Consider the following 70683-nt stretch of genomic DNA (forward strand, 5'->3'; position numbering starts at 1 on the left):
GGCCTGGCTCCAGGGCGGGGCCCCGGTAACCCTATCCTGGGCAGGGTAAACTGTTCCCTCGATGTTCTTTTCATAAGGGTCTTCTGAATCGCTCTTTGTCTGGTCCCTCACCCAGGACCAATTTGCCATGGGAGACCCTACCAGGGGGCAAAAGCCCCCAGACAACATAGCCCCTGGGATCCCTGGGACACACAAACCCCTCCACCATGATAAGGTAGCGATTCATTAATGTTGAATTCTTTCGCAGCTGTTCTATTCCCATGTTGTTGCAGTATATTAATAACTAACCTTGTATTGTGGATGAATAATCTCAGTTGTTCTCCTGACTGAAGTTTGGCCCGTGTATAGCATCCTGCTATGCGATTGCATTTGTCTCTAACCACCAGAATCCCTCACGTTAACTTTTATCGAGTGGAAAAAAAGTTGGCGTTCATCCTCCAGCTTCACTGTGCTAATGTTATGCTAACATAGCTGTGTCGCTAGCAATCACGTAGCACAACATTATATACCAGGTAGTCCAACTTCAGTAACCCTGCAAACGCCACTGCTGTTTAGTTTCCTGTCTTCATTTATGTTGGAAGTGACAGCAGAGCTGTAAGTTTTACTTAGTTTCAAAAATCTCTCAGTCAGAACATGGTATGTCTTGTTTAGGTGGAAACTAGCGAGCTAACTTCCTGTTAACTTCTAACTCCGTTAAATTTAATAACTTCTGTTTTCATGGATGCATGGATGTTAAACTTGATTGTTACACCTGCTAAAGCAGCAACACTGATGATTTTATTAAAGATTAAAGAATTTAGATCGTTTTTAACTCTCAGTGTTCGTTTGACTTTGGGACCTGAAAGGGATGGAGTTTTGGACCCAGATTACTCTGCGAAGCTTCTCACTACGGCAGCCGTAATGCTCTGACAATCAATCAAAACATTTTTAGCAGATTTCTGCTCGCCAAAATCAGTTCGAGGTCAGTAAGCACAACCAGAATTCATACATAAGGCACACTCGATTTTTGAGAAAATTAAAGGATTTTAAGTGTGCCTTATAGTGTGGAAACTACGTTATACAGAAAAAAGAATATATCGCGATATTTATCGTTACGCACATGCTTCAAATTATATCAAGATATGGATTTTAGGCCATATCGCCCAGCCCTAATTGTATTAATAATTAAATTTCATTATCTGTGTCTTTGCCACACAGGTGTAGATACTGTAGGTTCAGTGAATGCTTAAATTGCATTGATTAGAATATACTGGACATTCAAAGCTAAGATTCAGCGCACTGTGTTAGAGGCTGGGATTTGATGAATTCATCATATATACAACCTTTGATCATTGTTTATGTCCAGTTGAGAATGAATCTGTGGACTCAAATATTAAATGAACTGAAATCAGTAGTGTGGTCTCCAGTCTTGATATAAGGAATGAGAGAACTGACAGCTGTTATTTTAATCAGCCTGTCTCAGTTGTTTTAACTCTAAGTACCATAGAGTAATGTGGTAACATCTGGACTGACGAGTTTACTGTCAGCATTTTAATCTCTAGTTTAAAGGCTGTAGGCTGCAGCCATTGCTCTAACACTGTATAAATGTAACAGGGCTCAGTGCTGGTTCTAATAGTCTTAGCTGCTTCCAGCTTTATTTGTGAAGAGCACAGCAGTTCACAAAACACGTAGCTAGCTCGTACAGCTGCGACCTTAAAATAACGGGGCCACAAAAGGTGATGCTAGCGTTAGCCATGTTAGCACGTTACCTTCAACAGGTGGTCAGACTGCGAAAACAGGCACTCAGTCAGAGGTTGGGCTCTCCGTTGCGCTGCAGGGTCCCTTCATTCTTCACATATCCGTGTCGAGCCGAGTGTACATCCTGAGGCTGAACGGCCTTTGTACAAGCACACATGCTTCTTAGCAGGGCGAAGCTATGAGCTAGAAAAATCCAGGCAGGCAGCATGTATCTGTCCAACCAATCAGAGAGCTCCTTACATCCCATGGTGTGGCTAATTTGAATAGCCGCAAGGAAGTTGTCCATTGGACTACTTGCACTAACACTTCCGCGTTCTATGTAGTCCTGAGTGAGGCACCACACAGACTAAGTGTAGGCAGGAAGCTGTGTAAAGTTGTTAATCCCCGTTCAGTGGGGTTCAGTTCATTTAAGCATTAGTTAAGTTCATTCCTAAAGGCCCATCAACTTGAATGTTTTCCTTGTCTCCCTGCTTTATCACTCCTAATTTGACTAGTCAGATAGTTAAATCAACGTGTGTTTGGGTGATCAGAAACATTTGACAACAAGTTAATACTGCAAATATACACAATCTACGTTATTACAGTTATCAAGGATGGTTAAGTTGTTTTAATAGGGAGAGAAGGAAACACTAAGCATTCAGGAGGGTGCGTAACCATAACACTGAACTATGTTCCTGTTCGGCTCTTCCATGAAGATGTTACATTTTTAATTTTCGTTCTTTCTTCTTAGATTAAGCTTCTGGATTCATCGCCGGTGATACTGACACATAGCCAGTGCTCCTGTGTGGCAGGCGCTGTTATGTGCAATCACACAGTGGCATTGCTCTTCCAAACAGCACACTACTCACAACTCAGAGTGCCGGTTGTCCCCCCTGTGCATAGCTGCACGGAATCTGAACAGCAATGGCACAAGCCACGGACAGTGGTAATTTAAATGAGGTTAAAGTTTTTGAATTAGTCCATGTTTACATATGAACAGCAACACCATCCATAGTAAATGTGTCTTCTGTTAGGGTGTGAGGCCAGGACCCATCAACTCCATGATCTTCACTAAGCCGGTACCAAATAGGATGGCCCAGACTGGAGTACGGTAATTACATTTGTAAAATTTGGTTTCACGTGTTACAAATGTATGTTGCTATTTTTTTCATACATACATGTGTCAGAATAGGTATTAATTTACATACAACATTACACTTTCTGAAGACGGCTAACTCAGTCATGTACATATACATCCCAGTCTCTAACTTATGCACCACTGTTTTACACCTTTTAGTTTTTAGTTTAGTTGTTGTTCAGTATAACAACCTTCTTCCTTACATTATTGTCATTGATGTTTTCTTTAGGAGTGGCTTCTACAGAGGCATGGTGGGTCCGTTACCAGATCCCTGCTTGTTCAGAATAACGGAGGCATATGCAAAATTTAATATTGAGGACAGGCCACTTGTGACCACAATGAACATGAGACCTGACAAGCCCCTTGTGGAAAGTGCCTTTGGGCTGGTGCAGGAGGGCAGTGTTCTGTCATATCAGCAGCCGGTTTTGACAACCCGGTACATCACACTACACCGCGATGCACCACCAACACCGCACTTGCCTCTGGAGGGGTATGACATCTTGCCATCAGATTGTGTGTTTGTGTGCTCAGAAGAAGAGCTTCTGCATCTGAAAAGCTTGTCTGTAACTCTGGAAATGGCTCACAAAATAGAGGAAGCTACACGTGAGCAAAGCTCTTCGTCTGAGTGGCATCAGCTCCGCAGGCCCAGAGTGACTGCCTCTAGGTTTCGGGAGGTGTGTCACGTCAGAGGCCAGAGCTCGGCCGAGTCACTAGCAGAGCGTATATTGAAGGGAACAAGGCAGACAGCAGACATGAGGAGAGGAACTGAGATGGAGCCTGCAATAGCAGCAGAGTATAGTAGGCTAATGAATGTTAACTACTCACCCTGTGGTCTGGTCATTCACCCCATTGCCCCCTGGCTTGCTGCATCTCCTGATGGTGTTGTTTTTGACCCCAATGAATACCCCCAGTTTGGCTTCGTCGAATTCAAATGTCCCAATGTACAAAACTTTATTGACTGCAAATATGTGCAGATGGAATGTGGTACCCCTAAACTAAAAAAGAGCCACGCATATTACTGGCAAGTGCAAGGACAACTGCTCATCAGTGGGATGCAGTGGTGTGACTTTGTTGTGTGGGCACAAGAGGACTACCTAGTGCAAAGAATATACATGGATATAGATGTGCACAATGCAATCAGAGAAAAGGCAGACTATTTCTTTTTTTACATATATATGCCAAGATACCTGTGTTTGAAAAAATGAACAGTGAAAACAGCAAAAAGAAAAACAGATCCTTCAGGCTGGCTGGAACAAAATAACTGATGTTTTATTTTCAATATATTTCATGAATTCTTTTGTTGTTACATGTTACTTTTATGTGACATCAATAAACAGTTATTTAAGCAATGGCATCAATTTAATTTTTAAAAACACACATTAAAACGTTGAATTTGTGCAGAACTTATTTACATGGTAAGTATTTAAAACTCCATGCCTAGCATACTGATATACATTTAGACAATAACACAACTGAACTGTAGAAAATGACAAATGGTATTTTTGATGTTCCAAAAGCTCAATGTCACTTATGATTTTAAAACGATTTAGTGATTTACTTTATAATTTTGATAAATAGTTTTGTTGAATCTGAATAGTAATATAGTAATATAATTAAACAGTATTATTAACATTAAACATATGCAATGAATTTGAATTATCAATAACTGAAACTCAACTATCAGCACTCAAGTACCAGTTCTGTAATCAAGTATTGTCAGCTGAGAAGGAAGAAATGCAACTGTAGTGGCCTCAGCTGCAGGTCATTTTCCATAAGTTACTTGTACTGGCACTGGTGTCTTGGGAAAAATCCATCTTGTCTCACTTAACCCATTTTTTAACTAATGCTGTGTTCTGGTAATTTGACAGCATACATGCCACTGCAAACAGTTGGTTGATATTATAAACATGTGACATGGTAATGATGCTATCAAAAAGTTTGTTCTGTTTGATCCTCCTAATGACTCGCTCCACATGTACCCTGAGTCTGGCTATGGCCTGCGTCTCCTTAACCTGGTATGCTGGCATCTGCTTCTGCTTAGATAGAAAAGGTGGGCAGTACACTTTGCATTTACAACAATCAGTGATTAGGAAGCCCTTATCTACCATCACTGCCATGTCTTCAGTCAACTTCTCAGCAATGCCTGATTGTTTGAATAGTTCCTTGTCACTAACCGAACCAGCATACAGATTAGAGATGAATGTCACTGGACCATGTGGAGCTATGCCAACCAGGGCTTTCATCGTACAGTGGGATTTGTACGAAGAGTACATTTCACTTTGGAGAAGTGGTGAGGATGGTGTCTGACACCTCAGCTCTGTACAGTCAAGGATCATCTGGGTGTCTGAGAAATCTTTGAATTCCTCAGGGAGGTAAGCTTGCACTTCTTCACGTGTAAGCCAGATGCACTGAGACCCCAGTGCAGTGGCAAGAAAATTTGTCCATGTTGCAATAATGCGGCTCACTGTGGACTGGTGTATGTTAAATCGGTGTGCCAGGTCCCTCTCCTTCAAACCAACTGACAGGAAAACCAGGAAAAGAAAAAACTCATCAATTGGCTGTAGCAGCTGCCTCTGGAAGGTGAAAACAAAAGGGAAAATGTTACTCCTTAAGCTATGAACTAGTAAAATTATTCTTTTCTTGGCTAAATGTTTTGTAATGGTTAGGCATACCATACTGTACCATGGGGTAAACAATGAGGTGCTGTAGTGCACAGGTGTATGTATGTAAAGGATACTGAGTCTAGCATACATACACCTGTGTATGTATGCTACTGTACATAAAGTAATGTTATTGTACATAAATACAATAACATTACACCTCTAGTTCTAACTACCAACAAACCCATAACCTACTGTTGATGTGCGTGCAGGTGTCAACACTTCTTCGTTCCGATTGGCAGCTGACTTGGCTCTTGAAACCCGGATCATTTTATAGATGCAAGGCTCAATCAAAACCCAGAATGCCATCAAATGATCATAGCTTGGAAATCTATTCACGAGAGAGACATACATCATGTCAATCATTAATTAACATTACACACTGACATAAAAATAATGTGAACTGTGACAAATATGCTAATGGTATGCTGTATAATATAGTCTGATTAAGAGTATTTGGTGTTGTATTTTACCTGTAGCATTAGGATATCGTTTAAATACTAAAGCATCTACATAAAACATACAATCAGCAGAGAAAAAGTAAATATCTATTTTGTTTTCATTAAGACTGGAAAAACTTTCGAAATTTAACTGATGGTGACCTTGGTATATTTTAAACAGTTAGCTTGAATAGAACTTAGGTGTACCTGGTGTAGAATCGGATGTCACTGTCGGAGCCAGCAAAACGCTGTAACCCAAATTCTCGCTGGACACGTAACTCCTGTATTTCCTTCCTCAGAGTCTCCACGTCTTTGGACAGGTCTTCTGCAGCTGATGCAGATATGTCCAATGCAGACGGCTCAGGGACTGAGCAGTAGTCATGATCTCTTGTAAGACTGTGCTCTTCTTGATCGTCAGGAGGAACTAGTTCAGGGCGTCGCTCCGTTCTCTCCCAAACACTACGCCGCGGTGGTTCAACTTTATAGCCATTCCACTCAAAAAGTGTTGGTACAGCACCTTTAATAAGCCTCCTTCGACCATCGAGGGTTGTTGGCTCTATGAGTTGATCACTGGCAAAGTGTCTGCGGCAGACCCTGGTGTGAGAGGTAATCGTGAAATGATCCCGGCGTATGTTTAACAGCCATTGTCTTCTCAAGTCGGAATGGGTCGGAAAGGCATGAAAACTTAGTATGCCGTTAAATTTGGCTGAAGCTGAACAAAGTGGGACACAGCAATGCTCGGAGTATTTCTTCTCCTGTTTTTGAAAATGTTCTGTTTTAAATACTTTCCTTTTTATACTCATTCTGAAGCGACATTAGCATAGCTACCGATAGATAAGCAAACGTACCGGAAACGCACAAGCGGTACTATTTGGAAACGGAAATACGTCACATGCCCTAGTGCAAGTAGTCTATTGAAAAGGTAATCCAGCAGCTAATCCAGCAGCTAATCCCGGAGGGAACAGGAAAGAGAAATGGATTTTGAAATGCAGTTTATTAAAGTGCAAATGGAAAAAGGTTTTTGAAATGCAGTTTATTAAAGTGCAAATGGAAAAAGGATTTTGAAATGCAGTTTATTAAATTGGAAGTCAAAAATGAATTTACAAATGCAGAATTTATTCTACAATTCATTATTTAAGCACAGAATTCTTTATTTCGATGCGTGGCTCTTGTGGTCCTCCATACCATAAGGATTAAGTACAGCGCTATAAAAATACAGGCAATTTAATCGAATCAGTTATTCCCGTTATTCTGGTACATTTAGGTGTTTTTGGTTAATGTCACATCTGTCTGATTTTATGATGCTATACTGGATAAAAGACGCTGTACAGTTGCTTTAATTTGCCCGTTTTATTTGGCTTTCATTTTACTTTACAACGTTTGCTGAGAGAAATTTTCAATAAACGCAGCAGCTTATTTAGTTTAAATACTAACCTTTACAGGTTATTGTAAAATCGTAACCAGTAGCGGTTTTTACACGGTTGCCCAGGGCGGCATCATGGGCATCGCCAAAAAAGGTGCTCATACTTATGCTGCCCCGACATCCTGCCAGCGCAATTTAGGGATGGCAAACCAATAGAAACCAATTGGTTTTCTATCGCCCATTTAGTAAGGGCGCCCTCCGTTTGCGAGGTGTGCCTGCTGCTTGCGGCACAGGGAGGAGAGGGCGGGGCGGCGGGGGATTCACTGGCTGGCTGGAGCAGCATCTAATAACCAGCTCGCAAAATAAAACAAAATAAAAACAAAACAACAAACACGAAAACACCAAACATTATGATACAGACTCATAATTTGCACCGATGTTTTTTCGAAATTCTACGCGAAAAGTGAGCGCGAGAGCCCTCGTTGCGACTGCTTGCTGAAGTCAAAGTAAACTTTATTGTCATCTCCGCTACATACAGTCCAGTATATAGAGAGACGAGACGACGAGGCTCCAGTTACAGCAGTGCAAGAAAACAAACAATAAATATAAGAAGAGTAAGAAAATAAATATAGACTTTAGGACTCGGGGTAAAGGGATCAATAACAATTTAAAATTTATAATTTACAGTTTGATGATTTAAAGTCTCGCACACAACCTGTCGACAGGGCAGGGGGGCCGGCTGCTGCCAAATAGAGCACATTTCATTCATAACGCTGTAAATCCAAGCCCATTATGTATTCATGATTTGAATCCTGGTTTGTTTGAAATCCCAGAAATAAACCCTAGACAAAGCATATCTGTGAACTAAGGTGTAGGTCTATTAGGTTATCTTGTGGTGATCCTTGGGTTGGGGGATGGGTGTTCATACTGGAGTGCAAAATTAAAACCAATGCAAGATGGACAAGAAAAGTTCAAAGCCATCAGGTGCTCAGTTTAGAAAAAGGAGAAAACAAGAGGAGGAGAAACAAGAAAAAGATACAGGTAAGCGGACGTGTCATTGGATAATGGCAGGTCATCCTGAAACAATCAGAATCAGAATACTGTATTAATCCCTAAGGAAATTATGTGAGTTACAGTTGCTCCAAGACGAAATTGTAAAAATAGTAACAGTAACAGACTAAACTCCAAACAATACATTATGTTACAGATTTTACACATTTAAGAAATAGCACTAATACAGATCACTCAGTTATAAATATCAAGGATTAACAGAGGCGATTATAAATAAATATCAAGAAAATTGACAAGAATATTACAGAGTAGAGCGTGCGTAAAACGGGTGTAACTATTGCAATATTTACAGTGCATTAGATGGAGGAGTTGTCCAGGGAGATGGCCACAAGCCACAGATTTCCTGTGTTGTTCAGTGGTGCTTTTTGGTAATCTCAGTCTCTCACTGAACGTGCTCCTGTGGCTAGCCAGTAGGTCATGGAGTGGGTGGGGGGTATTATCCATGATTGTCCTTATCTTGGACAACATCTGCCTCTCAGACACCACCCTAACCACCCTCCAGAGGGAGTGGCACCAAACAGGCTAGGACCGCGAAGTTTGAAATTCGCGTTTGTAAAATAGTTTAAGGTGTGGTCAGAGTCCTCAAAAGTTGCGCATAAATCACTATACACAAGCGTTTGTAACACATGCAGCTAAATTTCACTCTGAACTACAACGGGAAAAGGGCGAAACATCTTTATCAAAGGCGCAGTTAAATGCTGCGACAATATTTTACAGTACGGCAACTTTATTGTATATATTCATTTTTTATTCGTTTTCTGCATGAAGATGATATTTTCTTTAAATATTTTTTAAAAAGTGATCGACTAACGCAATTCGTTTTAACGAAAGAAATAATCAGACTTAATTAACGTGATGAGTTTTCGTTACGATTTTCAGTTATTGATACTTCTTGTTTATAAAGTGATGAATTAATGATTAAAAATACAAATATATATATATATATAAAATATTACAACACTACGTTTTTTTTTAAAAAAAAAAACGTTTGAATCGAAACTGTGAAACTAAATGGGAAATAATTTTTACGGGAAACTTATTCTGAATAAATAAAGCCGACGTGTTTATCACTCCACTTTGCTTGGGTGACACTGGGAGTCAAGGTGATGAGGATGACGTGTTGAGCGGCAGGTATAAAAGCAGAAGCCAACAATCGAATGTGACTTTCACATGTGAGCGCTTCCAGGAGCTTTTTCTACAAGTACTTTGAAAACTCTACACCAACGACTTCCAAAGTTCAGCCGCCTCTTAGCCGCCGCATAACATTTCTTGCGCTTCTACACTAGCCTTTACGGCAGCGCCTTTTCTCCTTCTTTACCGATCGCAGACCCGAGGACACTTACACGCGCGCACACATTGCATTGGGACAGCCTGGTTGCATCATATTCAAAAATTAATTAAAAATCATACTTGATAGTTGACATCAAACTTTCAACACATTCCTCCTCTGGGCCACCTACTGTCCCTCTGAGCCAAGTTTCATCTATATCTGCTGTAGTATTCCACAAAAAATAAAGGAAAAGTCTGTTCACATTTAACAACTTTCAAGGAGTGTAATAGCGTCTTATTAAAAATATAATAAAAAACATCTGTGATAGTTGACATGAATTTCTCAACAGATTCCTCTTCTTTGACACCTACACAATGCTACACATGCTAAAGTGGCAACCGCTAACAGTACTCAAGCAAATTTAAGTAAATGTACGTTTTTGGAAAAATGTACTTCCAACAGTACTTTATTGCACCATGTTCATTCACTCATGAGCTGCTGCAATATGAATCAAATGGCTGAATTGCCACCTCAGCATGCAGTCAAGTTCTATACTCTTGCTAATGACCTACTAATTATATTCAGGTGTGTTGCAACAGGCACACATGGTTTCAGAGACTGGAGTTCGAGACCCCTGTTGTCATGTAATGCTTATGTTTTCATTTAAAAAACAGACACAATGAAAATATTCAAAAAAACGACAATTTATTTACTTTGGAGACACAAAAATTGTCTAGTAGAAAATGTTTGTCAGCTGAATGAATTCATTTTTTATTGTCTTGCCCTTTGATGTATATGCTAGTTTTGTTTTGACAACTACCTATTAAAACTGAGACATTGTGTTCATCTCCTTTAACTCTACAGTTTGCGTTACAGCAGCTTTCTTTATTAAATTTGTCTTCACTAAAGAATTTCTGGTTTGCATTAGCACTGATACTCAGAGACATCTGCTCACACGAGCTCTTTCAGTTTGTGGCGTAAAAGTTGCACATATTACTTATAGAGATTGTTATATGACTCACATCTAATGTTACAATGATAATGATAAGACACAGTTTAATAATATTGTTAGTCTCTAATGAAATGAAGATATATGGTTCTAGGCTCGGCAAGAACCTGGTTTTACACAGAGAAATAACGTGTTGTTAGGAGAGGGATTTGCATTGGTGAAAGTGTTGAAGTCACTGATGATGAGAACTGTGGACTGCAAATGGAATGATTTTATCCTAGCATGCTTCCTTGAGTCCTACAGTTGTAACATCAGTTGCAATTAAAAATAAAGGGTTTTAGACATGTCACTTCTGTCTCCTGTGAACAGTCACAGTGGGTGAGTGTAATCGGTTCTGTCCTCTTCATGGATCTTCAGATGTGTGTTTAATTGGCTCTTCCTTTGAAAGGTTTTCCCACAAAACAAGCACGAATGAGGCCTCTCCCCTGTGTGCGTCACCCTGTGAGTCTCCATGTCACCTTTACGATTGAAGCGCCTGCCGCACTCTGTGCACTGGTACGGTCGCTCTCCTGTGTGGATTCTCATGTGTAACGTCAGGGCTCCGCTCTGCCTGAAGTTCACGCCGCATTCCTTACAGCGGTAAGGCTTCTCTCCTGTGTGGATCCTCACGTGATCTTTCAAATGACTCGACTCTTTAAAACGCTTAGCACAAATGGGGCATGTGTGCCTTCTCTCCCTTATGAAATGATTTCCATCTTCTTCCATACTGTCTCCGTCCTTGGAGTTCAACTCGGAGATTTGTCTTTTCTGTTGTCTTGTTCCCGATGGTTTGAGCAGCTTAATCCCCACACCCTCTATGTTTTTAGTATGCTCACTCTGACCAACAAGCTGCTCTGGCTCTACAGAGTGGACAGACTGAGACTCTCCAGACAGTGTACAGCCTTCAACATCTGTCCTGTTTTCTGTAGTAAATGCATTGTTGCTCAGACTGCATTTGGGGCTCAGGGTTAGAGAAGGAGCCTCATTATAATCATCTAGTGGCTGATGAGGTAGTGTACAGTCACAGTCCGCCTCTTCCTGAGGTTTAGATGATGTAAACGCCTGCACTTTTATGATCTTAGATGTATGACGGTTGTAGCGGTGCTGATACTGGCTCTGGTCTTGTTGAGTCCCATGATTCTTAGAATAAGTGATCTCCAGTGGATCTAAAAAAAATATTATATTATTATTATAAAATATTATATTAAAATATTAATAATAAATTGCCATCATTTTTAATTATTTATATCTAATTAGTACCATGGTTATCAGTATATTTGAACATGAGAGACGGCTGCGTTTGACATTTCCTTTCACCTTTCTGTTTAACATTGAAACACAACATGAATGTAAAGGAAATCTGTCGTTTACTGCAGTGATACACTTGAGATTTGGTCACTCAGACAGGTATTAGCTCATGAATGTAAACAAACCTGCTCATTATGGGAAGCATCTCCAGCTCATGCAATGAAAAACACACTATTTTTCTCATTCCAGCGCTCGGACTGATATAAGAACAAAATAACTGATGCCAGCTTTTGCTGGATGTGCTTTTACTCAGTCCTCTCCTCACCTTCTGGGTTAAGTTGTTGAACTTCTGACTCCGCGTTTATTCCGCAGGTAGATGTTAAACACTCATCTCCGTGTGGCTCAGCTTTGATAGCTGCTGCCTGCTCAACAGTTAATACAGTGTATAGGTGCAAGGGTGGATCCTCGTGATCTCCTCTTGTCACAACCTCAGGTGACACTGTGGCATCACTCTGCTGCCTACAGGAGGCTCCTTGCTGAGCATCCCTTTGATCATGCTCCTCTTTAATGTGCAGGATGCTCTGGGGCTTTGGGCTCACATGTGAGCCCTCAGGAGGAGCCTCTTCATTACTGCGGGCACTCAAAAGATGATCTGCTGAATGGTACGACAAAAGTCTAGAGGTGAAACAGCTGCAGCCTTTAACATAAAGTAATGAGTATTACATTTACACACCTGATCTGTGTAGCCTGACTTCAGGCCAGGAGAGCAGTGATCGCAGCTGATTTATCTCCTGCTTGGATCGGCTGATCTCTCCCTGGTAGTCTATTAAGGTTTTCTCCACAGCCCCGAAAATCTCCACCGCCGCCGCGGTGAGCCGCTCGGTGATGAGCGCGTTTAGGTGGTGCAGTGTGCCCATGTCTGGTCTGATCCGGTGGAGGTTTCACTGATCAGCTCCAGATATTGGCTTCCTCGTCGGTGTCAGCGACAAGCGTTAAGCTGTTGGGATATCTCCCTCTGCTGGTCACACGCGATGTTTTCTGCACCACATGCTCGCAGTGGAAAAGCAAGTCACACCTGACTTGTAGCCATGTTAGCGCAGATAACTGCAAAAGCCCCGTTTTTTTTTTTTACATGTAATTAAAATTACTTATTGGGAAGAAAAAGCAAAGTAAAGTGTGTTTTTAGATGACACAGACTATATTAGACACACAAATAAGAAAACAAACACTGCAAATCTTGAATTAGGAGTATAACTTATGAAGAAAAGCAAGAGTTCAAACAAACTACTGTGGTTTTAATTTTCATTTTAATATATTCCTGGTCTTAGTGGAAACTCCTGCATCATTTGGAGGGGAGTGAGTGACCTTTTAGAGAGAGAGACCTTTAAAAATGCACAGGCTTACATTTCAAAATACTGTTGAGACAATTCATTTTTATTATTGATGCGCAAATTCCTGAGACATAGACTATGATGTTATAATTCTGTATTCATTTGGATTTTAAGATTTGGACTTTAGGCCACTGAGTGCTACAAAGGAAAACACACTAAATCATGAGGACACATTACTGTTATTACTATTACTGTACATAAAACTGTACAGTCCATCTGACAAGGATGCCCCCTGGGCGCCTCCTGGGTGAGGTGTTCCAGGCATGTCCCACCGGGAGGAGGCCCCGGGGCAGACCAAGGACACGCTGGAGAGATTATATCTCTCGGCTGGCCTGGGAACGCCTTGGTATTCCCCCGGATAAGCTGGAGGAGGTAGCTGGGGAGAGGGAGGTCTGGGCCTCTTTGCTTAGGCTGCTGCCCCCGCGACCCGGCCCCGGATAAAGCGGATGAAGATGGATGGATGTACATTAAACTATTTAAATACACATTTTTTTAAGTAAACATTATGAAGACACCAAAAACATTCAGAAATCAATTTCTAGGAATTTCAGAGTGGTATGATGAAATCCATGTATGTGTTTATTGCTCTTTGCTTTATTTTCTATAGTGTAGTTCAGAAAGTGAATAAGGTACGGTAAAAGATGAACTGTTACACTCCAAAACCTACACGCAGAGACACCACATACATTTGTGTCTCAGTTTGCGTTTCTTATATCAAACAGAAAGACAGCCGTGTGTCCTTGCTTTGTTCTTGGGAAATCAAGGAAAAGGGTCAGAGGTTACAGATCAAATCAAGATATCAGAACAGATGAAGAAGTCGTTTATGGACAAATTTATACATTTTTATTAGGATGAATTCCTGAATTCCTGACCTGTACACAGTCATCAAGGATGCCAGATTATTATACAGTGCATGGATGTTCAGTCTACTTTATTACACTGATGCAAGCCACATGCTTAGAAGTTCAAAGAACAGGGTTGCACAAGTCTCATTAATGTAAACAAACAGCAACCACGCATTATCCTTTGATTTTGACTTTACCATACACACAGTCACACCTCTGTGGTGCAGAAAGGAACTGTGATTTTTAAAGTAAACTAAAGCTCAGTAGCCGTTATATACAGATGAATCTAATATTCACTAGTCTTCTGTTGTCACTATAGCTTTTTTGCTGGGCTTTATTAGTGTGTGTGGATGCTCTGGTCATGCTTTAGAGAGGTGGAACTTGGATATGGAATTACTCATCAGTCTGACGATGGCATAGGAAGCAGTCCCAGGCATTTGTAGCAGGAGCAGCCACTTGCAAACAATAAGGGGAGACAAACTCCCTCTTTACAAATAAAATGCCAATGTGATGCTGCCTGTGCAGAAGAAATGAAAATGAAAGGAACAGAAACTACATGCTGCAATGGTTGCATATACAATTTGGTTTTCTTGCACATTCCCTGTATGTTTTGCAGAATGAAGTTATGAAGTTATTGCCTTAGTTTTTGAAGACTTTTTGACATCGTCAGTAGCCAGTGTTAGAATGAAGCTGGAATGCGTTTGTGTCACAGACAAATCACTGAATTTATTCTGAATTGATATGTGAATTCCCATTATCAAAATATATTTCTTATTAGATTAAAAAGAAATTACACTTGTAGTAATACTTAACTGATGAACGTCTAGTAATCAGTCAGGGTGTAAACTTTCAGAGATAAAATGCATGTCTCCCCCACCCCCCTTTGTTTCACAGAAAGCGTATTAGAACACATAAAACATCATGCACTTGGAAACTTTGGAGTATACAAACACGGAGTACTTTTTCCTTCCACGACAGAATGCAAACCACTTTGGAAAAGACATCCAATCAAAACATTGTATGTCAATTACTGAGCACAGAGAGAGAGAGAAACTGTTACTAATGTGTTTCAGACTACAAGAAATACAGCATTCAGCAAACAACACCTCTGAAAGAGAAGGAGTAAAAGACTATATCTAATAACTTTACCCAACAACACTTGTATCTACAATGAGTGTACTTGGACACACCGACATTGGTTTTATGACCACCGTTTTGCATTCTGCACAGACAAACTTCACTTCCGTCTTCTTCTATCACGCCTGATTGCCCTGCTTAAAGACGCTGAGGTGCTACTTGCAAAATGAAAAGAGACAATTACATTTGACTTGGGTAGGAAGTGGGCCCTCCCACCTGGCTATACTCAGATGGCTGACCCATATTGCCCTGGGTGTTGTAGCTCCCTGACTGGTCAAAACTTCCCTGGTTGTATGACTGCTGGCTAAATGTGCCACCCTGCTTCTCAGACGCCCCGGCTGCAAATCTTGAAGCACCCTTGTGCCAGCCGGTCTCCTTGAAGACAAACCAGATGTTTCCAGCCCATAGAACAAAGTTGAGAAACCCAAAAACCTGAAGAGACAGTGAAAGAAACAAATTTACAATAAACATCAAAACATTCAAATAATCTTGGCATAACTGCCCCCACATATTCATTCAGCTTGAACCACAATTTCTGCCTTTTTCACTGGTTACATCTCCCATACACTACCATAACATCAGTCGTTCACACTGTTCAGCTATTTCAGGTTCCACACATCAGTTTAAACATGTTCAGAAAACTGAGCTTTTCTAGTTGATCTTTTCATGCATTTCCACATCTTTTGTACCTACCACTGAGGTGTTGAGTCCAGACCAGCGAGGTCCATGCAAAGATCCACATTTGTTGGTCTGGTCTTTGCAGGCAGAGATGAGGAGCTGCACCTCATCTGGATCGGTGGCCACTTTGACATCGGACAGGGCCTTGGCCCAAGCGGAGGAACTGACCAGCCACAAGAAGGAGAACACTACTGTCACTACAAAATCCTGGAAGAAACGAGAGCGATCATGTCCATGAGAATTCAGCAATAAAACTATAGCATTACTTTAAATGCTTACTTTAAATGAGTGAATAGTTAGTTTGTGAGTCAATGGAAGACGTCAACCTGGAAGAATAGAGGGTCAGACTATGTGCATAACGTACTCTTGATAAACTACCTAATAAGGACTGAGAAAGTGTTTCATCGACTGTACTCACAATGAGTGGTGCTCGGCTGTTTTCGTGGTACTTGTTTAAAAAGAAGATGTAGATAATGGCAGCCGTGAGGGAATAAAGGAAGGCGAAGACTGCAATGGTGACAAAGAACTCAGCAGAGGATGAATAGTCTCCGGTCAGGAAAACACGCTCCCTCCTCATGGCTTCACACATGGGTGCTTCAAAGGACACCTGGTGCAACCTGGTGCACACACGCACGCATGCACGGGTCAAGTACAAAAGCAATGAACAATTAACTTTCACTGTCAGCAGTTCATACATTTCATATAAAGCTCTTAGATCCCAAAATGTCAGCAGGCTGTCAGACACATGAAGGCCAATCACCTGAAAGGATAACCAAAGTCAATGCCAATGCTGAGGTTGCTGCTGGCCTTCTCCATGCAGTCCACGCTAACCTGCAGCTGCCCAGTATAACCGCCACATGTTGCAAATGCGAAGATGGAAAAGAGCTGCAGAAACACAAAGAAAAAAGCATCACATGCTCATCCAAAAAAGATACTACAAGTAATATAAAGTGGACACTCTGAGAAGAGAACAATCAGTTTTCTTCAAACACATTAACAAAGGCCTCAGTACAGGGTTGGGCAGATGAGCAGGCTCACCCGGATGAGCTGGAGGAAGTGGCTGAGGAGAGGGAGTTCTGGGCTCCACTCAGGGTGCTGCCACCACGGCCCAACCCCCCAAGCAGTAGAAAATGGATGGACGGTTGGGTAACGTTTACTTTTTCCTTCTCAGCTCGATAACAATCATTTACCAAAAACTTAAAGTTACAGTTTTACATAGAAGAAAGTTCCAATGTGAAGGAGACTCAGTTTGACTCATCTGCTGCATTCCCTCACTCCACACTACTGTTGTTTTTACTTTGCAGGCTATTGTGTGACTCAAGTCCAGCTAAACTTTACACAGGTTAACACTGATTAGCAGTAATTGAAATCATGGCTGGGGAAAAGCCACATTGCAGATTTGTTAGGATTTTATTTTTAATTTGTTTGCCATTTGGGGGCAGCAGAACACCATTTAAGTACCAGAGACTGTATCATCACTTTATGGTCTGCTGTCTGTTTAGACATATTTTATAATCTCACCACTATCTCATAATGCCTGCAGATACCTATCTGGGGAATCAGGGTTAGAAGAAGCATTATCTAAATTAACTTTAATTCCACTGGGGGGAAAAAAACAACAAAAAAAAAAAAAAAACTACATGCATTCAAACAAGTGGACAAAGGAAAATCCACTCAAAGATGGTTTGGGAAGCATTTGAATATCCTTTATAGTGAAATGCTATTGTGTGTGAAATGTGTCCCTCAAAAACAGAAAAGTAGTTGATCAGTGCAAATGACTTTGTCTTATGGATATGTATATATGAGTCATATATAACATTTTCTTTTGTTCTTCAGGTGTCCTGTCTAGCAAACAGATTAATTGCATAATTGTGCTGGCAGCCCTTTGATCTTTTAGTGGTAGTCAATGGTCAATGGTCAATGGTAACTTTATTGTCCCTGATGGGAAATTGATTCGCAGTATGTCAAAACAAACAACAAACATACAACCAACACATCACATACACTCATTAAAAAAATACTATAATATAATATAAGCCTGATAAAACAACCTAGATATTCCATCGCAAAAAGTGCAATGTGCAATGGCAACAACACTTACAATTTAGTGTTGTTAATTAAGATAATAGCACTAGGTACAAACGACAATTTGTGTCGCTTTGTCTTCACTGCAGTCATTTTATAACGACGACCTGATGGAAGCAGTTGAAAATCGTTAAAGAGAGGATGATCTGAACACAACAGGACAGAAGTTGCCTTCCTCAGCACATGCCTGTGCCATAAGACGCAAGAAAAAATCTGTAGTTGGCTGGACACTTGTGTTAACAGCATGACAGGAACAGGTGTTGAATGGCATTAGGCCCTGAGAAACACAAGAAAATTGTGACAGAGTGATACATATATAGTTATACATATATAGTCACAAAACATGCATAGAGAGGAAAAAAAAATCAGACTTATAACAAGTTTTCTCTTTAAATCTAAACTCAGATGTTTCGCTAAACCTAATCTAAACCTAAAGTTATATTTCTGTGCAGAAAAAGTATTTGTGAGTTATAAGTCATTATAGCAAAAATAAAGTATGTAAGTTTCCTCCACTTTTCTCTAGATGATGGTGGAAAACAATATTCCAAAATGTCGAACTTTTGTACAAGGAAGGGACAATTTTATAAGGAATGGCCCTCTCGAAAGGATACAGAATTAACAAGAAGCAAATGTGGTACTTGACAAAAAAATTTACTATGAAAATGTTAAACCACAAGTCATACTGATATTTTTAGGAAGCCATAGAACTGGCAAACTCTCGCACTATGTCAGCTGGGACCAGCTCAAGTCCCTTGCGTACAATGAGATCAATAAAAGGCTAAAGAAATGAATAAATGGATGGATAATACTACAGTTTATCATCTTGAATATTTGAGGGGCTAGTCTTTCTTACAAGTTTCTTTCACTAAATACTCCTGAAGAGTTTCAGTCAGGTTTCAGAGCTCATCACAGCACAGAAACAGCTTTAGTGAAGGTTACAAATGATCTTTTTATGGCCTCTGACAGTGGACTCTTCTCTGTGCTTGTCCTGCTAGACCTCAGTGCAGCATTCGATACTGTTGACCATAATATCCTATTAGAGCGATTAGAACATGCTGTAGGTATTACAGGTACTGCACTGCAGTGGTTTGCATCATATCTATCTAATAGACTCCAATTTGTTCATGTAAATGGAGAGTCCTCTTCATACACTGAGGTTAATTATGGAGTTGCACAGGGTTCAGTGCTAGGACCAATTCTGTTTACATTATACATGCTTCCCTTAGGCAGAATCATCAGAAGACATTGTACACATTTTCACTGCTATGCAGATGACACCCAGGTCTATCTACAGTGGGGCAAAAAAGTATTTAGTCAGCCACCGATTGTGCAAGTTTCCCCACCTAAAATGATGACAGAGGTCAGTAATTTGCACCAGAGGTACACTTCAACTGTGAGAGACAGAATGTGAAAAAAAAATCCATGAATTCACATGGTAGGATTTGTAAAGAATTTATTCGTAAATCAGGGTGGAAAATAAGTATTTGGTCAATAACAAAAATACAACTCAATACTTTGTAACATAACCTTTGTTGGCAATAACAGAGGTCAAACGTTTACTATAGGTCTTTACCAGGTTTGCACACACAGTAGCTGGTATTTTGGCCCATTCCTCCATGCAGATCTTCTCGAGAGCAGTGATCTTTTGGGGCTGTTGCTGAGCAACACGGACTTTCAACTCCCGCCACAGATTTTCTATGGGGTTGAGGTCTGGAGACTGGCTAGGCCACTCCAGGACTTTCAAATGCTTCTTACGGATCCACTCCTTTGTTGCCCGGGCGGTGTGTTTTGGATCATTGTCATGTTGGAAGACCCAGCCTCGTTTCATCTTCAAAGTTCTCACTGATGGAAGGAGGTTTTGGCTCAAAATCTCACGATACATGGCCCCATTCATTCTGTCCTTAACACGGATCAGTCGTCCTGTCCCCTTGGCAGAAAAACAGCCCCATAGCATGATGTTTCCACCCCCATGCTTCACAGTAGGTATGGTGTTCTTGGGATGCAACTCAGTATTCTTCGTCCTCCAAACACGACGAGTTGAGTTTATACCAAAAAGTTCTACTTTGGTTTCATCTGACCACATGACATTCTCCCAATCCTCTGCTGTATCATCCATGTGCTCTCTGGCAAACTTCAGACGGGCCTGGACATGCACTGGCTTCAGCAGCGAAACACGTCTGGCACTGCGGGATTTGATTCCCTGCCGTTTTAGTGTGTTACTGATGGTGACCTTTGTTACTTTGGTCCCAGCTCTCTGCAGGTCATTCACCAGGTCCCCCCGTGTGGTTCTGGGATCTTTGCTCACCGTTCTCATGATCATTTTGACCCCACGGGATGAGATCTTGCGTGGAGCCCCAGATCGAGGGAGATTATCATTGGTCTTGTATGTCTTCCATTTTCTGATGATTGCTCCCACAGTTGATTTTTTCACACCAAGCTGCTTGCCTATTGTAGATTCACTCTTCCCAGTCTGGTGCGGGTCTACAATACTTTTCCTGGTGTCCTTCGAAAGCTCTTTTGTCTTGGCCATGGCGGAGTTTGGAGTCTGACTGTTTGAGGCTGTGGACAGGTGTCTTTTATACAGATGATGAGTTCAAACAGGGGCACAATCGGTGGCTGACTAAATACTTTTTTGCCCCACTGTATCTATGAAGCCAGATAACACACACCAATTAGTTAAACTGCAGGAATGTCTTAAAGACATTCTAACTTTCTGCTCCTTAGCACAGATCAAACTGAGGTTATTGTACTCGGCCCTGAAAATCTTAGAAATATGGTATCTAACCAGATTCTTACTCTGGATGGCATTACCTTGGCCTCCAGTAACGCTGTGAGGAACCTTGGAGTCATTTTTGACCAGGACATGTCCTTCAACGCACATATTAAACAAATATGTAAGACTGCTTTCTTCCATTTGCGCAACATCTCTAAAATGAGAAATATCCTGTCTCAGAGTGACGCTGAAAAATTAGTTCATGCATTTATTACTTCCAGGCCGGACAACTGCAATTCATTATTATCAGGAAGTCCTAAAAACTCCCTGAAAAGCCTTCAGTTAATCCAAAATGCTGCAGCAAGAGTACTGACAGGGACTAGCAAGAGAGAGCATATTTCTCCTGTATTGGCTTCCCTTCATTGGCTTCCTGTTAAATCCAGAATTGAATTCAAAATCCTGCTCCTTACATACAAGGTCTTGAATAATCAGGCCCCATCTTATCTTAATGACCTTATAGTACCATATAAGGTATCATATCATTAGAGCACTTTGCTCTCACACTGCAGGCTTACTTGTTGTTCCTAGAGTATTTAAAAGTAGAATTGGAGGGAGAACATTCAGTTTTCAGGCCCCTCTTCTATGTCCGGCGTCTCCTTTCCAGTCACCTTTTTCACTCACTATGTGTCAATAGACCTCTCTGCATCGAATCATACTTGTTTATTAATCTCTGTCTCTCTTCCACAGCATGTCCTCTATCCTGTTTTCCTTCTCTCACCCCAACTGGTCGCAGCAGATGGCCCCGCCCCTCCCTGAGCCTGGTTCTGCTGGAAGTTTCTTCCTGTTAAAAGGGAGTTTTTCCTTCCCACTGTCACCAAAGTGCTTGCTCATAGGGGGTCATATGATTGTTGGGTTTTTCTCTTTATGTATTATTGTAGGGTCTACCTTACAATATAAAGCGCCTTGAGGCAACTGTAGTTGTGATTTGGCGCTTTATAAAAAAAATTGAATTGAATTGAATTGTGTCAAATTCCACTTACTACAGTACCTCAGTGGTTCTGCTCTATGTGCCTGGGGCTTTCATGGCTGGGGATTAAAAAAGGTTGCTGACACGACACCGCTTCCATTGTGAATAAGTCCAAATGCATAAAACACACATGAAGTGAAAACAAGCTGCTCATTAAAGTCACCAAACATGAACGTGCAGCGAGCACATAATCATAGTCACACACTTCCCCTGCCCTTAACATCTTTCCTCCCCTAGCCCAGTTGTCCATATAAAGCTCTCATAGCCTCAAGAGTTCTCACAACCATAATCACCATAATCAGACCTGACGCCTGGTTAGCATTAGCCTCCCCTCTCCCATATTACAGGCAGCTGGACATGCAGCTTGCCAGCAGCTGTGGAGGTTTTGCAGCATCTCTGCTTGTCTGAAAGAATGTCAGCCTCTGGAGGGCACTATCAGATCACTGAGCTGGACTATGCCACACTGAATGGATGCTTTCATGTTCGTGAAGGGAACAGGGGCTAAGCACATATATGTCATCTTTTTTTTTTTTTTTTTTTTTATTAATATTTTTGGATGGACAGAAACATTAATAAATAAATATACAACTGCAATAATCATACTGTCAATTCTCTGTCCATTTCTAAACAAACAAACAAACTAAGACAAGCAAACAAACAACACACTAACAAACAAAAAAAAAAAAAAAAAATTACATAAATAAATAAATAAATAAAATAAATAAAACCCAGGAGAAACAAAATGATACACCGCCTCCTGGAAAACATCAGCAAAAACAAAAACGAATAAGGGTAAAACCCCCTGGTGCAAAAAAAAAAAAAAAAAAAAAGACAACAACCAAAATACCAATGACACATGAAATATCCCTCTAAGAGACCATTTATCATAATGTCTAAGAGACATTGTCAATGTACCGCAAAAAGGGACCCCAGACCTGCTCAAAAATATCTTCTCTTCCCTTCATTCTATACATAACCCGTTCATATGATGCCATCCTAGACATTTGTTCGGTCCATTCCTTGAAAGAACCGGGGCTGGATGACTTCCAATGCCTAAGAATTACCCTGCAACCAGTTATAAAAGCCAGACGCATCCACAATCTCTGTTTTTTTGAGAGAATGTTATCGTCAGGTAGTAGGCCCAGGACGCATATAGCTGGAGATTTAGAAAGATTAAGTTTAAAAATATCATTCACCAAGTTGATGATCCCATCCCACAAATAATCATTTTTCCGACATGTATACAACATATGAACTAGAGTCCCGACTTCCTGCTGACATTTCCAACAGATGTCCTTATCTGCGAGCTTCAACCTGACTAATTTACTGGGTGTCCAATAGTTTCTGTGAAGCAACTTGTACTGGATAAGTTGAGACTGTGTTTCAGGTGAGCAAACATACCATGATGAGATCAGCATCTTCCAACTGTCCTCTGAGATCTGGATACCCAGATCTTTCTCCCAACACCGCCTCAGTCCCCCCAAACTGGGAGCGTGTGCCTCTCTGAAGCTCCCATAAAATTTAGATGCCCTGATTCTGTTATTGTCAGGGGTTGCAAACATCTTCTGAACACTAGATGGAGGGTCTAGATTATTTTTCAAAATGGCTTTAATACAATGTCTTATTTGAAAAAACCTCCAAATTTCCCTTGGATCCAAATTGAATTCTCGTCTGATTTCTGCAAACGATTTCATGCCAGTCTGCCCAAATAGGTCCCCCATCTGATTAATACCTGTCCTAGCCCAGGCCTCCCACCAGACCGGTTTCTTACCTATTAATACTTTCTTATTATACCAAATAGAGGCTCTAGCGGTGAGATAAGGGCTGCTGTTGGTATATTGGTGAGCTCTAAGCCAGGTCTCTTGCATGAAAGACAGTACTGGATCTTTAAACGGTACTGGCCTTCCCTTCTGAGTAAGGAAGGCCTCTAAAGACGAAGGGGCCACAAGACTTTCCTCAATCCCAACCCATGATGGCTTATCAGTAGAGGAATTATGTATCTTAACTAACTGAGAGAGGGAGAAAGCATAATGATACCAGACCATCTTAGACAATGCCAACCCACCACTCTCTTTAGCAGCATATAATTTAGACCGATTGAACAATGGCTTTTTACCTGCCCACACAAAACCCTCTACACATGTATTATAAAGCTTTAGCAAATTATGTGGGACTGCTATCGGTAACATGTGAAGAAAGTACTGAAGTTTAGGGGCAATAATCATCTTCACCAAATTAATTCTGCCCAAAAGGGACAGATTTATTTTAACCCAATTCTGCAACAGCGAACGGATGTTTTGAATCACTGGGGAAATATTTACTTTCATTATGTTGTCTAAACCAGGGGTCAATTTAATCCCCATATATGTCATCTTGCAAAGAAAAGATTTATGGGTCATGCAATGAGAAATCAGTGAGTGCGTCCCAGATGAGCCGCTAAAATTCAGCAGATATTTGCAAATGAAACTGTAGACATTAAATGAAGGTGTCAAAATGTTTTAATTGATGTCATTTTTTTAGTATTTCTGGGTCCCCCTAACTTTATAAGTACTAGAAAAGTTGTATGAATTTTATTTTACATTTCATTTACACCCCCACCCTTCATTCACTGCTTCTGCTGTGTTATTGTTCAAATTTATAATGTAGCCATAAGCTTCATTTCTTTCATTTGGTTTGTAGTTTATAAGCAGCTATTTATCATTTTCTACCAGTAGAAACTGAAGTAACAAAACTGAGTAGCACTGAGACCATTTGATAGGCTAAATTTTTGTGTCATAATGCTTTAAAAAAAACAACAAGATTTTTAGTATCATTTTCTTCTTTTTGCATTTTTCAACATTAATTTTCTGTTTATACACCAGAATGCAGTTACAGGTGGAGTTATATTTACTTATAAGTCATGAATAAACACATTTACTGATCATAAACTGATACAGCGAGACTTGACCTTCTTTTTCTTAAGAAGAACTTTTTTCATAGTCCTTGGAGGAAGTCCTTCCTGTGGTTCTGCACAGCAAAACTGGGGACGGCTACAGTTCCTGGAAACCCGTTTTGGGGTCTATTTCAGCATCTACTTAAGTTTAGGTATTCTTCAACACAAGAACCTTTGAGTGACATACAGTGGGGCAAAAAAGTATTTAGTCAGCCACCGATTGTGCAAGTTCCCCCACTTAAAATGATGACAGAGGTCAGTAATTTGCACCAGAGGTACACTTCAACTGTGAGAGACAGAATGTGAAAAAAAAATCCATGAATCCACATGGTAGGATTTGTAAAGAATTTATTCGTAAATTAGGGTGGAAAATAAGTATTTGGTCACCTCAAACAAGGAAAATCTCTGGCTCTCACAGACCTGTAACGTCTTCTGTAAGAAGCTTTTCTGTCCCCCACTCGTTACCTGTATGAATGGCACCTGTTTGAACTCATCATCTGTATAAAAGACACCTGTCCACAGCCTCAAACAGTCAGACTCCAAACTCCACCATGGCCAAGACCAAAGAGCTTTCGAAGGACACCAGGAAAAGTATTGTAGACCTGCACCAGACTGGGAAGAGTGAATCTACAATAGGCAAGCAGCTTGGTGTGAAAAAATCAACTGTGGGAGCAATCATCAGAAAATGGAAGACATACAAGACCACTGATAATCTCCCTCGATCTGGGGCTCCACGCAAGATCTCATCCCGTGGGGTCAAAATGATCATGAGAACGGTGAGCAAAGATCCCAGAACCACACGGGGGGACCTGGTGAATGACCTGCAGAGAGCTGGGACCAAAGTAACAAAGGTCACCATCAGGAACACACTACAACGGCAGGGAATCAATCAATGGTCAATGGTCAATGGTAACTTTATTGTCCCTGATGGGAAATTGATTCGCAGTATGTCAAAACAAACAACAAACATACAACCAACACATCACGTACACTCATTAAAAAAAATACTATAATATAATATAAGCCTGATAAAACAAATCCCGCAGTGCCAGACGTGTTCCGCTGCTGAAGCCAGTGCATGTCCAGGCCCCTCTGAAGTTTGCCAGAGAGCACATGGATGATACAGCAGAGGATTGGGAGAATGTCATGTGGTCAGATGAAACCAAAGTAGAACTTTTTGGTATAAACTCAACTCGTCGTGTTTGGAGGAAGAAGAATACTGAGTTGCATCCCAAGAACACCATACCTACTGTGAAGCATGGGGGTGGAAACATCATGCTATGGGGCTGTTTTTCTGCCAAGGGGACAGGACGACTGATCCGTGTTAAGGACAGAATGAATGGGGCCATGTATCGTGAGATTTTGAGCCAAAACCTCCTTCCATCAGTGAGAACTTTGAAGATGAAACGAGGCTGGGTCTTCCAACATGACAATGATCCAAAACACACCGCCCGGGCAACAAAGGAGTGGCTCCGTAAGAAGCATTTGAAAGTCCTGGAGTGGCCTAGCCAGTCTCCAGACCTCAACCCCATAGAAAATCTGTGGCGGGAGTTGAAAGTCCGTGTTGCTCGGCGACAGCCCCAAAACATCACTGCTCTCGAGAAGATCTGCATGGAGGAATGGGCCAAAATACCAGCTACTGTGTGTGCAAACCTGGTAAAGACCTATAGTAAACGTTTGACCTCTGTTATTGCCAACAAAGGTTATGTTACAAAGTATTGAGTTGTATTTTTGTTATTGACCAAATACTTATTTTCCACCCTGATTTACGAATAAATTCCTTACAAATCCTACCATGTGGATTCATGGATTTTTTTTTCACATTCTGTCTCTCACAGTTGAAGTGTACCTCTGGTGCAAATTACTGACCTCTGTCATCATTTTAGGTGGGGGAACTTGCACAATCGGTGGCTGACTAAATACTTTTTTGCCCCACTGTAAGTGCACTGTGAGTCATTTAGACACAAGCTTATACTGTTGCGGCATCAGTAATCAAAAGGAAAATGAAATATGGATATGGGGAAGTTAAAGATCACACAGTGTGAGAGAAGAGCTACACCGACAATGCTCCGCTGTCCACACGTGGCACATAGCTAGCGTGATATTGGGTGAATAGCCCTACAAACCACTGGTCGCATTGTTGTCTATTTAGCAGTTGTTATATCAAACACTGGGTTACTGTATCATTTTATTATTATATTTTGGTTGTTTGAAAATAAATAGGAATAAGCCCTTTAATGCACGTAGTATAGGAGGGAACTCATTAATGGGCAGTTTCTTACAAAAGGTCCCTAACACACTCCAGTCCAGAAACATTACAGCTGACAGTGGCAGCAACGTAAACTAGAACCAGAACCAGTCGTTATGATACCTTTTGATATCATAACTCTGAAATGCAACAGTTACAGTGTTGGTAGCACCGTATGTACTGTAGGGAGTGTATCTTACCAAGGCTGCAGTTCCTCCACAACTGCTGCCAAGTGGTTTGTCATTTCTGGTGTTTTTCTGTTTCTATTGTTATTCACAACCTGTGTTTTATTCTTTATGTATATGTTGTAATTGAGTTCTCGTTAGTTTTATCGTTTGGTACTTGAATTTAATTCTTGTCCCTTTTCCTTCCCATTACTGTTCATAATTCTAAAAAAGTGTTTCCCTCTGTCGAGCTAGTTCTCATTTTTGTAATCAGGTATCTTTAGCGTCTTGTATTTACCTTTACTTCTGCCCCCGGCTGATTGTCCTTGTTTACATCTGTGTCTGGTTATGCTCCTGTGTCCAACCCTCTGATGTGTATAAAAGTCTTCTCTTCACTGCAGCCTTTGGTGGATTGTCTGTTTTGTTGTTATCCCTGTGTCGGACATGCTTGTTTAAGGCAAAAGAGTCAAGTGATAGCTGACTTGCAGAAGGCAATATGCAAATTGTGCTTTTCAGAGCAAGCGAGGAAATACAAAAGAGCGGCATCCAGGTCTGTTCAATGACTGAGTGACTGACTGACTGAGTTTTCAGTTCAATATCCAAAGTGTTATCCCTGTTATGTTATCCTGAAAAACACATTATCATTTGTTTAAAAAAGCGGCCATTGCCATGGTGGTGTGAATGATATTCCATTTGCAATAGCTAACATTAAATAAACCACTGACTGTAGAAAGCTTTCTACTATCATTTATATAAATGTATTGATATAAATGTACACCAACATAATGTATCTAATGTTATACCTTTATACCTGTCAACAGACGTTAACATGTTTACGAATAACAAGTATACTGGATCATCTTTTTCTGGTAGCAAATTTGATGTCGAGAATTCCGTTATTTTAATGGTATTGGTATTTACTACATTTCTAGTATGCTGACATCCCTGATGAAAACCATCAATAGATTCAATGAAATTGCAGAAAAGTGAAGTTATTCTCCAAGTTTCCCTAGTTGTATAATCTGATCTTTAAGGCTAAGTGGCAACAGTGAGCTCACAGGGGCATAAATGCACAATACTAGATGCTGCTTTGCCAAGCTAATCAGGGTCACAAAGGACCCAGCTTGGTTTGGCAGGTTCAGGTGAACCGAGATTACAGCCAGATGATAAACAGGGGACTCCAATTTCCACTTGCAGCCTCAGGCCTCAGGTGATGGCTGACTGCTGCTTACCTAGCTGTCATGGTGCACAGCTGCAACCTCTCTTGGAAATCCCTCCACTGAAGTGTTTGTTAGTGCATCACTGTCTTTAGCTTTGTTCTGTTCTGAAATTTGCCGGCCTATAAACAAACATGCCCCCCCCCCCCCAAAAAAAAACCAACCAAACAAACAAACACACGTTTAACTAATGTACATGTGCTGCTTAATCATATGCACCTCAAAGTGTTGACAGATATTGTACTTGCTGAGTAGCGTATGTGCATTTCTGGGTAAACAAACAGTAGAAAAAACAAGTGACCAGGGGAGAGACAGAGTAAATGCTCCATCGTAATTATCAAAGACAGCCCCAGATAAACATCACTCTCTGCCTGTCTTTCTGCTTGTGTATATACGTACTCCTACAGCTGCCTCCCCTGCTTGTGATTTTCAGCTCGGGTTTAGCCCCTCTCATTTCTGGCTGGGGCCTTTGAACAGGAGAGCGTGGCATTGTGGAAGTAGGGTGGATGCTAAGCCTCGCGCTCCCATGTGTTTATCTGCCTCTCCCAGCTGGGCTCCTCAGGGAACAAGAGATAGAGAGAAGGGGAATGAGAGAGGAGGGGAGAGAGGGAAAGCAAAAAGGGAGAGACGGATACAAAGAGAAGAAGAGAGAAAAGCCAGGGCGCCGGAATGAAACCCGCCTGCAATGCAAACAAAGCCTTTAAACATCTCCGTGTTTGCCGCCATCTCCTCTACCCAAAAAGGTACTGAAAAGCACTAATGTGAATATTTTAATTTGCATTCAAACCAGTGTTAAGACATATTTGCACTTCAAATAAGAATTAAGAAAAAGCAACTGTGATATTATCTACAGTTTTAAACGAGCGGTAGTGGATAAGAGTGCAATGGTTTTGTCTGAGAGTGTAGCTCGAGCAGTGTTGGGGGCTTAAATGGAGATGTGAGCAAGCACTGTGAAGGAGCGTAGGCTGGCTGAGGATTATGAAACTGATACACTGGCTTCAGGCTTGACCACCAGCAATTCGACCCACTGTCCAGTAGACACACTCTCCGTTGTGAAAAACAGGAAAATAACTAGGGAGCAGCAAAAAGATGAACCAAACATGCAACGAAATCAGGGGTGGATAATATTTTAAAGAATGGTATCTGTGGATGCAAATGAAAAAAATGAGGAGAATCACGTGAGAAAATGGAGGAGCTGCTTCAACACAAGGACCTGATAAGAGCGGCAGAGGAAGTGACACTGAGTGGGGGAGGTGAGGATCGGAAAAATGAGCTGAAACATGAGTTCGCTGATGAGCTGCACTTGACATTTTCACAAACCTCGGCACAGATGCAACACATACAGTCATACACAATCCACCTGCTCCATTCAAGTCAATAGGAGTCGGTGCAGTGTAAAGTGGCTGCCTCAGGAGGAGGAAAAACGAAATGATGAAATAAAATACAGTGGAGTTTGGGTTCAAAGTCGGGACAGTTTGATACGTCCTAAGAGTACAGTAAAAACGTCTTAAGCCACCACTCATTTCTTGAAATTTTGCTTTCAAGCAGCCAGACTTTATTTTTAAAGTAGTCTTGAACAGTAATTCTCTAAGACAGCGGTCCCCAACCTTTCTTGCGACAGGGACCGGTTTATGTCCGACAATATTTTCAGGCCTTTAAGATGTCGCAGATAAATACAACAAAATAAAACCAGTACCAAAAAAAGAAGATTTATTCATAACGGGAAAAGGCCCAGGGAAACTGAGTTAACGATAAAAATGATAAAAACCCTGAAAACCATAAATTTCACACATGAGCCTCAACTCTCGTGGCCCGGTACCAAATGATTTACGGACCAGTGGGTTGGTGGGTTGGGAGGTTGGGGAGCGCTGCTCCTCTAAGATATCATAAGAACTTTCAAAATCTTTCTTTGGGGGCTTTTTCCACTTATTTTTAGTCCAGTGCTGGAAGCCATGTCCTTAAGAAAAAAGAAATAGTCCACCAAAGACCTGACAGAACCTGAAAAATGCATCTGGCCCTCCATTTACAGAAGTAGTCTTAGTTGTAGGGTGGCTGTCGAAAAGAAAAGGAAACGGAATTTTTTTTGGTTCAAATCATTGTAACTATGTGCAGAGAATGCCAGGAGAAAGATACAACAGTGAGTGTCTACAGCCATCTGTGAAACACAGTGGAGGCTGCATTTCAGCCAGTGGTGTTGGAAATCTTATTAAAATTGATGGAATTATGAACACGGAAGTCCAATTTTAATCCAACACGATACACCTTATGGAAAGCATGTGATTTGAAATGAAATGGAACAGTTTCCATCATGGATAAGCGTCCCCAGAGCCCAGACCTCAACATTATTGAAGTGTTAGATCATGTTGACAGAGCACCAAACAAAGGCAGTCAACATCCAAAGAAGAGCTTTGAATGTCCTTCGAGAAGCCTGCAGAACTATCCCTGAAGACTACTTTAAGAAATAAGAAGAAAGTTTGCCTAAGAGATTTCAGTATTATATTTTATATTTCAATCATAGAAATGTATCTGGGACAAATATAACACTTTCAAATGAAAGTTATACTTCTCACTAATAATATCATTTGCTTATCTTTGAGTCAAACCAAAGTTAGCCTCATCCATGTAAACAAAACAGCATGTGCAAATGAATAGCCAATTGCTTATGTGACAAGTTTCCTTGAAAGTTATTCCCAGTGGCGTTAGCTAGTTCAGCTATCGTTCAGCTAGCTAGTACAAAAGCTAGTTCAGCTAATGTAGCTAATGGTTTTTCCTTTAAATATAGTTGGAAAAATGTACTGGATCAAAGACCATTTGAAGAGATGGCAGCAAAAATGTTTTGGATCTGAGAGCTGAAACACCAATTACATCGTGTAACCTGTTCCAGAATGTCCCAGACAATCAGGAAGTCTCCAAATCTATCCACAGGTCTGACTTTCTCATCTGTTTTCTATTTTCTGTGTATTTATACAGTATTTCCAGTTATTTAGAACTCCATGTCTGCATGTGCATGGTTCCACATGTGACTCCAAATTAGCATAATCGCTCCATGCCATGTGTGTCAGAGTGTTTGCCTAGATGGGTCTAGATGTGAGCATGCAATGTGTATCTATGTTAACACAGAGTAAAAATATCTCACTCTCTCCAGTCAGGCAGAAGCATTGGTTAGCATCTACGCACACACCAACACAAACACACATACTTTCACTTGCTCTCAGTACTGCAGTTTGCCAGTGTGCAAACATGAGCAATTTTATGGCAGCTAGTTAAGTACAAAACAAAATTACAAAGATGTAACAAAAATAGAAGCACATTTGAGGAAGCAGACAGACACATATGTGAACTTTTACGCAACACTTGATGATGGCTATCACTCAAAATGACATTTCAGTGCAAAAAGGTAACATAAATCTAATTTTTCTGATTTATTTGTTTTTAATTTGCAACAAAGACTCTCTCTCTCTAATAAGACTTTTCGGTTGATGGCACTGATGTGTGACTTGAGCACTATAAATGCTGCAGAGCAGAGCTGAATGTTTTCTATCACATTACATACATACATGCTTTTTTCTACCAACAGAAACACACGTGATTATACTTCATTTATTGTGATTTTCACAACTGCATTACAAAAAAGACCCACCTTCTTCACTTACTAAGGATCAGGTCACACTAAGAAGCAAAGACTGCAAGCCCTCAGTGAATCACTGTCTGATCTTCAATAGCAGCACCATAGAACAAAATCAGTAGCTCATTTAGCAGTGGCCGATCCCCCTCCTGCACAGGGAGTGCTTTGTGCCAACCACAGATCCACCCAGATTCATCTTTCTTTTTATCTCTCTCCTCTCCGGCTCTGTAAGCTTGACTGACCACAAGAAAATTTCTTTTTTTTTTTTTTAACAATGTCTCTTCGTGGTGTTCTTCGTGTCTCTCCATGGCTACTCAGTCAGGTGATCAACTGGTACCTGGTGCCGTATCCTAGGGCGACACTTACTGTCCCTTTGAAAACGGGGTTGCCCAATGAAAATGTATCATAAACCCACAGTTTGATTCTGTCTTCAAATATTATGGTAGCCCTATATGATTAAAGTGAGTAGGACCAGGGATTACAACCTTATGAAACTGACTTCTTCAAAGTATCCAATTACACTACAAGGCAGAGATGTTTTCAATGGCCATACTTCATGGCACAGAGAAAAGCCTGTTGGGGGAAATAAGGGTCAGACAATCAATCAGTGCAAACCTTGTGACCTATTAGGGCAAGAAGAACATATATTTATATGTGTATGTGGGCGTATAAAAATGTAGTTTAATTAATCAGGATTTGGATTTGAAGTCATATTGTCCAGCCTTAACACATGTAGTTAGCTCCTAACAACTGTAATGGCAGCTTCTTTGTTAACGTTATTCCCCTCTGAGGGGTTAGGACAACACTATACCCAACAACAAACAGAGTAACATGCAGAGTTAGACCCATATAAGATTTTTTTTAAAGATATTGATGATTGGTGATTTTAAAAAATCCAATATTCTCAGATATCAGGCAGTCATCACTTATAACAGGGTGTTTCTCTTGTCCTTTTGGATTTTCAGTTATCAGTTTTTATAAATGCAAATAATAACATATTGGAAAACAGCTAATATAAGCCTGCTGATAAACTTGGTGAGTCTCTAAAAACGCAAGCTCAATTTCAGCCTAGATTTATGAAACAAACAGCACCTCATAAGTGCCTGTGGCAGTGGTCTTCAGGTCGAACATGGTCAAAGGATAGATTATGAAGGTGGCCATAAGATTCAGCTGGACATTATAACAACCTACAAATGTAGGTTACAGGTGAAGATCAGTGCTAAAAACGATGGTGGGTCAGGTATCAGGAGAACAGAGGAAGAATTAGGCATAGTTCAGTAGTTTATGGTTTGGCATACTGCACTGTTTAAAAGAACACTGGTACTCTACGTAAAATGTTAATTAAAGCAGTGGATCGGAAGTCTTAAATTAATATGTCACGTTAAAAATTAGACAACAAATCAAAAACTGCGAAATGTCATACTATCTTTTTTCAATTATATGCTAATTTTGGCTTCTGGCAACAGCATTAAAAAGACAAGCAATGCTGAAAAAAAAACTTGGTTGTACACAACTACTTTGTTTATTGTCATGAGGTCACTAATTACAAGGGAAGGAAAAACAGAGCATCCCAGAGAGGCAGAAGTTAGTCTTTATAATACAAAGTGGCTTTGTGACATTTGTATTCGTATACATACTGTCTCAGTACCTGTGATCTTACATGCACTGTGTGTGTGTGTGTGTGTGTGTGTGTGTGTGTGTGTGTGTGTGTGTGTGTGTGTGTGTGTGTGTGTGTGAAGTCATATTTGAACAGGCATGTCTGGCTACAGGAGACGACAGGTTAACCTTTTCCTGTCTGAGTCACAGATGGCAGACCACCTTCACAGGGTTAAAGAGTACAGCGGTCCAGCTCCGACCTGATGGGTTAGAAAAGGCCACATCATATCTAAAAGCTCCCCAAATCTTACAACCCAATGAGCTTTAATTAAGATCACTTCATAATTACAGTGTCTTTCAGATATAATCATACGTTGTAACGTTTTTTTTCTTATTCTTGTTTTGTTCTATGTGGATGTATCGGCACATGAAATATTCAGGTTAAACCTTTTCCCTATGAAATCTGTTTAATATTGAATTTGACAGAAGATGTTTCAAAACTAAAGATGAGATTTATAGTTTTATTTCCCAAAGTAAAAGCAAAACAAAACATTTTCTATAGATACCCTGATGGGGTCCTGCTTTAATCCCCATCACCACTGGGGGCCTGTACATAACTAAAGCATGTTCAGTTCTTTCAAATGATCTCTCCTAATTGAAATCAGGTGCTCGGGTATAGCTTCACTGACCAACATAAATAAAAGAGAAAAAAAAAACTTAAAAAAAACCCCTAATTTTGCATAACTACTTAATGCTAATGGTGCCAATCTTATGTCAACATATCAACACACATAAAAGTTAAGAAATTTTCACTCATTTCACTTCTCCAGAGAGTACACAGACCCAACAAAAGAGCAGTCCAGCTTGTTATCAGTCACTCTCTACTCCAGTGAAAATGTCAGTCCCGTCTCACCTTTAAGTCCTCAGGCAAAATCTGGCCTACAAACTTTCACATTTAACCGCACTGTGGCTGTTATGGGCTAATGTTGGTCATCAGCTTATACAATTATCTGTGTGGAACCACTGAGTTTTCCATGCATACATTTCTTACTACTATATTATACATCATAATCCAAGTGGACACATTTTTTCTCGTAGCCTTGTGTCCCCTTGTCAAAAGCAACTGAGTTTTTTAGTGCTGAAAAACAGATCTTTGACCTGGCAAATCTCTAGTGATAACTGTCAGCAGCTGTCACCAATCTCACTCCATCTCACATTCATATATTTTCCTTTGAGGTATGTATGTGTGTGTGTGTGTGTGTGTGGGGGGGGGGGGGGGGGGGTGCTTTTACAATGTTACTTTGTGGAGACATACTCTCAAATCCTTACAATGTAAATTATTTGATTGTAATGTGAAAACGTTGAGTCTCCAGGACATTCTTTGAGTTGCTGTAATGCTCTCTGAAATTACAGACACGGTGTGTGAGAGAACTTATGACCCTGCAAAAATGTTTGTCCTAAGGATTGTACAACTGTCTGTCAAGGCCTTCCTTGTGACATATTACTGATGTGACAGGTCAACAAAGAATGAACGATTAGAGAAAAAGAGAGATACTGAAATGTGTGATGCATCTAATTTTGTCCCAACTCTGTTTAGTCACATGCGTTTTACTCATATGGGGATTTGCATTACAACATAAATCCTAGCTAATCTCAAGTGTTCAGTTGGCATCATCTGAAGATGAGAATTCTTACAATGGCCAGCACACTGTATATACATGACAGCTCAGACTCTGGGAACCAATTATATCGCTGGTAAATTTGGCCTGTAAATTAGCAGATTTCCATTTAAAAAGTAATTATATGTAATAACCTCTATTTCCACCTTGCTGGTTTTGGCTTTTCAGCTGCAGTGCTGAAACAAACCAAGCACTGGCATTAACAATTAAACAAACACCAAAACTTGCTTTTTCTTGGTTTTTGGTATTAAATGTTAATATGAACAATCAAACCCCCAGACTGTGGTATGTTATCCTTTGCTACACTGCACTCAAGTCAGCATTGTCTCTTATAGCCAAATTCAGCTTTTTGACAGTTCAACAATTAAATTTATGTTGGCTGGTTTCAGATAAATATTGTACCGTTTATCTATAATCCATCTGCTGTAGAATACCTCCCTCCTTTTAGTACTACTACTTTATTTACATGTTGTCATGGTTTCTGTTGTACAGGGTGTGTCCAAACAACACAATTTCATTACAAAACATGTAACAAACATGCCGTGCCACCATTTCTGCATGTGTGTCTGTTGGGTCTGTGTTTCCACAGGCCCCGCTAGTTTAGAGACTTTTTCGTCATGAAGAACGAAACCAAGACAGAACATCTTCAACCGGTATTTTACTCGCTAACGAGGGAAGCTTTGGTCAGAACCAGGCGGTGGAGAATAATGCTCATGACCTGTCTCTAGCCCAAATCCTTCAACGAGCAGCTCTCCTCGCAGCAATTTATTCCCATGACAGTTACAGTTTACACAATACAACAGAACACTGTAAAAAACCCCAGTGGTTACAAAAGGCAAGGCACTATGTGTGTGTGTGTGTGCGTGCGTGCGTGCGTGCGTGCGCGTGTGTGTGTGTTATGGGGGTGCGTTTGTGTGACCTCCTGCTCAGTACAAGGATCATAAAAGCAGGACGCTTACAACACAAGAAACAGATCTTTCAGATAGAGTGTATCTACAATAAAACCCATGTCAGCCTCCCCCAGCACCAAATTGGCTGGAGAGGTGGTCAGGATCAAAGGAATGGCTTTGATCCTACTGTTTGAACTAAGACTTTACAAATTTAAGAAACACAATGACAACATTCAACAATTTGATTTAACAGTGTCCATTTCACGTTTTAATGAGGCAAAGTGTGAAATGGACATACATGCTGAAGTTGCTTTCCCAGCAGGGGGAGATAATATATTTAAAGGTGAGAACTCGGTAGTGAGCAGAAAGGTAAGTAGTATATTCCAGGGTCCTTAATCTGCAAAAATGATTAAGCTGGGTGGCTAAAATGGAGTGAATGAAGTGTTAAATGGACAAAGTGGACCTGTCTATTACACACTTTACTGTGATACTGAGTTGGTCCAAAGGATAAATTAGGGTGGTACTGTTGACCCCCAAAATATGATTGCACTGCCTGGTGATCCCAACACTAATGCTACAGGGCTACAGTGGACCAGGTGGATGCAACGTGTTGTATTTACCCAAACACTTCAGTGAAGTGCAATGTAATGGATGTATTTCTGTTACTGCTCTAAACTTCTATATACTTGCTGTACAAATATGTACTAATTATCACTTACAGTATGTTTACCTTAAGCAACCTGTTATTTGTCAGTCTTCCTCTATGCTGTATTATTATTATTATTATTTTACATAAAGATACTCGGAAATATGCAAGTAATTAAATTCATCTCCAGCTCTGACAAAGGAATCAACAGTTTTGACCCAATGTGATGTATATGTGCCTTAATTATCAGTGGTTATTACTATTAAATTACATAAGTAAGATAATGACTTTTAGTTAATTAAGCTTGAAAATCATGCCCACTTTTTTCAAGAATTTTATGTGCTGTATTTTATTTTTTAACAAACACTGATTCGACATGCACCTATTTCTTATTTTTCTCTTCTTGTTTCCTTTTTTTAAGTTCCTCTGTCACGGCCAGGCGGATCAGCTGCACGCTGATCAGCCCTCTCTGTTTCTCTTCCTCTTCTCTCTCGCCGGGGCGAAACTCACTGTGGGTTCATGCCCTTGGCCCACGCCCTCGGGAGATGAGCAGTGGCGTGTCTAGAAAATTTTTGTTGGGGGGGCCAGGTAGGGGCACAGATTTGGAGAAGGGTGGCAGATTTAATTGGCAGATAATGTTTTAAAAAAAAATTCTACCAACCCTTAACCATAATTCAATAATCCTATAAACCTAATAACCAAATGCACTTTTAACTCTTATTAGAATGAGATTTTAACCACTACGGTGCAAAGTTTTTAGATACTGCGTTGATAAAGTACAAGAGATACAATCAGTGCTTTGTCAGTGTTTACTCAGCAGTCAAGGTCAGCAATATTTGCATAGCATTTTTACTGACATATAGTGCACATATGTTTTGGGCAAAAACATTTTTGAAAATTAAAATACGAACATTTGTAACAAACAATTGACAAATTAGCCAGTTCCAATGTAAAACTTTATCTGCCTGTTAAAAAAAGAAGATAATCTTCTCACAAACTGGTGTTTGATTTTGAAACAGGAAAAAAGTGGGGAAACAACTGAAAAGACTAACATTTGAATGAAACCTGAAAGCAAGTAAATACTTTCTATGCTGCCTTATTGTAAACTTTGGTAATATTGATAAAGAACAACACTGGCTGATGATAAAATACAGTCAGCTGGCATGGTGACACTGCCAGTATTAACCTGCAGGGCTGGACTGGGACAAAAAAATTGGGCATTTTTACTACAGACCGACCCACCAGGTAGTAAAGCCATAAAGACTTTGACTGAAAACAAACCCTGTTGTGACAGTGATGTACAGTCTTGTTGGTATATGTATGATTTCTATACATTTTACGTCAGATAAAAACTTTGGTTGTAAGATTTAGATAATTATTTAATAAAAACTAGGTATTTTAAATGAGAATAAGAAAGAAAAGTATTTCTTTGTGCCCACCTTTCCCTGTTAATGCCCTACCTGCCCCCTGGCAAAACTTTGCTAGACCCGCCCCTGCACAGTTACCAGCTGTCTGCTACATAAAAAAGGATCCTGGTGTTATTTGTCTCTCAGAAACAGTTCATAACTTCCCTTCAACTCATTCATGTCACCTAAAAGGTAAACCTGTTTCTCCATCACCTGTTCAGCTCTGATGGTTCAGTAAGGACATCTCCTGGTTTCATCTTCATGTTTCCCTCTCACCACATATCTAAACAGACATCATGACCAGCAGCTTTACAGCTGTGGCTCCAGCAAACATCAGCTGATACTAGAAATTAATATTAAATACATTCTAACAACAGCCGATCAAGCTTAAACATGCTGCTGTTGTTTAGCGCAACATCTGCTGGTTTCCTCTTTCTGGCGCAAAGTGGGCGATAAACAAGAGAGAAAAGCCGATCAGCTGATCATTGATCAGTTTCATGATTGAAGTAGCAACAGGAGAGGGAGGGGGAGAGAATGAGAGAAGAGGCAGCTGTGCAGCATAAAGACAGAATAAATCCAGCTTTGTGTCTTTTTTCCATTCTAGCTAAAGTCTGGGACAAACTGCGTCTCTTCTCAGCTCAATACGAAACGTGTAATATTTTCTCTGAATGAGGGACCATTCCATTTTTTTAAGGAGCCGTTGGCAACTCTACTAACCTTATGAATAAAATAAAGTTCACTATCAGTAACATCATAGCACCCACCCAGCTGTATAAAAACTCCGTCAAACTGGCTAGAACGCAGTATGAGTTATTGCAACTGACAGTAAAAAGTCAGCAACATGAAAATAAACTCCACCTAAACTTGGTTTATATCTGACCCAGATAGACTGCAGGTCATAACTTCTTACCTGAAGTTCAGTTCACCTGACACTCGGACTGGTGGCTGCTTCGGGTCTCTCCTCCTGCCTCCCCTTCCCTCATCCACCTGTTGCCTCTGTGGAAGCCCCGTCATAGTCACCACCAAACAACGGAGTTATTTCTACACATCGACCTGCATCTGGCCAATCCACCACCTCTCATTGTTCATGCCATTACAAAAAAAATAAGTCACTGGGGATATGCCCGGTATGCCCGATGGCCAGTCCAGCTATGTTAACCTGCAACCAAATCTGCAGCTCCATACAGCAATGTTACGACTTAGATTATATCTTATAACGCATAACTCTTATGTTAGCTGCCCTCAGTAGCATACTGTCTGAAATATTCCACAGCTGCAATAATTCTTTAAGTGTTATTTTTTTCCTTGGTATTCTAATTTCACCGAAGTTTACTAAACTCAACAAACTTGATATTACTTACCGGGACATTTATTCTGTCCTCATTTTCTTTCACCGAAAAATTGTTTCCTGCAGTGCCATCTTTCACGCTTGGCTCTCCTACCTTTGCTAACGTGATGCGCATAGCGCAGAAGCGATGCTGCATTCACTTACACTCGGATATCTGAGCGTCACCGTGAAAACATAATCGGACATTTGATATTTGATTGAATTTTATTGTTTTGCCTTTGGGGTGGCACCTGGGGTGGCCAGTCTGGTTTGGGGGGTGGCCTGTGCCCCCCCAGGCCACCCCGCTGGACACGCCATTGGAGATGAGACCCAGGTGTCTCATTAAGGGGAGCAGCATTTAAGCCAGGAGGTGACTGCTGTTCGTCGCTGGATCGTTGTCTACCACGCGTTAGTAAAGTCAAAGCTACAGCAAGTTTAGTGAAGAGTGTTTTCCTCTGTGCATCGTCCTTAACCCTGTCTCCCTGTCTACAGAACCTCTTGGATTTTTCCCCGTGTGTTTCCCGTGTGGCAGTGTTGGAGTGTGAACCTGTGATCGTGTGAGTGGATATTCTGAAGAACGTATGCTTTCCCTTGGACTTCCCTGGAGACCCCTTCTTCCCCCACTCAGCTGTATATAACACCCCCCTGCACATTCTTGTATATACACCTGGTGACTTGTAAATAAACTCTTCTTGTAAGCATCAGTACCGGAGTCCTGCGCTTGAGTCCTCCTTCCAACCGTAACATCCTCTTTTTGTGTCATCCAGTTTTTTCAGTGTAGGTTTTAGCTTTTACTGTTTTATTTTGAAGGTACTCTGTTGTATACTTTTCACTTCCTCTCTTTGACATCGTGCTTGTTCTGGTCATGAGAGAAGCTGGAATTCAAAAGCTCAAATTTAGCTGTAAATGAAATTTTCTCGTCAAAAATTGTGTTGTATATTAAAAATGATTTTTTTAAAGAAGAAAATGACCTTATTGTGAATAAAGTACTTGAAAGTGGTGGAGTGTTGAGCCAACTGTAACATAAAAATGAGATCCAAAGTGCCTTGAGGCGACTGTTGTTGTGATTTGGCGCTATATAAATAAAAGTGAATTGAATTGAATTGTTCTCTTCCTGCGTGCGCGCACACACACACACACACACACACACACACACACACATGTGCACTGACCACTCAAGGCAAACTAAACTGCCTACTGTAAGGTACTAATGATGGCATCATAGAACAGTGGGTCAGTCAATGTTTTTGGATGAGAGGACAATCCTTCTTAATAATTTAGAATCATGCTGCAGGCTACTCATCAGCATGAGTTTAGTTTTTTCTACAGTAAAGGAAACCAATGAGTTAACAGAATACTGGTAAAACTGCTCTGTGTTCAGTGGCACAACAACCCATCGACGCTTCAGTGCGTTGCAAAACACACATTTACCATTTACATCATGTGCTCAAGCAACTGTACAATTTTGCTCTCTCTTGGCATCCTCTCGTCTCTCCACCAAATGCATACACATAAGCATGAAGACGCACACAGTGAAGAGTTTGAGCACATCTCAAAGGACAGCTTCTGCATGAGTTGGTCCACGGTGGAGAGGAGGGGACCTTACAGCTGTTTGGAGCAGAATATGCCAGCCCCTGACAGTGTGCCAAACGGGCCAAGAGCCTGCATGCACAGACGCACACAGAGTGGTAAAACCATCCTGAAGCCATGACTGATTATAAATGCTTAATCTTGTGCAGATCCAGCACAGACTAATAATATGGTAAACCTACGAGTATCCTGCAACTAAGGTTAACTTATCCTTTATACAACCCTCTATTTGTCAAAGGTTTATCATTCACTAAGTAAATGTCAATTTCTGCCCAGCAGAATGGCTTCAGTGCCTTGGGGTGTGTAAACAAATCAAAGTGACGCACATGTTTCTGCTGGTATCATAAATAGTGTGGGAAGAAATTTAAAAGAAGCTTTTAGATGATGACGCATGATTATCAAACACAGAAAAGTACTGCGGTTGCCAATATTCTTGTGGTTTTGCAGATGCTTCCATGCTTCAACCTAAGGGCAAAAACAGCTCAGCATCCAGGAATTTCATGCTTACTGGACAATACTGCATCTAACGGGGTGCATTATCATATGTGGAAAACCAGAATTTACTTCCCATCTCAGACCTGCACTTAAAGCGAGCTTCAGTGTTACTACGTCCCTAACCTTAGCAAATGCTTTCAGTCACTCAACCCCAAACACACCCACAGTACTGTGGCCATAGACACTGCCTTTACATGACCTTAACATTGCAGTTGTTGAAAGTAAGACTTTAAGTACTTTGGTTACAGTTGTACACACACAAAAAAATCTTGGTTAACTGCTCAAATTCTATGCCTGGTGAGCATTACAGTGATTTGCAAAGACATGGAAATATTGAACAAACACGTTAAGGATGTGCATTTGTCTGCGCAAACATATAAATGGCTTCATTTCCACTGCACAGCTGCCTTAGCAGTTGCTGTTACAAATGCCAAGCATGACCAAGTAGCAACACCATAACAACAATGTGCTGGTCAGCTAAAATAATATAGTGTGATATCAGCACACTAAGAGGTTGAAAGGCATCCACAATGCACTATTTATTTATTTCCATGTGATAATACTCATCCCATTGTTTATACCTGTATAATCCAGTGATGCTGAGCAGCATCATGTCTCAGCTGGAAGTCACTTGGTGGGCGACAGTGGGAAACAGTCCCTGCAGGCTTCTCACTTCTTACATCCAACTGGGACCTCGGATAAATCGCTACTAGTTGCATATACTAGTTTACATATTTTGCAAATACAGTCACTATTTTCTTTAAAAATATGAGAATAAATACACTTAATTAAACAATACTTATATTTTTTGGTTACCATGATGTGGTGGCTTTTTTTATATTAAGACTTTCTCTGAGTAGTTGGAAAAGGGTGGCAAGATCTTTACACATTTATAAGGACTCCCTGCAGTACGATGAAAAACTTACTATGGGAATAAGACCTGGTGGTGAACTGTAGGTGCTGCAGAATAAATCAGAATACTCAGGTCATAATTTGAATTGTTTGCATGTTTATGAGCCCACTGGCCAACAGAAACACTGGAAAAACTGCCCTCAAAACAGCTCTCACGTGCTCAGCTAAAGAGAAAGAGAAAAAAAAAGGTGCAGGAGAGAAAAGGTCACTTTTATAATGTTGTCATGGGGTGTATGTGTGTGTGTATGTGTGTGAAATGCAAAGATTTAAGATGGTTAATACATCTAAGCAAACATAACCAGGTAGCCAGTGGATCAATATGTCAGCATGTATGGATGCAACAAAAATGTGTGCAGTCATGCTCACAAAACAACACGTGATTCCTTCCACACACAGACACCCACACACGCAAACAGTTACACAAAGACCCACACGGGGAACTATGACAGTGCGCTATCTTCATCATACAGATGGTGCTTTGGCTCTGGCCCCCAAATATCACAGTTAGGTCACTACAAACAGCCGAAAGGGATGCACTTGAAAACTCACCTCACTGACAGACATCTGTGTTATCTCAGCTTAAGTGTCTCTTGAAAGTGAGTTTACTTTATTTGCATGCAAAAGAAAAACAGCTTGTATTTTATTTTTTTCTAGAGTGAAGACTGCTGCTCAAGGACTCTCTGCACTTTTGATGGCATTTGCAAAATTGAGAAAGACAAGCTTCCGCACGCACATATCCTATCTGAGCAAAAGCTGAATACCCTTATGGCTACAGTAATTTCTCCAAACTCACATCAAAGAAATTCACTTAATCCTTTTTTTCTCCTTTCTTTCTTTGTGGCTCTGGGCTTCACTGCACTGTACCACAAATAAAAGAAGCTACAACCGGCGCCTAGACAGAAAAGGGTAAAGCTTTAATTCAGTCAGAGCTAGGACACCCCATTGGTATTGTGGATTTCTGTTATATCATCTCACTTTGGGTAAAATGGGGCATTTTTTGTTTGTTTGGTTTTTTGCAGGGACTAGCGCAAAATGCACAGGGCTGGCACCAAGTAGGCATAATTGAAAAGATAGTGGTTTCCCTTGGCATGTAGTTCTCACGGAGCTATAAATCCTCACATAAACTTAAGCCTTTTAGTCACAGTGGAAAGCATCATAGCAGAGTAGATTGCGAGTAAGGTGTGGGAGACATGAAAAACAGCAGCATTCACACAGGAACACTTAACAAATGCGGTGAAGTTTAAGTTCCGTCCTACAGATGCAGGAATTTCTTCACAACCAGATGTTTACTGAGTGTAGAAAAATGTGGGCTTTAGCGATAAAGCTCACAAACCCTACATTATGTAACTAATCATGTTTTTTTTCTAATTGAAATGGCCAAAAGGGGGTTAATGTAAGTAGTGCAAAAAAAAAAATGGATCCAACTCACCCATTCCAAAACACGGATAAATCCCAGAGGTAATTTAAGTACTTGAAACGTCCCCGCAGAAACGAGCTGGGCGAAGACAAGGCGGGAGAATAAAAAGATTCCAATTTCCATCATCAATTAAACACACACTGATCAGCTGAGCAGCAGTCAAACACATTCCTGTGGCTTTAATTTACTCACCTGGTTGGCGGTGTCCATTTCAAAATCAGGGTACTTTGGGCTCTTTTTGTTTTTGTTTTTCTACTAGCGTGAGTATATGAGCAACCGAGAACCGAGAACCAGGACCCGATTGATGCGTCTGTGGCGATAACAGTGAGGCGCTCTGAGCTCTGATTCCGAGTCCGACCGGAAAAAACCGACCCACAGTCGAGGATTTTTCTTTTCCTTTTGCCATGGAGACAAGCAGGGATTGGCCCCCGGAAAGAAGAGCGTTTCCTTTGTTTTTGTCATTGGCTGGAAGTTTATCGATATTTTTGCAAATTCCTCTCGATGTATGAATTTCCATTAATCGCGCATTAATGGGAATAAATTACAGCAAGGGCAGTGAACAAGCTGAAAGACGATTTTTCCTAAATAAATGAGCTAGTAGCAAAAAAAAAAAAAAAAAAAAAAAAGCTCTCTAGGTAAAGTCATTTTAAACTTTTATGGGACAAATCATCCACAGTTCATGAAATTAATTGACTTAAGAATACAGACAAACAACAAAACGCCAAAAAGTGCATTGTTAATGTATGCAGTAGTATTGTCAACTGACAAACCTGACATAATTAAAAGGTACACATTATTATTATTATTATTATTATTATTATTATTATTATTATTATTATTATTAGTAGTAGTAGTAGTAGTAGTAGTAGTAATAATAATAATAATAATAATAATAATATTAATTTCTACACCAGGTGCCACAGTTCTTAAAGTGATGTGAAGTTTTCAGTTACTCAAGCTACCATCTACCATGAGCATGATTACCGCGCTGCATTTATAAACTGAAGCCCAGCACAGATACAAATATCTGCTAATTAGTGCTAAGTAACAGACAAAATACCAGCCATGCCTTTGATGAGCTAAACAACACAGCAGTGCATTTTTTTGTGCTGCACTTATTTTCCTGTTACTGCTTTTAAAGACACCAATGGCACAAACATTGTTAAAATGTTCCACTTTACTTAGCTGAAATAGTGGCAGTGAGCAGACAGCAATTGTCCATAGCTCCGTGCGTCAGTACATTTGTCAAGCAAAGCACTCACTCCCCTAACTTTAAGTCTCACCCGCATCACTCTGAAATAAAAAATAATAATAAGTTATACAATGTAGCATTGTTATGAAGGGAAATCCATGGAGACCCGGAGAGCTATTTTCTTGAACTAGACTGTAAACATACTTTTTAATACTTTTTTAATGCCAGCGTCAAGTGGCCAGTAGAGGAACTGCGGTTTTTGGCACTTCTGCATTGGCTTTATTTGTCACACATGGAGGTTGCTGCTTGGCTTTGAAATGCTGGTAGTTAACACCTGGATGTCTTATGCAATAGGCTAATTTTTTTCTAGGTCTAGCTTGATTTTAACTCCATGCCATCCATTTTCTTAAGTGCTGATACAGTTCAGGGTCATTGGGGGACTGGAGTCTGTCCCAGCTGTCTATAGGGGGAGACCAATATTAAGTGTGCCGGCACAGTAAAATTTCATGGTCTAACCTTTGAAGAGAAATGAAAAACTATAATGTCCTGAAACAAAACAAAATAAAAGCAAACAAATACAACTGTTTGCAGGTCCACTTGATATCTCCCAGACTTTGGAATAATTGTTCAGAAGCTGTAGTCCCATAAAATAAAGTCACATCACTTATCCACTGGAAACGTGACTCACTGTTTAGAGATTGTGGACATTATGTAATCCGAGATAACCAGGCACAAACCAGGGCATCATTCATGCGAGTTTTCTTTCATACGCGCGCATGCAGGTGACTGCGATTTCCTTCGGCTGTCTGAATGCCATTTTGTTCAACTCCATGAGAAGCTGGAGCAGTTTGTCATTAATGAGTTTGCCACAGCAGAGAGAGGGAAAAGTGAGGGAGAAAGCCAGAGTCCCCCTGCAGGCAAGATGATCGAGAGCAAGGGGGACTTCCCTGAGTCTGCTACACTGATGACATTTCCTTTAAAACCAAGTGCAAACTGCTCTGACAGCGTGGCTAATTTTACAACATCTCTTCTATCGTCCCTTCCCCTTTCATTTTCTCCCTCCACTGTCTCTTTCTCCCTCTTCTTCTCTCGCCAACATCCACATAGCTAAACACACACTCGCGCACACGCACACTCTGCCTCAAGGGTTCTGTCCTTGCGATTGGGGAATCGCTGGATCTGATTGGCTAATATTCTCACCATAGGAAATCAAAAAAATCTGAACAAGAGGAATGAAGTCTCCCATGTGTACTTTATCCTTGTAGTTAAGATCTGTTTGATATAGCAAGCTAATGCTATGGGCTTTCATGAAGGCTTGCTATTTCACTGCAGAGTGTGTGATCACAGAATTATTACTTGGAACCATGGACTCTAGTTAAACAAAGACAGCAAGAGAGTCTCACATCAACAATTTGAGGCAGTTTCGGCAGTGGGATTTAACCCACAATGTACCTAGCTAACTACACTTTTTTACATACATTTTTATTTTGCTACCATGTTTCAACAAAGTATCTGATTACATGAGCAGCTAAATAATCTTTATTGTTCTTAATGTTAGTATTTAATGAAATATAATATAACAGATCTGCAGGAAAAAAGGATGCTATTGCTTTCTATTGTGGTTTAATCTGTCAAGGACAAAAACGTATAGAAAATTCTGCATCAAGCCTTGAAATCGTAGCTTTCCTACTTTGGTTAAGCCTGGATTGGTGGCATGGTGGTTAGCGCTGTTGCCTCACAGCAAGAATGTCTTGGGTTCAAATCCACAATTTGGCTAGTTTGCACTGGTTTCTCTCTGGGTATTCTGATTTCCTCCCACAGTTAAAAGTCCTGCAGTTGTTAGAGTTAGGTTAATTGGTGATTCTAAACTACCCATGAATCTAAGTGCAAGTGGTTTTTGTCTCTATGTGATAGACTGGTGAGCTGTACAGGGTTTACTCTGCCTTGTAACCTATCACTTCTGGGTTATGCCCCAGCCCCCCTGCAAAGATAGGAGGATGGTAGTTGTTCAATAGATCCATTCAATTCTCATGTTAACCGGACTATAAACTTTGTTGAACATTATGTAATATAAAGACAACATGTAGTAATTAAGTGACCAAGAAGTACTGGGCTAAAAGTTATTGAATAGTGTTGAAATAAAATGACAAAATTGCGAAGGATTAAAATATTCCAAGAGCTCACTTTACTTCATCTAAACATGTTTCAATATGAAAAAGTTGTGTTGATTTAACTCAGTTGTTTAAGTTTCTGCCAAAGCAAAACAGTTGTGTGCAACCAATGTCCATTATTGAATTAAGTAAATAAAGTAAATTTTTTCAGTGTAGGATTCCAGTCTGGTACAACATAGGATAATTTGGAAAGATTTAGGAAAAGACCATGGCTAGGGTTAGGGATGGATATTGATAAGATTTACCAATTCCATTTCCATTATTGATATCACTTATCGAATTGATTATTTATCAAGTCTTTTTTAGATTCTCATCGGCTCTTTGAGATTAACCACTAGTGCTAAGCAGAAATAAAAAAAATTACATTCATGCAAATTAATTGTATGCTTTGGGTCAAATGTTTGTGCTTGTTTGCTGAGGTATTTCTCCTCTTTGTTGTGATCATTACTCAAAAAATAGCTGAAACACATTCATAATCATCATTTAACAATATAAATCTGAGAAATTGCCAACACTTTCATCCTGGGTTCTTGACTAGTTTAGCATTAGCATGCTCTCTGTGGATGCTTGCAAAGAACCAAAGTTGTGTTAGCAGCACAATGCGGTTGTCTCTGCCCTGGATGCAGTTTTCCACTTTACTGTTTATCTCGTCCTTTTGTGCAGTAAAAATAAATGTCCATATCCATTAGACTGCGTTGCTATTTTCCTCCTTGGACATGCAACCTGAAATCAGCTGATTGTAGCGCGAGTGCAAGAACCGATAGGTAGGATCGATAGGCAGGCAGACTAACAATTCCAAGGAATTGGACTACTGGGAACCAATTCTTTACAAGAACCGGTTCTTGATTCCCACCCCTAGTTAAGGTTGAAACAGACCTTTGTAAAACCATTACATTACAGCCTTCACATACAGAAAAGGAGTGACACAATAGCAGCAATATCAATAAATATATATTTTAAGTTAGAAGTATTTGGAAATTTCACCATCAAATGTATTATGGGATAACATACATGGCTTGTTTGGAACAACTGCCAAGAGAAAGTCTCTTCTCAAACCAACAAACAAAAAAACATGGCAGCACGTCTTGCAAAGTTGCATGTGCACAAACCACAAGACTTTTGAAAGAATGTCATTTGGACAGAAAAGACCAAAGTGGTGATGTTTGACTGCAAAAAGAAGCATATTTAGGGAAACCCAAGCAGTGGTAGAGGGGCAGGGGAGGAGCTACAGGGGGGCATGGGGCAGCAACTGCAATTGCCCCCCAGCTCTTATGCATATGTTAAATACATAAACAGATACAAAAAATTTTTTTGTGGAGGGTTCTCCCTCCACAGAGTTTTTCCTTCCCACTGTTGCCAAGTGCTTGAACATATGGGGGTCGTTGGTTTGTTGTTGTTTTCTCTGTATAATTGCAGTTACTTTAAAATATTAAGTACCTTAAGGTGTGTGCTGTTGTGATTTGGTGCTATATAAATAGAGTGAATAATGAAACTGTGTAGTACCATGTGACACTGTTGGATTTACTTAATTGGAAGGCCTGGTAAGGACTAGATGATATTTAATTCAGTCCTTATAGTGTATTTTCTTTTTTCACAAAACTGTTTTGCTGTCTTGCTACAGTAATATGAAAGATATTGCCATATTAGGCCACAGCTGCTGAGATTAGCTCCGCAAAGCACAAAGACAAACTGTCTAAGGTAAATAAATTCATAAACTAAACAACATATATCTCAAGTATATGTATTTATTGTAAGTGTTTGTGCTCAGCTTATATCTCAAGCTTTCTCACCCTGATTACTATACAGAATCTTCTGGTAAATGTGTTTGGGGTTTTTTTTTTTAATGTGAAACAACTTCTCTATTCTCATCAACTGGAGCAGACATTTTGACCTGCCTGGAACGGTTCAGTCTTCTTGAAGCTCTAGTTACTGACAGCACACCCATGTTGAAGAACTGCTGCTGTCTTTAAACATGCAGGGACACAACAACCTACAAATAGACACACAGTACCCGAGGGGATCCCAGATGTAGCCAATCATCTCTCAATTTTCTCACAGCATGTCACTGTAATATTTGGAATAGAGTTACAAATTAGAACTGGTAGCATTAGCGTGGACAACCAGCCACATGGTTGGCTATAAAATCAGCTCTTCATTCCTTCCCATCGTGAGCTTTACTGTATGTGTGCTGAAACAACCTCATTTCATTGCCTGAGGGGGGAAAACAAAGAATAACCTGTCACACACACTGACAGGTGTCTAAACGCATCTTAGGAAACTGGAAGTATATTGTGCAGACCCAGAGAGAAAACACACCTGGGTACAGTAGCTAAAGGCCAGCGTGTGTGTATTTAGTGTGTGTGGGTGTGTGTGCCAGAGAAAGCAGGACATGGAGGAAGATAATGATTGTAGAGAAAGAATTGGGGGTATGACAGCATAAATGTGAAATGGCATATCCACAATGTGCATTTAACTACAAACCTCCTTGAACAAGTGAGTGAGTTAAAACCACAGACTGCACATTTCTGTACACATTTGATGGTTACAGCACCACTTAACAGGTGACCCTGACAACTTCACATTAATCTGGTAGCACTGTGTGCATCGGTCTGTGCTATGATAACGCCTGTGTAGTTATGTATTGGCCGGATTGGAGTGAAACGGATGGAGCTAAGCAGGTAGCTGCTGTCTGAGGAGAAGAGAAAAGCAGTGCGAAACAGCAGAGAGAAGCAGCAAAGCAACAGTAGGAACAATCACCATTCTTCTCCTCTGCTTAAGCCTCTTTCATATTGTGACACACAGAGGAATTATAGCGCAGAGACTAGGTCAGCCACTTATCCATCTCATCCAACACAGCAACAAGCCGCAGCTCCACAGCAATTACTACTTGGCTGAAACCGCTGCCAGAACACATTCACATCTCTGGTGCTGATGCAGACATAAGCGCGATAATAAAGCTATGGTGCACAGCAGGTGAAAACATTCATGACTTTTGAAAGGTAATAGAGGAAATTTGTTGATTTTCATCTGAAGAGTATGAAGAGATATATGGGTTTTTTTTTTATTTAGACAAACAAAAATCCAATAAAAATGCTAAAAATTTGGGGATAACAGTCACTACAAATACAGACAAAAAAACAGCAAAATAAAGAAAAGAAAAAAACTGAGTTGTTCGCCTGAGGTTAAAGCTGACTGCTCAGTTTCTGCGGTGAAATGTCCCAGTCAGCCAAATTTGGTTGGATTTATATATTTCACACTCACTTGTTAATTAAACCTATCCTCATATGCCTGTGACAACACAAAGCAGTGAAACGTGATTAGATGCTGGAACAAAAGACAGGCTTTGGAAGCGTTTCTGTGTAAAATGGCATTAGGCTGGGTCTCATTTTGCACCAGTTAGATGGCGTACATAATCAGGATTAACTTTAGCACGAGGGGAGAGGGAAGCAGCGACACAGAGTGAGAAATGGGGGTCATGAGCAGAGAGGATTCACCCTCAAAGTCACTCGTTTAGCTGGCAGAGAGTCAAACTGGTGTAGTTATTGCCATATAATGAATATATGAAAAGCAAGGTTTCTATGGGAACGGTGGTTTAGGTGCACATAAGTGTTTCCCTTGTGTAAACATCCAGGCAAAAAGAAACATCCAAAACGTAATCCGTGTTTTATATTTTTGTGCCATTTTTGTTGAATTTTCTGCTGAAGGCAGAGGACACATGAGCGACAATAAATTGCACTTGTTGGATATGATCATTATATGAGCTCAGTCATCATCATTGTAAAGATTTTCTGATTGTTTACCGTTCTGCTTATAAACATAAAACATTTCTGTATAAATATAATTTCCATTTCCCCGCTAATAACAACTGGGAGGTTTGGGAGACTTTGATAGACTAGGAAAAAGGGTCAGTCTGCTGTTGCCAAGGACAGACGGGATTTCTTCACGCTCTCACACTTTGGTATCTGCTGTAAAGTGAGAATGCACTCAAGCTGACCAGGGTTTAAATAACTTCTCTGTGTAGTGAAATGTAACCGCTTTCAGCAAAGCAAAGTGAGTTATTTAAAAAACACCACTATCCTAAGCTTAATTATTAATATCACAGCTACATGAGAGATACAAGGATACTGTGAGGTGTTAATTTTTGTGGCATGACACCACACTCAGGATGTAAGAGGTGCATCACGGTTAGGCACACCTCTCTACCCAGAGTGCCTGCCCCCTTTCCCATCGTAGTTGGAGTAAAGGCAACAAATGAACAACATGATAACAGATTGATCCTATGTGTTGCTAGGCAACCTATCTAGCAGGCATGGAGTAACGGGGGCTGTATACTGTGGCAATGACAGCCAATTATCAGCTGCCTATCTTGTAAAGAAAGCTCAGTGCACTTTTTACCCGACATGCTGCAGTGCGTTTGCACAATGTTTACTGATGCTTGGTGTTCACTGGGTGTGTGGTGAGTGGAAATATCACTTTTTGAATGCCTCCTCTTCAACATTCACCGACAGGATCCATAACACCAAATCAATCCCTTTAAGCATACCCCATACCTCAGTGCGTGAGAGCAGAGTGGGCCGGTGTTCTGGGAATCCATCCTACCTCAAAAAACATCCTACCCAATGTTTTCAACTGCCCCTCCGACAGCCAAACTCATCTGTTCTCTGATTGGATAATTAAATTTGTGATTGACATGACATTTGCCAATCAGATGGAAGAAAAACGGGGTCAAAATTCGTACTTGTAACTTGAAACTTGAGTGCAGAGTTTCACACGTATATTTTGGCTAAGTCCACACACAAATCTTTTTTACACACACACAAATTACTTTTACACATACAAATCCTGATTTACAAGTACAAAATATTTATGACCACAATTTGAGCCCATAGTTATGGTTATGGTTAGGGGTAGGGTTAGGTTTAGTCACAAGTCACCGTAAAATTATAAAACGGGTAGGACGATTTGTCAGAGTAGGATGGTTTCTCAGAACACCGGTGTTATATATCTTACAGCTCCCTCTGTTGTCCTCTTTAAGCATTGCACCTTGCAACTGCAGGCTTTTGCTTCATAGTAAAGCTGCTGCTGTGGATGAAGCACCTTTATACATTTCTACTTGGGCAGAGCTTAGTTATACACAAATTTTACAGTTGACATTATAATCTAAAAAGAATTATATACACATATATAATGGGTTATTTATAGGGACAGATGACTATGAAACAGACGGATGACCAGGATGACTTTTGTCATTGCCGTTACAAACATTTATCATTTGAAGTCGAAGCTTGACCAGCTGAAGTATTATTCTATCACAGTGAGGATCTGCTAATTGGTGTTTAGTTTACATCATAAAGCAAACATTCATGAGTGAATGATAACTGAATTGTGTGTTCCAGTGGCACACTGAGTAACCTAATGCTGACAGCACTAGAAATTCAGTTTTCCAGTAATATTAGCACAGCTTAAAATTTGCTTATTCATGTGAATGGATCTTATTGTTCTTAGAATCGTGGGATGGAGGCTATTCCATGTGGTGTTTTTGATCAATTTAATATTTCATTTTATACAAACAAGAAGAAAAAACAAAAGAGTATTTGCTTAGCTGACCCTAAACTTTAAATTTAATATATCTTCCCCATATAGCTACTCGCCTGCTACACAGTGAACACTGGAAAAACTAAAATGCTGTGTAAGTTAATGTCTTCCTTTTAAATAACACTGAGACATTACAATACAGAAAGGGTAGGTCTTTAATTCTTACATAAATATATCACAGAGAGATCTTGCACAAATATTTAATCAGTAACAAGCTCATTTCTTTACATCTTAAAGTGCAGCGCAGTACAAACCAAATGAAAGAATGTAGCTGATGCATGATGCATCCTGGGATGTTTAGATTTGGAACAATAAAGTTTCAAACGATAAACCCCACTGAATCACAGAGCCCTGAAAATACCCGCTGCACTGTGACGTCGGTGCCTTGCAGACCTCAGTTTTGCATGATTTAGAGTTCAGGATAATATCTTATACTGGGTCTTGTACAGCCCCTCAGCTTATCATTTGTCTCAAGCAAGCTGCTGTTCTAGCTGCTCTCCGGTCTACTTAGCAGACTAGCGAGAGAGAAGGCCCCGTCCTTTCTGATTTGATGTCCCTCATGATCCAGGTGGTAGAAATATGATTCAGTTGAGTAAAAGTCACTTAAGTTCACTGGGTAGCTGATCCGGCAATGCTGTGTGACATGACATGCTTACTGCTCCATGTCATTATCATTCTGGAGCGTTTTCATTGCTAGGCCCCACAGAGTTACACTAGAGATAAACTGGCCTTCACTGGACCTATAGGGCCTGCTTGTCCCTGTGAGGGAACTGCAGTAATTGTCTGTAGGAGGCAGGTAGGGCCTCCCCGCTGGGCCTCTATCCATTGGCATGTTCCCGTTCTCGACATACGGACCATATGGCGCTTCCTGCAATACGTGGGGTTTGGCCAGCTTCGTACGATCTGTGGCAGATAGGGTTGCAGTTCTTTCCTGGTGGCCGGATGAAAGGAGGTGATGGGGAACCAGGGAGCGCAGCTCTGGAAGCGGGGTAGATCCTGGGCTCAGTTGAATGCTGGGAGGTGAAGTCTCTATATGTGGTGTTGCTTGTGATGGCGAAGGAGCCGGCGCTGAGGATTTCTCTAACTCTGTGTGGGGCATCATAGCAGAGAAATGCTGCTCACTGGCAGCAGCAGGTTTACTGTGGCTGACAGCTTTGGGTAATGACGTGCCACCATCTGCACTATGTGTCTGCTCAGAGTTGACAGTGACCTGACTCTCAACTGGAGGCCCCTTGCAGTGCATGTTGCTATGTCTTCTCAACATGGCAGACCGGGTGAAGCTCTTTCCACAGGTATTGCAGATGTAAGGTTTCTCACCAGTGTGTGACCGTATGTGACGCTGTAGGTCTCCTGAGCCAATGAAACACTTCCCTGTATTAATTCATAAGAAATCTCAAATGAATAACACCGTGTGCACATCATGTTTAAACAATGACAACATGGGGAAAAAAATGCTGTCATAGAAAAACAAGCTTTAAGAGCCTTAAAGAATATGCAGGTAAATGCCATTTACACTTTTGGCTTTCCATTGCATTCCAAGACCAGCTGGACTTGTTAGCTAATGTAATAATATTGCAACAACCTTGGTTGTAGTGTCGATTCCGAGTGTGTCAGTACAAATTGTTGTAAAATGTGGCTCTATAAGACTGAAACAATGTCTGTGAAGGAAACAGACAGCTGCTGTTTTGGTGTTGGGTCTACCTTTGTGGCAAAACTGTACATTGTTAATGGTAATTACATCCATCAAGGAACCTACGTTATGTTATGCATTAAAATTATGCTTACTTCCACAAAGGTCTTTAAGGTCAACTGAATGATTTGTTGGTTGAAAATGTATAAAAAGACTTATAACTAGTTTGGTGGGTATAGTCAGCATATAGATGAACAATAACAGTATTAAAAATATCATATCATAGCTGACCTCTGACCTCTCCTTTAAGGTCAAAAGATTAATCTACGTCAAAGGTCAAAGTGATAATAATAAGGCTACTGTATGTAGAGCTACTTAAAACGATGTTTCTTACAGCCATTGTTTGTATTGATGATATTTAGGAAATCATACGGGTAAATGGGGATTCTAAATATCACATTAAAGTTTGCAACCAAATATGGTGTCAAATTAGACCTCTGATCTCACATTCACATATCACATCTGCATTTCTGTCACGTTGACCCTAAAATGTGTTGATTTAACTGCACTAAAAGTACTTAAAGTGACTTTACAAAGTATTCAAAATACAATACTAGCAGTTGAATATTCTTTTTCTTTTTTGTGCATTTTGCTGTTTTTTGTTTTCAAAAATGGGAACTATTTAACCAACCAGTGTCGAGCTCCACCTAACAGTTTGGCTGCTAGGAAGTTTCTAATCCAGATTTTTTATTATTCCAACCTGAGAATAGATTTGATTTTCTATTACTAAAATACTGCTGAAAGTTATGTTAAATAACTGGGCCTGTTGTAGACTCTTAAAAATATTTTTTTAAATAGATTGTGACATTATAACTTACCACAGGTGGCGCAGCTATGAGGTTTTTCCCCAGCATGCCGGGCCTTGTGCTTCAGAAGCTTTCTGTGCGTGTTGAAGGACTTTCCACACTGGTCACAGGTGAACGTCTTGTCTGTCGCGTGAGTCCTTTTGTGCTCCTTTAGATTGCTCAAGTTGTTAAATCCTGAACAATTAACAAGGAACAAGAAATGCATTTCTCAATAAAAGCAGTTCAAGCTACTATTAAACATCAGCAGGAGCTCACTTTAGCAGCAAGACATTACAAATTCTCAGATTGTTGTATTATCAAATGACTGACTGAGATTATTGCTCGTGCTGAGAGATGCCACAAACCTCGGCCACATATGTCACACAGATGTGGCTTCTCTCCTGTGTGCACCACTTTGTGACGTTGGACATCCCCTGATGCAGTAAAGCTGGAAAACACAGATGAATAATAAAGGACAGTAAAGAAATCATCAGTTTTGATATCTCTATATCTCTATATGGTAAGTGGAAAATATCATATCATATATTTATTGGATATTATAGTATATTATGTGCTAGGCAAGAAAATTATATTTTCTTTCACTTTGTTAATTACTCACAGCAGTTCCTCATTAGTGTGTTATTATGCAACAACAATTATTTATGTGTGAAGTTGAACAAGTGATAGAATAATATTAACAAGCCTGGGAAAACTTTTTGTCTTAGTAAAGGCAAACTCAGTTAAACCAAGAAAATGCTTAAAGTAGAGACAGGGAGATGGCAAAAGAAGACAAATGAAAATCAATCCAAGTCACTTTACCTTTTCCCGCACAGCTCACAGATGTATGGTTTTTCCCCAGAATGACGCCGCAAATGTGTCTGTAAATTTCCAGCCTGTAAGACAGAATCCGTCTGACATCTGAGTTTAATATGAACATCTAAGAATAACTATTACATTAGAAGAGCACAAAAGAAAATACCTGTGAGAAGTTTCTTCCACAAACGTTGCACTGAAAGGGCTTCTCGCCTATAACAGAACAGATCAGTTTATGCCTAAGAGCATTATAATTCATTCCTATAATTCAACCTTAAATGTGTGATTCTAGAGCCGTTAAAATCAGGAAATACCGGTATGCGAGCGCTTGTGCAGCTCCAGGTTGCTCGGGTGTTTGAAGATCTTCCCACACACCTCACAGCAGTACTGCTTGTGTCCCGATTGCTGAGCTGTCTCCGGCACAGGCTTTAGATTTTGCTCCTCTTCATTCACAGGTGGAGGACTGGGAAGCTGTGCATCTGCAGCTGTGTCTGCAACCTCATCTCTGGCTGCAGTGCTATCTTCTACAGGAGCTTCTGGTGCTTGAACCTGGACCACTGTCTCTCCTTGAAGGCTCTCCTTTGAACAGCTAAGGACAGGTTCAATAACTGATTCAGTGCACATCTCCTCCAAAGCCTTCTGAGACCGAAGATAGTTATATTTCTTCAGGTAGACGGCCTTCTTTGGGCGCATTGGCTTGTTCATTGAGGAGTCTGGGTTAGGAGTGTTTAGATTATCTGAGGGTGTGAGAGAAGAGTCAGGGTTCCTGTCCACACTCACTGATATGGAAGACTGATTAGGCTGAACTGTGTTTCCTGAGTTCACGGGGGTGCTGTTGCCTGCCTGGTTTATCACAAGTTGACACTGCTGCTCTTCCACCACTGAAGGGCCCTGGCTTGAATTTGCACTATTGCTCTGTATTGCACTTTGTTTAAAGTACTGCTTACTGTAGAAGTTGCGGAGCTTGTACCCATGAACTAGCTGCTTTTCTACTGGTGCCTGAGAGCTGCTACCCATTTCACAGTGTGAGCTGCTGTTAGGCACAGAAATTGGCATCCTTCTGGTGTGGTCCATGTCACTGCTGAAGCCAGGCCTCTGGGATTCAGAGGGACAGGGCAGGTCAACATCGTTAGGAAGATTGCTTCCAAGCAGGCAGTCATGCTCTGAACCCAACATGCCTGAGAGCGAAAACGAAGGCATTTCCACTGGTGGAGGACAGGGCTTGAGGAAAGCATTGCACATGCTCTGCACATTCGGAACCTGCAAACACTGTGCGATATCTAGGAGTGCTTGCACATTATCTTGGTTAATATCAAGATGGGAGGTATACATGTAGTCCAATATCTGGCCAATGCCACTGACATCCTGGATAACTAGGTTGAACACGTCATTCTTCTGACTGGGGGAATTTTGGAACAAGGACCTGAAAAGATCAGAGTAATACTTAATGCATCTGGAAACCTTGAAGCAACTCGGTATGATTAACGTTTATTACAAACGAGATAATGGCACCTGAAATAGGAGCTGAAGGCGGCCAGGACGTTTTTGTGGGCTTTGAAGCAAACCCCTTTGACCACCAGCATGCAGTCACAGAGCAGACCCTGAATCCTCTGCTCCTGAAGCTGCTGGAGGAGGTAGGAGCTGTGGCTGGACAAACTGTCCATGGTTACTCAGCGGCTCCACCACTCACTCAAGTCTTCATCAAAAAGCGAGCTAAGGTGACACAAGTTTAAAAACAACAACGAGTGATTAACCAGAGATGTCATTTCTCCTGCCAGCGAGCCAGGAAGCGCTAAGAGCAGTTTCGAACATATGGGATTCAACAGCCGCGCAGAATCCAGTGTGTCTCTGCAGCAAGACCACCCATGCAAAAATTGGACACAAACTGCTAAGCTTTACAAAGCTACGCTAGCCACCCATGTTATTAAGCGGCGTAAATCGATTGAGCACAAAATCCCGAATGCATTACATTTGCAACCGAGAACTGCTCCTCGGTACTGTGACTTATATATTATCTTAGCCCATAAAGATGGGGGTCAAACTTACATTAAAGGATCCCAACTTTTATTTGGATGATAGGTCACTTTTCGACAGGCATGATAATACGTCACTTCCTGGTGTAGCTTGCATTTCGAGTTGCTAAACGCTAATAAATACCGCTAACCATTATACAGATATACCGTGTTAAATAATGGAACGGGTAAAGTCACTGTAAGGAGAGGACATGCTAAAAGTAACCACGTGGTTCATACTTGTAAAAAAAGGTTACATGAGGCTCGTTTCCAGCCTGCTCGGAACTTTTCTTTGGTTGCATTTGCACAGGGAAGACTAATAATGTAGCGACCAAACGGTCCTTTTTTTTTTTTTTTATTAGCAAAATCAACATACAAACAAAATGCACCATATATTATACATTCAGAAAATACAATTTTCAACCTTTTTAAGAAGAAAAAGAAGACATAAAGACGGGGTCATAAAAGTTAACAGAATATTAACTCACTAAATCAAAATCTTCCAAAAAGGAAACAAAAAAATGCATCCTTTTTCTTTTTAACGAAAGTCAAAGATTTAGATAACAGGTTCAGGTCGTTTTTCCAGTGAAGTAAGGTTGGTTTGGTCTTAAAAAATGACATTTATGTATATATTGCTTACACAAGATTAATAGAACATTAACACCACAATTGACTTTCTTTTCCTTCAGAAACATTCCAAACAATATCATATTTAAGGTAAATGGGGTAATTTGAATCCCACTCGATTGAAGCCAGGCATGAAAATCCAACCAAAAGATTTGTATAAAATTGAAAAAAAAACAAAAACAAATAGATGGTCCTTTTAGTCAGGGTAAATTCATTCACCTGCACATAAAGATCTGTTACGATCAAAAGACAAGGCAGAGCCTATATTCTCATATAGACAAGGCAAAACGCCTTTGGGATAGCATATATGGCTCTGAACAGAAGTTCAAAAACCTTTATCTTTAACAAAGCGACTCTAAATTCTCAACACAGAAGCACAAATTCAAACATAATGGAAGATTACACAGCCACGAGTAATCCGAAAAATGCCACAGCAAACACTGTGTGGCAACTCCTTGAACAGTACAAAAAAAAACCATTACAAAAGAACAGTGGGAGAAATTTCAGGCAGGTCACCCAGATCGCACCACTATAGAGTCTATATGCAACATGTTGGACCTGTGTTCGGATTTGGCAGGTGTAGCACTGAGGCCTGCCCAGGAAAAAAAAAATCAGTGGCCTTCCCTGCTAAAACTTGCAGCTGCAAGGAACAAATGCCCCAAAAATATAAGGCCATTAGGAAATTGTCCTGCTTTAACAACTGGACCCTGATTTCCATACGAAAACACCAAAAAACAAAACTAGGCAAAAAACAAAACCAAAAAGAGGAGGGGGAGCAATTTCAGGCAGATTGCTCAGACAGCGACGCCCTCCCTGCTAAAACTTGTTGCTGCAAGGAAAAAAAATGCTCCAAAAATATAAGGTGATTAAGAAATTGTCTTGCCTTAACAATTGGAGCCTGATTTCCATAGAAATCCACCAAGAAACCAAAAAAGACAATAACACGAGAAATCCAGATACTGTCAGCAGTGATGACACAGCAACCTTTACAGAAATCACAGCAGAAAACATGAAATATGGGGGATCGATCATTGTGAATAAAGAAATGGTTAATCAATTTAATATTGATCAATTGCACCTTAGAACACACATGCATCAACACTACAATGAGCGGGTGGAGGGAGGTTTGGAGTCTTCTCTCACCCCCGTTCTCTGCGGCCTGCTGGAGCGGGGGGCCAGGAGGAGTTGGCCGTCCGACTGCGGTCTGGAGCGTAGGGCCTCCCTGCTGCTGCGGAGCCGGGGCGGTCTGCCTCTCCCCACCGCAGGGAAAAGGGTAACACCACCTGGGTCTGGGTGCAGTTCCCTCCTCCAGGGGCAAGGGTACCTAGACCCGGTTCGTAGAGTACGCTTGGGGAGTGTGATCGTGTGTACAGCGTCTCTTTATGTCTGTCTCCACGTTGGTTGAGTGTGGAGTGAGTGCATATGAGAGCATGAGGGTGGGAATGGATGTTTGTGTCTGTGTGTGCCTGTATGTCTGTGTCTATATGTCAGGTTGGGTATCAGACGCCACCTCTCTGGGGACATCTCAGGCCCTCCAAGGTTTGGAGGCCTATCTCCACCCACCACCACTTTCCCTGCCAGTGGCGGACTCCCTCAGGTGTCGGTGTGTTGGTGGTTCTTTGTGTCTGGGGGTGGGCATCCAGGTATACACCGGCTCACTCCTTGGCGGCCGCTTATCGGGGCCTGGAGCCTGGGGCTCGCTCGGGCCACTTCGGAGGTGGGGTGTCCCCGGCCTCTCGGCCTGGGGCTCGGTCACTCAGGCACAGCTGGCTGCCGGCGGAGCTCACGGGCACGTCACTGCAACTCCCCCTGGCTTCTGCTCCGCGGCTGCTGAGTGAGCCCTCATCTGGGACTCTCCTCAGCTCTTACTGGGACAGTGGCGCGGCTGCCCCTCTGTTGGTTTTCCTTGGTCTCTTGTGTTCTGGGGGCCTCTGGATGTCTGGAGTTTTGATCTCCTCCATACCTGCTTCATGCCCTGGAGGACGGGGCTGTGGCTCCCCACACTCCCTAGCAGATCGTTACATGGAGAAACCTTTGGAATGCAAGCATGCTGATCCACACAGGTGTACACACGGGTATTCAGAGACGCGGACTACAGCTTTCTTGGCTGCTGCCTCAAAGCACATTGTGCGCTGTCTATCTTGCGTGCTGCACAATATCGTATATTATTTAGTATCTACTGATATCTACTGCTAGCTAGTTTATTGTGATGGTGCCGTTTTTTTTTTAATTATGTTGCTCTTTGTTGTTTGTTTTCTCTTCTGTTTTTTTTCTCCATACAGGTGACCCAGGTGTTTTGTTTTTTTTTGTTGTTTGGTTTTTTTTTTTTCTTTCTTCCCCCCTTCTCACCGTCTCTTCTCCCCTTTGGTTTTCTTTCTCTCCCTCTCTTTCTTTCATTCTTTCTCCCTGTCCTATCCCCCAGTCATGTCTGTCCCGTTTGTAGCAACTGAAAATAAAATAAATTCATAATTATAATAAAGGTCAATCAAATGGACCAATATGGCAAGGCCATGATGATCCACTTAATAAAATAAATCCGCTTGGCATCTTTCTTGGCCTTAAGACAACAATTCTGATGGCTAAAGATCCAAACGGGACACAAAAAAAAAAAAAGATATCGATCAACTAGAATCGCATCAACAGAAAGAAACATACAGATTTTCGGTGGAAATCTGTGTGGAAGCACTTGTTATGTGAGTTGTAAAGGAATCAGGCCAGGTCATCAGTCAGGACAAGGGCGTAGATTTGGTTTTGGCATTGGTGGGGACCGAACCCTGCCCTGTTTTTTTTTTTTTTTCCTTTTTGTCTTTGCTTCTTGATAACAAAAAAGGAGAGATATACTTGCCTACATATGCTATTCTACATGCTTTTAAACCATTTAAAATTACAATTCATAGTTTTATATGTGAATTATATAATGTTAAATTACTATTAAACAAATGACTGACTAAGCTTTAGTTTACTTCAGCCATATTCCATATAAATCAGGTATCATACAAAAATAAAAATAGCTTCAAATACAGTCATGACAATAAAAGAATAAGACTTCAAGGACTTAACAACATTAGTTCAGTTATAGTACACCGACATCTGTTATACTTTGGCACTATGGGAACACTGAATGACCTGGTGGTTTTTGTCCATAAAACTACTCATCTAAGATTACCACAAAGTAAAAGATCTCTCAGCAAAATTATGCAATATTTTAGGCACTATTGCCCCGATCAAATCAGTGAGCTGGGATTTTTTATTCTAAACATGAACTACTGTTACAGCAACAGACATGGACTACTGGTGTCCCACACAATAACTCAATGTCCACTAAAGGAGCCAAACACATGCCTTCTCCTCTCGTTAACTGAGATAAACTGCTGGCATATTGGTTTTGCATCTATACTGTCCAGTCTCTCCTGGTGGACCTTAGCCATCTTTTTAGTCTTCTGGTGCGCGTACTTCAAACGTGCAGACCCTGAATTGGGACACAGCCTAGTGTGGGGTTGCCTTTGCTGGTTGTCGGTCTGTCTCCATTAGTTGGCGTTCTCTGCATCTCCCTGCTTCACATCCCATGCTTCTCCCTGCATGTTATCATTTCAGGTTTGTTTATTAATTGCCCCAGTTTAGGTAATGTCTTAGTTCTGTCCTCGCCATCCTTGCTTTTGTTTGCTTTCACCTTCTGTAAATAAAGCTCACTCGCATCTCAGCCAGTACCTGCATCTTGGGTCCTTTTCTCACAACGCCACATGGCTTGCCCCGCACACCGACAGGACTGTAGCCAGCTCCACATGTCAATCCAGAAGCAGTGCACTGATTCACAGTAGAAAAACAAGTGATCCAGCTTTTCAATGTTATTTCCACAAAATGTACACACATCTAAGTTAAATTTCCGTCTTAAAAATTCATTGGTTGGGTAAATCTCATTTATGATTTTAAAGTTAACCTCTTTTACTTAGGGGAAAGAGGAAGTGAGACATACTTTCTTCTTATCGCCTTAACCTCCATGGTCTCAAATTCTTTAAGAATATAATTTCTTTTAACCAGATTAGGACAAATTTCATTTATCAAAACATTCCTGATCACCTTGTTTGTAAACCTGCTGTCACCAAATTCAACTCAGTCCAGTAAAAATTTTAGAGTGCACAATATTTTCTTTGATCATTGATCTCATAGGGGCTGGGATGGCTTTTATTAGTGATTTATATCTCTTAGCAGTGCATCTTACGTCAAACTTCTCACAGAACGTCTCATGTTTCTCAACCATAAAATGAGCTACAGCCCAAATCCCTTTGGAGCTCCATTCATCCATGTACACAGATTTCCTACACAGACAGACCTGTTGTTCCATATAAGGGTATTGTGAGTAAAGTTATGTTTATAAATTAATTTCCAATAAAGAAGGACCTGCTGAAGGAAAGCTGAGAGTTTAACAGGTAACGAACTGCAAACAAAGTCATAATGTAACAAAAAGTCTGTTCCACCCATTTCGCCAAAAATCATATTGGGTATAATGTTCCAAAAGGAATTTTTGTTCCCAATGAAAGATCTTAACCATTTCAATTTTAGTACACCATTCATAACATCAAAGTCAATGGCATTAGCCCCACCCTTTTCATATGTGGCGAGACGAGGATGGGGTATAAAGTAAATACTCTTTGCAGTTTTAAAAAGACAACGCCACCCTGGGAATTTCACCCAGAGAATACTGAAAGTAACACTAAATCACCAGAAAGGCACTTAGGTTCGCTATACTCAGTCCAGAGACGAGGTTCAATGATCAACAAATTCACAATTTATTAATAATTATTTAAAACACCATATAAAAAGCACAATCATAAATATTCAAGTACAAATATGCTTAAAAAGGTATTCAGAGCTGAGGCTTACCAGTGGAGGGGCAGGGATGCCACACACAAACTAAAGAAAGAAAACACACCCAAAACACAAGTGCAACAAACTATCACACACACACTCACACTAATAAACTAAACAAGGCAGGTGTGTACACTCAAGGGATCCCACCACCAAGGCACCCTAGTCTCCTCCACGTCGGCACTCCGCATCTGAATAAAAAGAAACAAAGAAAATTTTAATATATTACAACAAACTAATGTGTAGCACCGGGGGATAACCCAACTGCAGGACCACACTGGTGATCTACAGCTAGAAAAAGGGCCTCCCACCAGTGGTGTAACAAAAATCCAAACTACAAATCAAAAGCAATAAAACAACATACAATCTGGAAAAAACTCTAAAATCTGGAGCAAACGGAATCGCCGTACTGCTCCAACTTGCCGTCCACACGACGATAAGTTAACAGTCAATCAATATGCACGCCAGCTGACTCCGATAACCGGCATGCATATGGCCGTTGTCCTCGCCGACGTCCACTGTAAAAGCTGACAGCAGCAGGGAAAGAATTCTCACAACGGGAACAGACGGTAAAAGCACAGCAAGGCAAAACAGCAGCACTTCAGTTCGCGTAGCTTGGCGCAAAACTAAGGCCCACACTTCCTGCGAAACATAATAAATAATTACTATAAAAGAACAATAGAAGGCAGAGAGCGTAACAAAAGTTGATTACGTACCAAATAAGCCGGGTCATAGAATGTAAGCAGAATAGCTCAGAGGAGGCTTCTATAGCTACGACCAGCCACGATGGAGACTTTAGAGGAGTAACCCACAAACGATCTCTACCACACCGAGGAAGTCAGGTGACCAAAAAGGAGATCACAGGCAAGCAATGCAGAGACACTCAAATGGCCACTATTTATACCAGCGCCCCCTAATGGGCCAGGCTGAAAGTGGGTTGGACCGAGGGATAACATTCATCCTGCCACACATAGTTTTTAATCATATCATTTTTCTTTATATAATGACATTTGTTCCTCCATATGAACCTAAAATTAAGATTTATAGATTTAATTCTTTTTGGAGATGTGGACAGAGAAAAGGCTGAATAGATTAGGATGGGTAGACTGTCCATTTTGGTTAGCAGAATCCTCCCGAACAAAGTTATGTCCCTCTGCAACCACCTGTTTAAAATTGACTTACGTTTTTCTATATTGGTACAGATATTCTTATTTTCTGTTAATAACGTATCCTTGGAAATTACGATGCCCAGATACTTCACCTCTTTTTTGATCTGTATATTACTTGTTGACTGCAGGGGACACTCATGCAGAGCCAGTATCTCACATTTATAAATATTCATCTGTAGGCCAGAAGCTTTGGAGAAGCTGTAAGGCTAAAGGAATCTAGTCCTCATTTTTTTAAAACAGGGTGGTATCATCTGCCACCTGACTGATTATTATCTGTTCACCCATCACAGTTAACCCGTCAATGTGACTGTTTTAATCAGAATAGACAACAGTTCAGCAACCATGATGAACAGAAGTGGTGAGCTGCTACATCCCTGCCTTATTCCTCTATTGACCTCAAACATTGAACACGTACCATGTTCTAGCAAAACAGAGTTGTTGTTGTCATTATATAACATCTCTATAACATTCATAAATTCCTCTCCAAAACCAAAAAGACTGCTTTTTTAATATGAACATAGGTTCAACTGAGTCAAATACTTTATAAAAATCCAAGAACAGGATGTATCCCCTCTCTTGGATTTTTTCACTTTACTCAAGGAGGTCCAAAACCAGGCTAATATTATTATGAATTAGTCTTCCTTTCAAAAGACCTAATTGTGTTTCACTGATAATGTTTGAGATGCCTTTCTTTAGCCTCTCAGATACAGCTCCAGACAGGATCTTATAGTCAGTGTTTAGTAAGGTGATGGGTCTTAAATTGTCTAAAATTCTTTTGTCCTTACCCGATTTAGGGACCAGGGTAATCAACCCTTGTTTCATGCTTGGCATCAGTTCTTTCTTCTCTATAGATTCTTTTAATGCATCAAATAATAAGGTTCTTAGGTCCTTCCAGAAGAATTGATAAAAATTGGCAGTGAGTCCATCTGTCCCTGGGGACTTTTTTTAATGCTATTTTCATGACCACTAAATCCAGTTCCTCAATTTTAAGCTCTGAATCACACAGATCTTTAAAAGGTTTGTCAATACATGGGATAAGCTTATGAATCTTATTAAAGAAACTATCAGCATCAGCTGCTGAATATTCTGAGGAGTACAGCTCGGAATAGAAAGTGAAGACTTCCCTTTCATTCCCTCTGAAATCTTAACATTCAGTCCAATTTATCAACAAGCTTGTGATTAAATTTCTCTGCTGTCTACATTTTTCCAGCTTACTAAAATATGATGAGTTTTTTTTCACCTGCCTCAAACCATTTTGCTCTCGATCTTATAATGGCACCCTGGGCTTTCTCAAGGTAAAGATCACCTGATTTAGTTTGTAACTCCATCAATTTAAAGGTTTTTCAAAGAACCTTTTTTTAAAAAAACGGTTCTTTTAAAAACATTTTAAGGAACCGTTTTTGAGTAATTCTTTAATGAACCATTTTAAATCTTTCAAAATAGAATGTATGATAAATTAAATTTGAGTAGGGTAAAATAAATATGAGCACATAGACATATATTAGTGGTTTATTGCCATTTCATAGTATACCAAAAAAGGCATTTTAAACCTCAGCACAACATCACTACTAATACATGTCACATATTAGTCATTTAAACAGTAATAATTAAATATATGTTTACTAGACTATAAATAAATACATATAAAAACTATACTAAGATAACACAACAATTAATACATGTAATTTTTAATTAATAAAACATCAGAAAGTGATAAAAACACTTTAGAAATAGCAATAGCTTCATAACAGACCAATAAATCAACACATTTCCATCAGCAGATGTTTGCATGTTCAGTAAAAATATTTCAACAACAAGTTTTTGATTAAAATTATCAATGAACTTCAGCCTCACCTTATGTAAGGTAAGTTTCATGTTGGACTCATGGTCCTTTGTTAGTCCAGTTTAGGATATCTCTGACGTATGTATCATATCAAACATATGTCATAGCAAAACAACCCCACACCTGCAGTTGTCTCAGTTTTTCACAGGTGTTTCCTGTCAGCTGGTCAACCTCACTCAGGTGGTCATGCATATCAGCCAACCAAAGGACAAGCTCCTCTCTTTGTGCTTCAAATCCCTCCCACTTTGAGACAAGGAGTTGAGAGAGAGAGAAAAGAGTCAATGAAAAGAAGAGAGAAAAGTGAAACACTCCTCAGAAGGTCTGACTCACATACCTGCAGTCGACCTGTGATGGACTCCAGTTTGGCATTCACATCATCCCAGCAGCGGCTGCACTCCCTCGACAATGCCAGCAGCCGAGCCTGCAGGGTGCCCTGGAAGAGCCAGGGTAATGTTCGACTCCTCCTGGTCAGGCTCTCCAGCTGAGCCAAGGTCTCGCCTCCTGCCGCAGCCTCTGAACACACAAACAAAAATTCCATCTGAAGCAGGAGGTGCAGATTTTTTTTGCTGTTCTTTTCTAAATCCAGGCTTGATCACGTGGAGGTATTTGGAAAACTTTTTTGGCCAGCAGATGACTGTTGTCTTGCAGAAATAAGAACTGCAACCCAAATCAAATGTATGCGATACACAATCAATTCACAAGAACACATTATAAAAGAAAGTCCTGTTGTTGCCTGATTTTAACTGAATTCTTTATCAAAACAGGGTGACAGAATTAAAACGAGTGTTTGCAGCAAATGTGAGCACAAAGCCTCACTTTGTACAAGTCTGCTATTAAAGTTATTAAAGACGACGTTCCTGTTTTCAAGGTACAACTTGGACCTACTGTACGAATCTCATGGATACACACTAAATGAAACAATAGTGTGCACGACTCGAGATTCTGATCCCTCGTTCTCTCCTGGACTGAGACAGCTCTGAATAGCTGGAGTTTAATCTGGTGACAGCAGGTTTGTAAATAAGGTAATCAGGAATATTTTGATAAATGAAAATTGTCCTAATCCAGTTAAAAGAAATTATATTCTTATAGAATTTGAGACCATGGAAGCTAAAGTAAAAGAGGTTAACTTTAAAATCATAAATGAGATTTACCCAACCCAATGAATTTTTAAGACGGAAATTTAACTTAGATGTGTGTACATTTTGTGGAAATGACACTGAAAGTCTGGATCACTTGTTTTTCTACTGTGAATCAGTGCACTGCTTCTGGAATGACATGTGGAGCTGGCTACAGTCCAGGGGAATTCAGTTACCCCATTTGACGGTGACCGTAATAAAATTTGAAATGCTTGCTGAGAATGCAGATTTTGACTTGATGATTAGAACGGTTTTGTTACTGGGAATTTTTTTTATTCACAAATGCAGATACTTTAAAGCTAAACCATGTATAAACGGATGGCTGAGTGACATTAAACTTTGGGCTAAGTTGCTGAAACTTGTGAATAACAAGTAAGCCTGTAAAATTGTTGTATTATTTAAAAAGTTTAATGTATGTTAGAAGGATACCTCCCTATTTAATGATCATGATTGCCCCTTTTTTATTCATATTATTTGTGCCTTTGGTTTCAAATCCTACAATGACAGTTTTTTAAAAAAAAAATAAAAAATAAAAATTTCCTTTTATCTTCATTGTTTTCTCTTATCTCGTTGTACCGCTCAACCGAGGATATTTGGATGCTTCACATGTTATATTGCTGTTTATAAATAAAGTTCATTTTAAAAAAAAGAAAAAAGACAGCCCGGGACTGCCCGGGACATTTAAACAATGGATACCTCCGTATATAAACAAATTCTTGCTTTTCTCCCTTTCTTGAATAACAGCACGGTAAAATAAGAAGAATGGCGCCTAATTAATTACATACTTAATAATACAGATTTAATAATATGTCACGTGAAGATTAATCAGACAGATTAACTGTTTACTGACAATTGACAGTGATGGCGGACATCATCATCACTATTCCAATCAATCCTCTCCACACAGACAATCATAAACACACTCGACTACCACTAAATCAAATTTAACCCGTACACAAACACGATTTGTAATGACGCTGGTTCAGTTTACAATAGTGCTCATTCGCTCGGTCAGCAAGTGGCGGTATCCTCGTACACTGGGGAGTAAACTGCCATTAAACGAAACAGGAGAAGAAGAGAACATCTGCACATGCGCGGTACGGATCGGGGAGTCCTGATCCGTAACTATCTTTTTTTTTTAGTTTTTGTCTACATTATATCGAAATGTTTCATCACTGAAAACATTTTAAAAGATACTTATTATTGTTAACATCTTAACATATATTCCGTAGCTATCGTAAAATGCTTCGAGCGGAAGTAGTAGCCTTTCGCACATGCGTGGTACCGATCAGGTTTCCGGTACGGGTAGTGGTACCCTAATGTGTGTTTGGAAAAGTTTGGAATATAACGAATCCGCTTAACGTTTGCGCTCAAATACGATTTTGAGGCAACTGATTTAATCCGTCGGCTCACACCGTTTTGACCTCCACTTTTCCCAGGAGAGGGTTTGATTTTGTAGTGTTTTACAGTTTTAGGGGACCCGGGTCTGCCGCCGTTCTTTGGCTAACGTTAGCTCGTATCAGCGCTGTCACATGCGTTCAGCTTTCGCATGAGAGTTTAACCGACTCCGGTTTATAGGTCGGTGCCGCAGAGTCTAGGCCGGTTCAGTTTTGACCGTTATCGCTGCACTCTAGCCAAACAAGAGAGTCTTTGAATATGGTGTTTTTCACCTGCAACGCTTGTGGGGAGTCCCTGAAAAAAGCTCAGGTTGATAAACATGTAAATATCTGCCGGGGCTGCCAGGTCCTGTCCTGTATTGACTGTGGAAAAGACTTCTGGTAATTAATGACTGTTTACTGCTAGCCCAGGCTAACAGGCGCTAGATCAGCCTCGGTGCTAACGATTTGTGTGTGTTTGTCTACTAGGGGCGATGACTACAAAACCCACATTAAATGCATCAGTGAAGATCAGAAGTATGGAGGCAAAGGCTACGAGGCGAAAACAAACAAAGGAGATGTGAAACAGCAGCAGTGGATCCAGGTAAGATTCAGGGAAGAAAAAGAAAAACTCTGTAAAGCTTTTGGATCACTTAGGAAAGCCAACTGTTCTGCCTTTATGTCCTTTTACTGAAGAAAGTCCATGAAGCCATGAACAAACCTGGAGTCAGTGCAAAGCTAAGAGATGTCCTCCAGCAAGTCAGTACTTACGATAACGTACCGAGAAAGAAGGCTAAGTTTCAGGTTAGTATTACTTAAAACTGTACAAAGTAATCAGTTTTCACGTTAATGTTGATTCACTGTCACATTTTTCTTTTCCCATCAGAACTGGATGAAAAATAGTCTCAAAATACCAAACCCCAGTCTGCAGGAGGAAGTGTGGAATATACTTGCTGCAGCTGATAACGTAAGTTAGGCTTGTTAGCTCTCATGTTTTTAGTTTTTTCTGTGAATGTGTGCTTATTAAATTTGAATGTTACCAGGAAATGAGTGGAAGCAAACTGCTCCTTTTAACATCAAGTCTGCCATAAAAATAAAGAGTCTAGCATGTTTACAATAGCTGTAGTGATTGTCTTTAACTGCCACTGTCTGACAGGCTTCAGAGCCCCCACAGCCAGCTCAGCAGACAGAGGCTGAAGTCAAAGTACACACTAATGGAAAAGAAGAGCCGAATGGCCACCCAAGTGATGAGGGAGAGAAGAAGAAAAAACTGAACAAACGGGAACGCAAAGAGGCCCGACAGCAGAAGAATGGGAAAGCTACAAAAGGTGCTGAAAATACAGTCGCACAAGAGCTGGAGAAAGAAATGGTGGACAAAAAGAAAAAGGACAGAAAGAGAAAACAGCTCTCTGAAGAACCCAGTGATGATGATAACAGCTATGGCACTGAAAATGAGACATCAAGCAAGAAAACAAAGGGTGAGTCAAGATTTCT

The 70683-nt window shown here is 40.5% G+C and overlaps 6 protein-coding genes across 7 annotated transcripts in view; 2 read left to right on the forward strand and 4 right to left on the reverse strand.

Annotated features, from left to right (window-relative positions):
• The first annotated feature begins 2072 nt into the window (after window positions 1-2072).
• LOC146709116 (uncharacterized) lies at window positions 2073-4417 on the forward strand. Its single transcript, XM_085456067.1, has 4 exons — window positions 2073-2089; window positions 2468-2662; window positions 2751-2827; window positions 3084-4417. Exons 2-4 carry the CDS (start codon window positions 2537-2539, stop codon window positions 4057-4059), a joined length of 1179 nt encoding a protein of 392 aa, XP_085312193.1. The 5' UTR covers window positions 2073-2089; window positions 2468-2536; the 3' UTR covers window positions 4060-4417.
• Window positions 4418-4496: 79 nt separating this feature from the next.
• LOC146709117 (uncharacterized) lies at window positions 4497-6864 on the reverse strand. The gene is made up of 3 exons (XM_085456068.1): window positions 6162-6864; window positions 5710-5845; window positions 4497-5427 (listed from the first exon to the last, which is right to left on the reverse strand). Exons 1-3 carry the CDS (start codon window positions 6755-6757, stop codon window positions 4675-4677), a joined length of 1485 nt encoding a protein of 494 aa, XP_085312194.1. The 5' UTR covers window positions 6758-6864; the 3' UTR covers window positions 4497-4674.
• A 3480-nt stretch (window positions 6865-10344) lies between these two features.
• On the reverse strand, window positions 10345-12855 carry LOC146709118 (uncharacterized). Its single transcript, XM_085456071.1, has 3 exons — window positions 12628-12855; window positions 12220-12546; window positions 10345-11812 (listed from the first exon to the last, which is right to left on the reverse strand). The coding sequence occupies exons 1-3, from the start codon at window positions 12809-12811 to the stop codon at window positions 10977-10979; spliced, it is 1347 nt and encodes a 448-aa protein (XP_085312197.1). The 5' UTR covers window positions 12812-12855; the 3' UTR covers window positions 10345-10976.
• A 1247-nt stretch (window positions 12856-14102) lies between these two features.
• Window positions 14103-44259, reverse strand: synpra (synaptoporin a). The gene is made up of 6 exons (XM_085456072.1): window positions 44107-44259; window positions 43927-43992; window positions 16706-16830; window positions 16364-16562; window positions 15961-16152; window positions 14103-15699 (listed from the first exon to the last, which is right to left on the reverse strand). The coding sequence occupies exons 1-6, from the start codon at window positions 44122-44124 to the stop codon at window positions 15448-15450; spliced, it is 852 nt and encodes a 283-aa protein (XP_085312198.1). The 5' UTR covers window positions 44125-44259; the 3' UTR covers window positions 14103-15447.
• An 8744-nt stretch (window positions 44260-53003) lies between these two features.
• Window positions 53004-58264, reverse strand: zbtb49 (zinc finger and BTB domain containing 49). 2 transcript variants are annotated; one of them, XM_085456070.1, is made up of 8 exons: window positions 58207-58264; window positions 57673-57873; window positions 56475-57583; window positions 56327-56373; window positions 56167-56240; window positions 55713-55795; window positions 55381-55542; window positions 53004-54243 (listed from the first exon to the last, which is right to left on the reverse strand). In XM_085456070.1, exons 2-8 carry the CDS (start codon window positions 57822-57824, stop codon window positions 53525-53527), a joined length of 2346 nt encoding a protein of 781 aa, XP_085312196.1. In that variant the 5' UTR covers window positions 57825-57873; window positions 58207-58264; the 3' UTR covers window positions 53004-53524. The 2 variants fall into 2 exon arrangements, with proteins under 2 accessions (XP_085312196.1, XP_085312195.1); XM_085456069.1 differs by having other exon boundaries at window positions 56167-56258.
• A 10662-nt stretch (window positions 58265-68926) lies between these two features.
• Window positions 68927-70683, forward strand: part of lyar (Ly1 antibody reactive homolog (mouse)) — a 2743-nt gene continuing 986 nt past the window's right edge. Inside the window, exons 1-5 of the mRNA XM_085456073.1 lie at window positions 68927-69591; window positions 69679-69793; window positions 69886-69993; window positions 70076-70156; window positions 70346-70667. Of these exons, the coding sequence (XP_085312199.1) occupies window positions 69470-69591; window positions 69679-69793; window positions 69886-69993; window positions 70076-70156; window positions 70346-70667 (748 nt within the window). The 5' untranslated portion in view covers window positions 68927-69469. The remainder of the gene's footprint in view (window positions 69592-69678; window positions 69794-69885; window positions 69994-70075; window positions 70157-70345; window positions 70668-70683) is intronic.

Source organism: Copadichromis virginalis, linkage group LG5 (assembly GCF_057382275.1).
Source record: "Copadichromis virginalis isolate Kocher_CV1m ecotype Utaka linkage group LG5, C_Virginalis_male_GT1.1, whole genome shotgun sequence".
NCBI classification, from domain to species: domain Eukaryota; kingdom Metazoa; phylum Chordata; class Actinopteri; order Cichliformes; family Cichlidae; genus Copadichromis; species Copadichromis virginalis.

Excerpts from the sequence above, each read along its gene's own strand:
- synpra (XM_085456072.1), bottom strand. Across the intron at positions 16,831-43,926 it reads TTATCCGTGTTTTGGAATGG|CTCTTTTCCATCTTCGCATT; the intron begins GTGAGTTGGATC and ends GTGTTTCTGCAG. Across the intron at positions 16,563-16,705 it reads GACTTTGGTTATCCTTTCAG|GTTGCACCAGGTGTCCTTTG; the intron begins GTGATTGGCCTT and ends TGTGTGCACCAG.
- LOC146709116 (XM_085456067.1), top strand. The coding sequence starts at position 2,537 with ATGTGCAATCACACAGTGGCATTGCTCTTCCAAACAGCACACTACTCA. Across the intron at positions 2,663-2,750 it reads GGCACAAGCCACGGACAGTG|GGTGTGAGGCCAGGACCCAT; the intron begins GTAATTTAAATG and ends GTCTTCTGTTAG. Across the intron at positions 2,828-3,083 it reads ATGGCCCAGACTGGAGTACG|GAGTGGCTTCTACAGAGGCA; the intron begins GTAATTACATTT and ends TGTTTTCTTTAG.
- LOC146709118 (XM_085456071.1), bottom strand. The coding sequence starts at position 12,811 with ATGGGCACACTGCACCACCTAAACGCGCTCATCACCGAGCGGCTCACC. Across the intron at positions 12,547-12,627 it reads AGTCAGGCTACACAGATCAG|ATCATCTTTTGAGTGCCCGC; the intron begins GTGTGTAAATGT and ends ACCATTCAGCAG. Across the intron at positions 11,813-12,219 it reads TCAACAACTTAACCCAGAAG|ATCCACTGGAGATCACTTAT; the intron begins GTGAGGAGAGGA and ends TATTTTTTTTAG.
- zbtb49 (XM_085456069.1), bottom strand. The coding sequence starts at position 57,824 with ATGGACAGTTTGTCCAGCCACAGCTCCTACCTCCTCCAGCAGCTTCAG. Across the intron at positions 56,259-56,326 it reads GTGGAAGAAACTTCTCACAG|ACGGATTCTGTCTTACAGGC; the intron begins GTATTTTCTTTT and ends CTCAGATGTCAG. Across the intron at positions 54,244-55,380 it reads TCATAGCTGCGCCACCTGTG|GGAAGTGTTTCATTGGCTCA; the intron begins GTAAGTTATAAT and ends GAATTAATACAG.
- LOC146709117 (XM_085456068.1), bottom strand. The coding sequence starts at position 6,757 with ATGAGTATAAAAAGGAAAGTATTTAAAACAGAACATTTTCAAAAACAG. Across the intron at positions 5,846-6,161 it reads GACATCCGATTCTACACCAG|ATTTCCAAGCTATGATCATT; the intron begins GTACACCTAAGT and ends TCTCGTGAATAG. Across the intron at positions 5,428-5,709 it reads CACCTGCACGCACATCAACA|AGGCAGCTGCTACAGCCAAT; the intron begins GTAGGTTATGGG and ends TTCACCTTCCAG.